The sequence below is a fragment of the Brienomyrus brachyistius genome, chromosome 14, assembly GCF_023856365.1.
Source record: "Brienomyrus brachyistius isolate T26 chromosome 14, BBRACH_0.4, whole genome shotgun sequence".
Taxonomy (NCBI): Eukaryota; Metazoa; Chordata; class Actinopteri; order Osteoglossiformes; family Mormyridae; genus Brienomyrus; species Brienomyrus brachyistius.
The window spans coordinates 25,283,857-25,346,203 of NC_064546.1; the positions used below are offsets into that span (position 1 = coordinate 25,283,857).

Below are 62,347 nucleotides of genomic sequence, written 5' to 3' on the forward strand. Positions count from 1 at the left end.
GTTATGGGGACCCTCCATCCATTTCTATGGGGAAAAACCCTAATTCCAACAAGGACAACCTTAACCCCTACCCAGCCCTACATTTGACCCCCCCAGACACACATCCATCAGTAACAGGCAGGCCCTACTCTGTACACCACCCAGAATATTTCTGGTGACCCTGAGAACCGTCTTTCACACCTCAGTCACAATTAATAGATCCAGCAAGGCTGCTATGAGTGAATGTGTCTGCAGACAATCCCAGATGCCTCCTAATCTGAAGAAGAATATTTGGTGCTTATAGATATTTTCACCATTAACATCCTGTCTTGCTTAGGGTCATGCATTAGAACGCTTGGAAGGCCTAGCCGCCCATTACTAGGCTGCAGAGGCTAGAAGACGAAATCTCACTGACTCTACAAGAAGGGTCATCGTTAGGAAATGACTGGCAAAAACGTCACTAGCAGAGACTGTGGGTAAGGTTATTCTGGTGTGGGGAAGGTATCACCACCTAATGGTGACTGTGGGCGGAAGTGCATGCTCTTAGACTGTGATTTCTGCATACTGGTTCAACATAGAGGAAAAACACACAAGTGTCTGTAAATTATTTGGCTGGAAAGTCCAACATAAGAGTGAGCAGTCAGTTTGTTCCACTGAGATGGCGCAGAGTGGGGAATGGTGCTGCCGGTCCATTGGGTGACTCCTTATTGTGCATGGTCATTTAAATTACCCTAAACCCTGTTCCCATAGCTACCTTGTCCAGAACCTTCTCTGATTCTAGCCTGCGGTGAGGGATGATCCATTTGTAAAGGCCATACATCACTGAACAAAGTCATCCTGAGCATAAGGGGGTATATTAGCTTTTTAGCCGTGGATGCTAATCGGGTGGGGGTATGTTTCACCTCATTGGCTCACTGCCGCCCGGCCAATAGCCAGAATTCAGTTTAAATGACCCCCATCATCACCCCCACCACTTCAACAGCCAACATAAAAACTCTGCTACCCGCAATGCAGTGCAGCATTGTACAGATGCTGTGGATGGTCTGGTGCTCCCCCCCCCCCCCCCCCCCCACAATGGAGCTCCGGGGATCTGGGTTCAAATTAAACTGAATACCTTCACAAGGAAAACCAACAGCTTGTATGTTATGGAATTTTCTCCTGCTACAGGACAATTATGGGTGTTGACAAGCAATACATATTTCTGCAGTATTTAATAACAGCAGATATGAGGCACTAATGCATCCAGCCACAAGAGGGGGGCAGTGTGGCAAATCAGCAGAGTTGTATTGGGGGGGGGGGGGTCACCAGGGTGAAGAGGGGTGGGAAAAATCTTTTTTTTTGTATTTAATTCATATCATTGTGCCCTCTGTCTTACACTTAACTTTTGTGGTATTATTTTATACATTTATAAATAAAAAAAATCCAATAATGTTGCTGATTCTACACACAAATTCATTCATTCATATTATAAATATGTTTATACGCACAAATATGAATGTATATAGATTATATATGACAGAAAGCAGAATTTTTTACTATGTGATAATCTGAACGAAAAATAATTACCAGGTCACATACATGAACACTAAAACAATATGATGTGTTTTAACTTCACTTGGAACAAAAGGCCTGATCAAAACAAAGAGATGCCCAGGATTCTGCCATTTTTCTGCATTTTGCCTCCTCTGACGCGTCTCATGGTAGAAAAAAAGGCATTAGGAGGCCGGGGACTGTGCAGAAGGATGACAATCGAAAGATACTCGGAGAACTACAGCGTGCGCAGCCCTACGCCCTGAAAAGTGAGCATGTGCTGATGTCTCGATGTAATAAAAGTGGCCCGATTCAGGTCACGGATGGCTGCTTAAATGCTCGACAGGTTACATTTTCCGGGGGGGGAGAGGAAAGTTTGCACATCTGCTAGGGAAATGTATTGTTGTTGATAATCCTCAGGAAATTGAAAGGGGGGATTCAGGCATTCTAAAGGACCTGGGGGAGGGCTACAGAATCAAGACGGGCTGCATCGAGGCGACTGTTAAGCAGAGAGGAGTGTGAAAGTGACCCCGGGGGTCCGAAAAAGGTGGCGAGCCGGGAATGTGGGGGTCTGGCGGAACTGCCTTTGAACGCTTCGTACCACGGAACCTTAAAATCCAAGGCAGATCTGGAATATTATCCACAGACGGCTGGTGTGACTCTGCTTTAATAGCCGCGTTCATTTAAAACGACGGTTACGGACTCCGCAGATGCCGACGTAAAGGGAGGGAAGACATAACCATGCGCACACGCAGACGCAAATGCAGACGCACGCGCAGACGCAAATGCAGACGCACACACAAACGCAAACGCAGACATGTGGCCTCGTCTGACGAACCCGAGACATTAATAAGCGCAGAAACCAAAATGAATGACTCAGATTTGCAAACCAGAAGCGAAACAATTAATTAGTCTACTTCTCATGCTAATAAACAGGCAATAATGAGAGAGCAACCAGCAATACTTCGGTCTTCTTCACACGCAGATTATCTCACCAAATCTCCCCCTCCTCCCACTGGAAATATACCTCACGCAGACAAAAGGAAAACAAAACGCACATTTCCGCTTTCCAAATCCGGCGTCCTCCGATTACGTCGCCTCGTTCAGCGAGGGCATTTTATAATTGCCTCTGCAAATGTAGAGACTTGGGCTTTGGTCATTATGGCGGCATTGAGGTCCAAATGAGTGGAATTGTTATCTGAAAGATAGCCTTTTTCCCGCTGTGAAACTGCATTAGATCCAGACAGCTCATTTCCATTCCCCCTGTCATCTCTCTGGAAATGACGTGCAGTGCTTGAAACTGTTTATTTCCAAATTCAGACCTCCTCCGCGGCAGCCATCGGCTTCAATTACCAGTTTTTTCCTGAGCGGAGCCATCAGGCAGCCTGACACCGAGGTCCAACCTAATTCCCACCTTCTCCAAAGTCAAGAGCATAATGTTCAGATAAAAAAAGGGGAAAATAGGCCCAGTCTTCATTAGCATGCAGAGTCTGGTTGCTCATTTGCTCACAGCGAATGAAAGTTCTCACACTCAGCGGCATCTGCAATATGAGAACAGTCCTCTTCAGACTATACGATGCGCTGAGCACCGGGCAGAGGTCAGGCTCCAGGCAGGCTCCGGCCTTGCTACCTGCCCCCCCCCTGGCCTGGGGTATTGATTCTGGGAACACCTCATTACCTGCTGAATCAACATATTATTGCCGCGTCCGCCGGTCGAATTGTTTACAAGTGTCTCGGCTGTGGGCAAAAGCCTCCCCTGGTGGGGTGCGATCGCGCTCATTAGCGTGTGACCCAGCAATTATGTGTTATCCGATACGCGGCCGTCCGCTGGTCGTGTGACTGGGCCCATTGGCCTGTATCAGCCCAGGCCCATTACGGCTCACCTCTCTCTCTCTCTCCCTCTCTCTCTCTCTCTCCCTCTCTCACTCTGCTCCCTTTGAATATACCCATTAGCCCCCTCCAACGTGCAAATTGTTTTCACCTGCAGTACGGGCAGAAGGCCCTGATGTCGCCATGCTTCCCTATGCATGAGGTTTCTAATCATTCAGCAGGAAAACATGATTTCCCTGCTTTCCGTTGGGGGGGGGGGGGTGGCGCACAATCTGCAATCAATATGCATGCAGCAATATTGGGATGTGGAGGGGAGGGGGTGCAGTATACTGAGCTGCTATAAACACTGATGGCTTAATATAGAGACTCGGGGCCTGAACCAGGGCCCCCCCCCTCTGCCCCCGTGAGCCCCTGGTGGGATCCTGGTAAACAGGGCTCTGAGCGTGAGCTGCCTCCTTCATCCCAAATTGAAGGATAATTTGACCTTGGGAGGGGGCTGTACGCTGGCCTGTTTGTTGGCATAGCCTGTATCAGGCCTGACCCCCTTCAGGCACGTTATCCCCCCCCCCCAGCAAAAGGATAAAACGTCACACACCAGAAATGCACCTTCTGACCAGCAGAAGAGTGCCTTTTTTTTAAGGCGGGGGTGAAAATGTCAAATGGGGACTCAAATTGGGCAGTGTTATTCATACTGGGGTACATATTTCCAAATTAATGGGTAAAGTGTCTCAAAAGGTGGGGGCAGGCTGGGGGAGGGGGGGGGCAGGACAATAAACCCTGACACAGGGGCGAATGTAACAATGCAAACCTCACCATTGAAAAAAGAAGTTTATAATAACAATGGATATCCTACGATTAAATCAGCTGAATGTATGAATGTGACAAACAGACTGAGTCAAATCACAGGTAAGGGCTCAAATATTAGCAGCTCAAATGCTCTTATGTGGAAAGACTGTTTCATTTTTCTCATACGAAGTGGTCACTGAATCAGTGCCCTTGATGCCTCTGTTTCAGTGAAGTGCTGAACCGAGAAACGGAGATGGGGATTCGCTGCTACCTTCCTGTGTCGTCCCATTAACTTGTTTTTGTGACAAAACGATTGCCGTTCCAAAGGGACTGTCAGACAACATGGCAGCCCTCCGTAGCCTTCAAAAAACGGCCGGTCCGTCTTGGGCTCCACCCTGTCGAGCTGCCCGTACCTGTCTGCCGCTGTTCCCCGAGGCGTACCAGCCCCCGAGCGCCACTGCCCAGATGGCGCCAGTGACACCGACACTGCAATCAGCCGTCAGTCAAAGTCAGGAGGGAGTGCCACGGGCTGCCTTTGGGAAGCGTGGGAGGTAAACTGGAACAAGGAGAGCTCATAAAGGAGTGGAACGCTGAGGAGGGTCCTCAATCATTCCCAAACCGGCAAGTCTGTGAGGGAGAGGCGTTCGCGAATCAGGAAACAGCAGCCTTGGATCGCTGGCGAGCATCACGCCACGTCAGTCACGCGAGGCCAAGATTCAGATCCAAATGGATCAAAGATATTTATCCACTTTCAACATCTCCTATGACCATAATCCTGAAGGCTGCCCGTCTCAACTATACAAGAATTTTATCCAGGACTAATTTATATATTACATTATATATTTATATATTTACACTACGGGGCAAGCAACTTATTTAGCAATATGGATTGACCTACATAACTAATGCTTTTATTTTGTTTTGCGGCAGCATTTTTTACATCTGCTTCTCTTCCTGTGGAGAACTGTAGCTAACGTCCGTTATACTATTTTTTAATCGACTCCTGGGATTTTTAACACAGAGCAGAATGTCACCGGATGGATATCACTGCAGTGAAAAGGAGAATTACTAACATTTATATTCACTTACTGCGCAACCCAGTCTTTGAAGAGGCAGTTCGTTCTGTGAAACATGATGACAGACATGCTGGATGTATTACTGTCTAGCTCAAAATCAGCCCAAGTAAAAAGCAAACCTTGAGTTACTTCAATACTGACCACTGTCAGGATACTGAACATCCCCTAATACTCCTCTCACCTCCCCTCCCCCCAGACTGGCACTGTTCACTTTTACCAGAGGAGACTAGCATTCTGGTGGGAACCGCTGCACTATTTTGCATGTGAGGACAGGTAATAGTCCTGGTGGCTGCGGCTGAAAGCTGCCTTCGCGTATGTAGGGGGTCACTGCCTTTTCTATACGACCATATTATCATGACAACGCCGAGAAGCCAAGCTAGCAGAGCACAATGGTGGAAGTTACATATGTGGCCAAATGCGAGCAGACAGATGCATAAAAAAAAAAACTATTATGTTAATTATTAAATCAATGCCCCGTTAAAGAATGATGGCAAAACATGTTTATTATCAAAAGGCTTTATTTCAGTGTTTGTTTTCTGCATTTCCTTATTAATGGCTCAGTAAGAGCTTTCACACTTGGGTGTTACCGAGCGGACTTTAGAGGTGGGCTGTCGTCCTGTGTCACCCCATGCTTTTACCAGAGTGCTTTCAATTCAGATCAATTTAGCACAATTAAACTGCTTTACAGCCACTGGAGCCTGCTTCAGTGGAACATTAGAAATTATTCTTTACAATTAGCTACGATGAAAAGATCCCCCGTCGGGGGTCCTTTGTTTTCAAATTAAATTTAAACCTGTCCCATTCAGGCACCAGACAAGGTGCACTCGGCCGCCGTAAGCAGGGTCCTCATTTGGCATAGTCGTCTTTCGATCGCCTGGCAAGGACATAAATTAGCGACAATTAGCATCGGCTGCAGCACGTGTGCGGAAACGCGACACACACCTCTGAGATACCGCCGGGTCCGATTCCTTCACAAGACTTAGCTCACGATGGACATCATTCAGAGAACCGCCCTTCTCAACATCCACTCCATGTTACTTTATTAACTTTACTTGCCATGAAATTGCAAAAATTGGATTTTGTACCTTTTTATCCACTTGACAGCACTTAACTAATTGCTCTATCCACCCGCCCCACCCCAGCACCACCAGACTGGAGAGGAACTGTTTGGATATTACTTTCAGGATGAAAAGAGTTATAGTGTCTGTTGTTCCATTTACATGGCAGGACTAGATTTCCCTATGACCTGAATTTAAACATTTCAGAGCTCACAAAGAACCAAGCCTGATTCCAAAATGACTCGCCCTGCATGCTTAAATTCAGATGTGGGAGAGACATAAGTCTTCCCAATCTTTCTGGCTATTTTTCATCAGAAATATTTGGCCTGTTATTTCTCTCTCTCTCTCTCTCTCTCTCTCTCTCTCACACACACACACACACACACAGACTTGTACTCATATCTTTGTGGGAACTGTCCATTCATTTCAATGGCAAAACCCTAATCCCAACAATGACAGCCTTAACCCCCACCCAGCCCCAACCTTAACCATAAGCAACCAAACTAAATACAAGACTTTTAGTATTTTTAGTTTTTTGATTGCAGACACCAATTTTTGCGAGGACCTGAAAAATGGTCACCACAACGTCAAAAAAAATAGATTTTTATTATATTGTGAAGGACAGTTAGTCCCCACAATGTAATTTAAACCTTATCCAGACAAGTACACACACACACATGTGTCTGTGTGAACATGGGTGGCAAAGTAGGAGAATGCAGGATAGGGATGATAGTTAGACAAATTGCATGCTAATTAACAGCAATAAACAAACTGAAAAATCTGTGAAAATGATTTACTCGCACTTTTATTTATCTGTTTAGCAGATCTGGCATTCATCTCATGCTGGGGAATTTTAGATGAAAAGCCAACAAAAATACTGTCTGTAATGAACATTAAACGAAGTAAAAAAAAAATAGCAAGAATATATGAAGACAAAAGCTGGATAATGTATTCCGGCTCTCCCAGAGCTTGCAGATATAACTTGCTTCTGACAAATGATATCTTCCCAGCTCCATAAACATGCTTTTTGTTATCACAGTTGAGTAGGCAAGCTGTGGGATGATAATTTGCAGATTATCTGCCCTTTATTTTTAAGCATCTCCTCCCCAAAGGCAATTTAAAAGTGGAAATCAGGTATTTCTCTAATGCCCCACTAATACCCTGATGCTAGATGTTCAATTAATCAGGATGCCATTCGAGCAATTAGTCTAACATGTACTCCACTAAGCTGCCAGGAAGGCGATTACAATGCAGCGAGATCGAAGGATGGATATTGATTGTCATGTGTTCATGACTGTATCCAAAATGTTATTCACTAAACATAGATCTTGCTATATATGCAAAACAAGACAAATACCATGTGTATTAACATTGCTATAAGTCTTGCTAAAGAAATGTGCAAAAAGCATTAAATATAAATATGGTAGCACTTTACTTGAGGGACATAAATTGTGTAGTATTACAATTCTTACTTAATGCATTGATTAAGTTGTATCTAAGTGTTAGTTACATACTGATCCCATGTTCATTCATCATTAATTAGTCATGACGGTTCACTTATTTCATGATGGAACTACGATATTTCATGAGTTGTTCTGGAGTAGTAATTGAGTAAGTTATTCGTGCCCCCTCAAGTAAAGTGTTACCATAAATATTAAATTATATTTTACAAGGCTGAGTTTAAGACTAAGCTAAGGGTTTCGGGGTCCAGACCATCTTAGTCTTTATGCTGTTATGAGGTTTAAGCACTGAGACCAACTCAACTCATAACCTCTCAAATCCCCGCAAATGAAATTATCCCCGGAGTCTCTGCCCGTCTCTCTTCATCACCTCCAAAGTATTGCCTTTCAGCACTCTGCAATGCAAACAAAAAGATCTGCAACAATATCAATTAAACATGCAGAAGGGGATTTATTCCACAACAAATAGCCTGACGGAGGGACAGTGAATGGGGTGTTATTAGCATGTGAAAAGGAGAGCAAAACTCCACAGTTCAACAGCTAAAGAGCAATTTGATGGGGCTGGGATAGGGGAAATTGCTTGATTAGGGTCTGCCTTTGGAGGGGCTGACAATTAAAGCACCTCAGCTGTGAAACATGACAGATTGGCAGCTGGACAAATCGCAGTACTAGAGTAGTCAAAACATGACATTAGGGCTGACAAGGCTGAACTTTTGAAATGCAAAGCAACCCTGTCGGGAGCTGCGGTGCTTATGAAAATTTCTAAAAAAAAAATGAAGGAAAAAAGCAGCATCACCACTGGACACGAGACAGGCCGGTGTTATCGCGCCCTCTGGAGCGAGAGACGTTTCTGTGACGAGTAAACAGCGACGCGTCTTTTACGGCCTGTCGTGTTCCGTTATCTTGCTCAGTCTTGAGGAAAATAGAAGCAGCCCGAGGTTTGCGAAGCGAAGCCCTTTAGGTCCCCCGGCACGAAGAGGGTGCGCGTTTGCTGGTGCGCCATTTGTAGAAGAACTGGGCAATGGAAGTGCGCAGGGTCCTGCTGCAAATACAGTATCGCTTTAAACTTCACGTGCTTCTGATCCACGCGGAAAAAATTTCGTGTTCCTTGAAGTTACAAGTCTAAAGAGTTAGAAATATTCAGCGTAAATAGCACGTATATCGATAGCTGACATTAATGAATAATAGGAAGGTTTCTCTGATTAGAAATGCAAATCTCGCTTTAACTTTTGTAGTTTATCATATATAATAGCTTATCTGTTAAAGTAGAACTACACAACAATGGAACATATGTTTTCGATGAATCCCTGACGTTCAAAGGGAAGTTTTCTGAATGCCAGGTCGTAACTGGAGTAAAGCATTGGCTTTATTGTTTTCACGGTCCGTTTGCAATCACCATATAACGACACACACACACACACACACACATATGTATATGTATATGTGTGTGTGTGTGTGTGTGTGTGTGTGTGTGTGTGTGTGTGTGTCTGTATAGAATCAGGGCAAAAGGCATCTGCCGACAGTACGGGCTGGCGCATCCGACCTTTAAGTATGTTCATTTACACAATATTGTTCAGCTGATGGCGAGAGCAGGCAGCAGCTGTATGTCTGCCTCGCTGCAGCACGGAATAATGCGGCTCCAAGTCCGCGGCCGGGTAACGCAGGCAGCCCGGACACGCCGCCCGAGGTCGCTGCAATTAGCCAGCCAGTCGGTGACAGCGACAGGGACATGGATATTAAAGGCCTTTATTTATATGGTTTGATGAATAACTGACTTTAATTGTAGAATAAATGTCATCACACGACCCCTCCTCCCTCCATTTCAAAATATACGCATATCTGGTGCTATTAGTATTACAGGAAATGACAAGCGAGAATAGAAAATGGATGGATGGTTGGATGGGCGGGCCATGGAGAAAGGTGAAGACCTTGTAAATATCGAGCATAATTTACCTACTGCTGTTCATTATCCGTGTTCTCTCACTAACTAGGCCTATATTATTCAGTAATCCAGTTACGCGTGTGTTTTAATACATCCATTTGTCTTGCACCCAATTTCCCCAGAGCAAATGTGATTTAGATACATTTCATTTACAAATATATGATTAGCTGAGAAGGCGTACCTGGATAAAACTCCTAAGTCAGGTATTAAGAACCTTACACTTACAGGTAAAAATCGATATAATAATATTTAAGATGTAAACGAATGTTTTATATTGATATTTTAGATCCATTTAATGGATTTTGATATACTACATTTAATAATAAACACTGTAAAAAAAATAAAATAGGCTAATTACAATTTCATACAAGTATGTGATAATAAAACAAACGTGTCGACATTAGAAGGCCCTATAATAGATCAGGTAATTTAATTATACTATACTACATAATTTTCTCTAAGCATGGATCTGTTCAAGTCTGTTCAGCAGTACATTTTCTGAAACGATACAGAAAAAGAAATCCGATTAATTGTGTCACATGTTTGACTACATAATAAATAATCACTGGCAATTTTAAACAGCAATTCCTAAGAAGCTGCAATATCCGTATAAAATAAACTTTGAACAGTACTGTTAAACATGTAAAAGCCCTGCATCCATAAGGATCTGATAGGGTGCCGTGGATTGATGGATGGATGGATGGACGGATGGACGGATGTGTGGAGGGGGCGCGCGTGTTCCCCTCCCGCGTGCTGCTGTTGTTTACAAGCGGTGCTTTCTGGGAAACGGTCCTCATGACAACCGATGTAGCGTTCGCGGAGTCGGGCGCCGCCGGTCAGAGCTGCACACAGTCCATGCCATGGCCTTCTGCGACAGCCATTACTTCGAGAAGACCGGTGTCCTCTTGGAGAATCTTCGCCAGAAGTACGCGTTAATTGCCTGTTTTGTTCTGATGTCAATGTATTGTAATTTATTCCTAAATTGAGCTGAGTAGGCCCATAGTGAATCCCCGGGCTCGAATTTGAGAAATGCGCGGCTCACGACTCGTTTCGCCCAGATGGTCCTTAAAAGAAATTGCGATCGCATGTACTGCAGTGTAAAAACGGGCAGGCAAAGTTCACCGCATTTGCAGTCTTTACTTATCCAGTTAGGGCGTTTCGTGGGGTGTGCTAGCTGGCTAACCGAGTTAGCCGGCTTGAGCCAGTCCGTCCAGCTCGCTGGCGTGTCGGGTTGCTACGTAGCTAAGAAGAGCAATTGCAGGCGCCGGTCTGAAGATAACACACATGCTGCGGTCCGTCCAGCACGTATACATACATGTTCCTTCATATCCTCGGAGGAAACGTTTTACCAAGGATGCGTGGGGAAGGTGACTGACAAGCTCATGCGTTTTCGTTAACAGTGAGAAGAGGAGACTGGAACTCGAGCGGGACCTCTGTGCCTACTACCGTAACCGAAAGTGAGTCTAAAGTCTTGTTAATAAGCGATATCCTGCTAATGTTTAATCATGCCAGATGTTTATTATAACAGGCACACTGAATAGCACTGGACTCTTTTGGGTTTGCTGATGTGTGACTTAATATTTGGCATTTATTTATGGGATATTTCGGTGCAGTAGCTTCTCCAGACTGCAAACATTAGTGTACCGCTGACAGAGGTGGGGAGAAAAGGGTAATTGAAACAGTATTACAGCTTTCAGTTCCACTTTCCCTGCAGCAAAGTGTCCATACGTTGTTTGGATGACACTTGACCGCCAGGAACTTTTGTTTTCGAAACAATTAGTGAAGTAACTTTTAGAAATGATGTTTGCATGTCATTAAATGTTGATACGATGGCACTTGGTACAAGTACTCTGAAACCTTGTTTTTTTGTGTGTGTGTTTTAATATTATGCATGTGGGTTTCCATTAGTTTGTTTCTGTCAGTTCCCAATACCAGGTGTAAATAAACATTTCACAGAAGTGTTGTTGGCCAAAGGATTGTGATTTTTTCCCCAGTAGTTTTTGTAGGTCAATATGAATGAACTTGTACTTCATAGATACAAAGGAAACGCAGGACTACTATCAAAATATTTGGAAAACTATTATTTTTTTTTCTGGTCTGTGCCGTGTACTTTAAAACTCGCTGCAGCTGTTTACCATTGAAACAAAATAGCAGAACGTGATCTTACTTATTTTAGAAAATACTAATGTATAATTGTGTGTTGATTCCTCCCGCCCTCACCCACTTTTAGTTGTCAGATGAGCATTTCCAAGTTGCAGCATTATCTGAAGAATGTGTGTGAACGAGAGAAGCACGCCAAGAGAAGGAACCTTGATCTCATGAAAGATGTGGAGTACATGTGTCCGCGTGGAGGGGCGTTGTCTCCGGGGCGTAGCGATCTCCACCGAGAAAAGGTACCACCCCTGTCATGGATTTCCCATCCATTGTCAAGAGCGTGCAGCCTGCTTGATAGAGTCTCCATAATGTGTCACTGTACTGCTCTCAGTAACTGGTTTTGACCCTTCAGTTTTTTTTCAGACATCTGTAGAAGAGAAGCACCATTTCACATAAGTTTTTCTTTCTTTGGCTTGCTTATGTACCTTTATTAAGTCAGTGCCACAACTCCCTTTAATTGTTGCATTATGGGTACGATGAATGAATAAAAAGACAGCTACGTATCCTTCATTTAGTCCTTGATTTACGGATCTCAATCAACAGTAAAATTATCTATTCAGCTTAATTTAGCAGAAATCAATCATTACTTAATTATTCAAGGGCACTGAACTACCAGGTCATTTACTTTATAAAATAATGAACCATCACGATTTGCACTGTAAAATTATACAAAGGGCCAAAAAAAGACATATTTAAAGCTGTCTGACCAGTACAAATTAATCTTCAAAAATCAGTGTCAGATTTGAATCAGGACCAATTAAGTCAATTAATTAAAGAGTTTGGATAGAACAGAAATCAGCATAAGCTATGGCTCCCTATGCACTTGAGAACTGTTAGTCTTGTGCATAGATTAACACTGAATGCTTAAATTGTATTCTCAATTGGGGTAGTGCAGTGCGTCAAACTTGGAATTGTAATCTGAGGCATTTTCAGCTTCAGATTGTAGATCTGCTTCTTTGCATTAATGGTCATTGTTTCTTAGCGGTCCTCTGAAAGCTCCGAATGTTTTCTAATTTTTCATCCAATTACAGTGTTTAATCGTCTAAGCATAATTGGGCTTTTATCCGAATGTCGTTATACAGTATATTTTCTTTGCAGAAGATACATAGTTGAACTTGTTATTTTGAATGCAATTAGACTAAAATGACTCGTGCATCTTCCTTGCAAACACTGGAGGAATTTCCAGTAATTTGCCTCGCAAAGCAATGGTAAACAGTGAGCTTTATTGCCACAAGCAAACTGGTAGAACAAACAGAGCAAAGCAATTGTCATGCTGATCATACTTTTCGACTGACTTAGATCACTCCTTTAAAGCTGAAGCACAGTGCTCGAAAGCACAACATCAAATTAACAAAACTGCCTGATTATTCCTTGCTGCAGTAATTGTCCAATATTGAGACACTGAAGTGCTTTAGAGATGAAGTTCATTTTCTCTACCCTAAGAAGTTGCTTTGTTTTTCTTAGTTAATCTGTTGGATGTGCTTTTCGTCCACCTGCTTCTTTGTTACTGCATCCACTCTTTAATTTCTTTTAGCTGCATATATTATAGCAGAAAATTAGTAATAATTCTAGCATATGCAAGGTCCTTGTTTTTTTGTGCACAAGCACAGAACACATCTGTGCTTGAGGGTAATATAAGGTAAATAATTATAATAATTTAATAATGACATTTCTCTTTTTTAGATGTACTGTCAGAAATTTCCCATAGAACAGGTAAAATTACATGTCAATAAATGTATGCATTAGTTTATGGTTGAGAAAACCAGGTATTATCTCTTCGGAATGGCTGCGTGTTTGGGGAGTTAATCCTACTGTCCTTAACAGCGTCATTAGACTGTTTAATTGGTATTCGGATTAAGACAATCAGTCTGGCAACTCAGATAATTGATTAAAACCATCAGTAACCAAAGCGGAGTGCCCTCATTGGGGAATTACGATGCTGTGCCCCATGTTTGAACACATTGAAGATTTTATTTTATCAGTGTGTTTGCTGAATGGTAAATGCTTCTAATACTTTTGTTTAGTGATTCTAATATGGTATTGGCATTTGTGTCGAATGATAGAATAATGATTGTATTATATTGTAATGTCTGTCCAGATTCCCACCAGTTATCTCGGTCCGGCTTGTGGGGATATAATCATGTCTTTTAAATGTGTTATTTATTTATTTACGAATATTGTAATATTAGTAAATTATAATATAAAAATCTCTATTCATCTGTTTAATTTCTAAGTCACTTGTACAGGAGTTTTATAAAATATTTTAAATTAGTTACTCTCAATGTGTAACTGTTCTGCTTGTAATATTTGGGCCTATATATAGCAATTTGGATGATTTTTGAAAATTTCTATGTGTGCAGACAGGGTAAATGGCCAAAATGGATACTTAAAGATGTTAGCGTTTGTAAGTGGAATATTTTGTGCGGCATGCAGATGTCGTATGTAAGTAATTTACGTTTATATGCAGGATGATGTCGGAATCGCAAAGAGTAGCTGATGGGAAAGAGCAGAAATGGAAAAGGGGACAGAGCTGAAATTTGTAAGGTGAAGTCAAGTGAGGGTGGGAAGCTTAAATGCTGTAGGATGAAATAATTAGACTCAGTTATCTGTGATGATACTAATAATTCTGAATTCGTTGCATCATTTAAGGTGGTTCAAAACAGATATGCTGTCTTTTTTAGGGTATATACCACATGTAAGGGACCATGGAACCACCAGGAATTAGAAAAACACTGACAATGCATGACCTCCGTGTAGAAGGTTCATGATGTGAGCTCTAGATTTCTGTTTTTAATTAAGTCTTTAATCAAACAAACCTTACAGTTGCAAAAATAATACACTAACAACATTCTATGAACCGTGCAAGATTCAATGCCAAGCACTGAATAATTTATTAAGTTTAAGGAAAAAACATGACTGAAAATATATATATTTTAAGCCCTTGCAAGAGATTTGGCAAATAAGGTGTTTTACATTACGGTAACATCAGTTTTATAATTGGCATTTCCTATGAGATCATTGCTCATTATCAGTATTGTGACAGTAAACAAAAGTATACTTCACACAGAGAGGTGGGAAAGAGAGAACGCATTTAGTTGCATATCAGTAATAATGCAGGTGTGTAATCCAGACTGGTGCATCTGTGTAAACGATGTAGTTCAAGTCCGGGGAGGCTTATTCCTTCACTTAAAGCAGTTAAAGCTCTTTTAGATGAAATGTCTAAGACATCTCATAATAACTTGGAGCATTCCGTGTAGAGCAGTCACTTGTGACTGTGTGCACCCCCCCCCCCCCCCCAGCCTGCAGATATTGTAATGAGCAAAATGGTACCATCACTCTATTATGCATAGCAGTCGTCCCTGGCAGTGTGCGTGTCCCCTAGGCTGCAGCATTCATTAAGGGAAGCTTACCAGGCTGAAAGCTGGAAACAGATGATAACGGGATATGATTTTCATATTTAATACATTCCTTGGAAGAGCAGGCGCGTGCCGCAGATTGATAGAAGAATCAATTGCTACTTTAGTGAAACACTTTCTCCTGTGCCCCGCAGCTACCGATGGGATCACTCAGCCAAGAAATTAACTTTTCCTCCCTTTACCTACTTTGTGGATCTGCTGGGCAGGCTGCATGCTTTACAGTGAATGTTATTAAGCAGCTAACTGTTTGGTATTTAAGACCCTTATCAGAAAAGAAACAGAAGTTATGCTTTTTTCTTTTTTTTTTTTCCCCGCTATTACGTCGGGTGGAAGGTTTTCAGTTTTCCGCCCTTCGGTGCCACAGCAGACATGAATCAGGAGTTGCGCAAACGACTGCTAATAAGATTAAAAGTTAAAGCATTGATCTTATAACATTCTTTTGGATGGAGGTTTAGAATGAAATCCACCACTGACCTTGGTTAAAAAAAATAAAATAAAAATAAATAAATAAATATATATATATATATATATATATATATATATATATATATATATATATATATATATATAGTCTTTTAATGGACAAAGTGATGCTTTCGCAGCACAAAGCTGGACTCTGAAAGGGAGCACTGTAACCTGGAGTACGGGTGTTGAGTTTAAGTAGATATTCATTACAGAAATGCAATAAGAGTATGTAACATAATACTTGTATAGAAATGTGAAAGAATGAGATACAGGGATTAGATGAAATCTTTATGATATGTGTTGTTGCATAGTATTGAGAGGTGTCCTTGACCATTTGGCACATTTTGATAGTTTTGTAATTGTTATTTCTATTTTATTTTTCAAATGTACATAAAGGAGTATATTTGACTGAACATACCCTTGTTTAACACGATATTGCCTTTGTGCTTTGTGTATGATGACACGTGTCATGGTACAGACCGTTCAGGATAATGTATTATACTAGAAAAGACCATTCACTACAAACATTTCAAAGAAATCTGTGCACTGCTCTGTGTCACATTATTGACACCTCTAGGTCAGCGCTTTTTCTATGTCTCCTCCGAAGGAGGTTCATTATCAGGCTCTTTGCCGAAATAAAATCTCCCACACATTTTTTCAGGCGACTAAACTATTCTCTCAACATCCGCAGGTCTGCACAGTTTACTCCAAGGAGCCCATTGTTTCAAAGTCCCAGAAATTGCAGCCATCGGACGTCTTGCCCGGACGGCTTCAGGGAAGCGGTGCTTTAAGCACGCCGGGATTTCCGTGGGAAGTTGCCGAGTCGTGGGATGCGAGTGAGAAGAACGGAGCCTTGCCGTTTCTTTCGGAAGCCGGCGGGCTGCACAAGAGCGACGGCTCCTCCACGTCACGTTTGATCTCTCGCTCGCTTCAGGGAACGGCGGCGGCTGATGCTAGTGGGCCCAGCCTAGTAGCAAGCGGCTCACCCGCGGAAGACCGACATCATCCGAAAGTCTCTTCAAATGCCAGAGCCACCAAAGAAAATATCACAAGGCCTCCTCAAAGACCGTCACCTCAGAACGAATCCGAAAATGACGCCAGCTGCACCGGAGGTTTGCCTTTCGCTCCTGTGAAATCATTTGTCTGCTTCACACACAATAAACGAATTAACGCCTCTTACTATGGGCTCGTTTTTACTCCCCTGATGGTTTCCCAGAACTGGCAAGAGAGATAACGCTCCACCTCATGAAAGCTGGTTTATTGTGTCGAACACATGTTGGCTGTCATGAATGTTTACGTTTTGTTTTTGTACGGTTTTTATTAACAAGAAAATAAAACTTCTATTTCAGATGATGAAAACAGTAAGAGCGGCAGTGTTTCTAATCGGACTCCCAAAAAGCCCAGTAACACCAGCAGCGAGCATTCTCTGTCCTTGAACGAGGTTAAAGATCTCGAGATGTTGCCTGGAGGAAGTGACATCGCAGACACTCACTTTAGTGAGACGGGGCCACATAGGACACCAGCCGAGGAAGGCCACACGACCACAGACGTCAGAGGTTTCAGCGGTGATGTTCGGTGGGCTGTGTCAGTGGAGTCAGAGGTCAAAGAACATGGATGGAGCTCGGTGGTATCAGAGGTGACCTCCATGGGGTAGGTGTTGGCTTTCTTTCAAAACTCTCTAACCATTTAAAGTTATTGCTAACATATTTAAGGTCATTTTGAGATATTGTTCAGTAAGGACTTCGTTCCATTGTAAATAATTAATTACAAATAAATTCAGATGACAATCTGCTGAAGTTTCTCCAGTTGTAAACCCTATTATGTCTAACTCTCGAACTAGTAATGCATTGATATATTACATTAATTATCCCTGCGACTGATTGGCATCCTGTTCGGGGTGTTCCCCTGCCTCGTGCCCCACGCAGCCTTTGGATAGTGATATTATGCATTATCCTATGTGTTTGGGCAGTGTTGTCAGTTTTAAGGCGCAGTGTTATTGCCATCCCACCTTACTGCCTTTGATTTGTTTTTGCTTGTCATAACTGATGGTTTTTAGCACATGTGAAGTGACTGTTTCTAGTCCATTCTATCGGTTGGCTTTTTCCCCCTTCTGTCTTCAGAGCTCCTTATCCTTCGCTTGAATAGGCCGCAGGTCATGAGTGGTTTAACACAGACCATCCCCACATGGATTAAATGGGTCCGCAGGCACTGAATTTAGATTTTTGCTCATGCTTGCCGCACAGGAAATGGATAATAATGCATACAGATGATCTCAAGACATCCGTATGGCAGTGTTTGCGTCTTAGTGCCTGAATATATTTGTACAGCCTGACACGCCCTGCTTTCCATTTTGGTGACATTAAAAAAGCAGTTAAATCTAGCTGTTTCCACGCTTTGCTATGTGTGTCTGAAACTTGCGTGATTCTCCTTATAAACCTTTTTGGTTCTTTACAAATACTGTTCAGAGCATCTTCGCTATTGCACAGAAAGTTAAGACTTTACAATTCAAAAAATCCTATTTTATTCAGTCGCTTTTGTCTAAGGCCACAACAAGTTGTAGTGAGAGATTATGGCATCTAACACTAAATTGTGCTCAAATACTTAGACCTACTTTTAACTGACAAAGCACGCTGGAAGTAGTGCTTGATGGTCATTTTCATGGTCATTTTACCACTGCGCACTCATCGCCAGGGCTGTTTTCTCCAGGGCAGACATTCTCTACAGCTTCTCCAGGGGCTTATGTATGAAATCATATTCATCCCGCTTTCCAGATCAGTAGTAATTCAAGCTGAACCCTATTTAATATTGTGGAGGATTTTTTAAAATAGAAAATTAACAATTGAGCCAGACACATTTATTTTAAGATAAAGCATTTTTATTTTTGACAAACAGCCTTGTCTACCTAAATGTGAAAATGTGACCTTTAAGAGATTTCTCCGGGAGAAAAGTGAGCCCGTCATTGTTAGCTGGGAGCAGAGTGTAAGGGGGTGCGAGCCTTTGATGTAAAGCTCCGAGGCTTCGCCGCCCGTGTTCTGTTGCGCAAGGTCAAGGTTAGTGTTTATATCGCTCTTCCTATTCAACTCACAGGAATCAAAACAAGGCCATGCGATTCATTAAATTATTCCATTATATTTCTGCACAGTGTGACCTGGGTGAGGACGCGCCGAGACACCCTGGCTATTCTTTAGCCCCGCTCAATAATGGCCAGAGTCCCCGCTTTCAAACGGGTTGGAATGCGCGCCTGTGTGCAATTCAGCTTCTGTCAAGTTTCACTTCTTTATCGGAGATGCAGAGTTTTGACAAGTAACATTATGGGCCCGTTTAATGGAGTTGTAATATAGAAGTGCCTCCCTACTTTATATTTTAAAATAATTTGCTGAAGTGACTGGAATTCTCAAAATAATAATGTGCTTTAAATTAATGCATTTCATTGCACCTGGCTTACAAGCAATAGCTGATTATTACTGCCCTATTTTTTATACGTTGCAGTACATTATGCAGATGCGTGTGTTGCTGAGTCCACAAAGCACAAAGGAAGTTTACACCATTTATACAGATACCCCATTTTATGTGTGACAGGTAGACACCTGAAATAAATTCTTGTTTTAAGAAATAAATTCAATGTGAAGAGAGATATAGTGAATATTACAGCTGGAGTATTATGTAGGGGAATGAAAAAATCAAACATGCCATTGAGTGGATGATAGTTTCATTTTATTACCACTGCCTGAAATGTCTTTAAGGGTTATCCCCCGGTATTTTCCCAATAATATTCAGATATCTGTTTATTGAATTACAGTATATGTAAATTTATGAAGTTACAGTAAAACCTCGGATTGCGAACATAATTTGTTCCGTAACCGTGCTCGTAATCCAAAGCACTTGTATATCAAAACGAATTTTCCCATTAGAAATAATGGAAACTCAGATGATTCATTCCAAAGCCCAAAAATATTCATATAAAATGATTAATACAAAATATAAAGTAAAAATACATTAATTTGTTTTATCTGCACTTTACCTTTGAAAAGAATCATGGATGGTGTGAGGGAGACGAGAGAGAGGAAAAGAGGAGGCTTATTTTGTAGGACGACTTTCACTATAACTAACGGAATCACTGCTAACTATTGGCTCAATGGAATCTTTTTCTTTTTGTACTACTTAAACAAGGAACCTATCCAATGACAGCCGCTTTGGCCTCCTTGTCGATTTCGTGGAAATGTGGACATTACATTGTCGTTAAACAGATTCATCGCTAAGCACTGCTACGCCCTTATTTGGGTGGTGCTTTTCTACTAAATTTTGACTATACGAGTGAGGCACGCCAACTGAGACCGAGCGTGGGAGACAATTACCCACAATCCCATAGTGAGAGAGAGAGAAAAGAACCATCGGCTCAGTTGTGATCACGTGACGCTTGACAGTCAAAGCGTATACGTAATACTCGTATTGCAAGACCTTGCTCGTTTATCAAGTTCAAATTTATAAACAAATGTTGCTCGTCTTGTAAAACACTCGCAAACCAAGTTACTCGGAATCCGAGGTTTGACTGTATAATGTTTGGAAAATGTTTGTGAACATCAGGGACATAGGAACCGGGGAGGATGTGTCCTCCACAATATTTAATTGGGCTTCATTTGTTCCCCCAATAAACTGACCATTGTATTTAAATTTTTACGTCTGTCCCCCCCAACATCAAATTCTCTCCTACATCTTTGGTGGATATTATTTATTTCTATATGAATAAGCAGTTAGAGGATGGATGGATGGATGGATGGATGGATGGATGGATGGATGGATGGATGGATGGGTGGATGGGTGGGTACATTCATTTCCTTATTTTATTGGGCCCCTCTGTGCCTTTCATAGAAGATCTGTTTTTGTTTAGTGTTTGTTTTTTGTTCAATTCAGTTTCTCTGTACTGGCAATGGACACTTTGGTTTTTTGGAATGTTTTTATGTTCATGCAGTAGCTTGACCTTTGGGGCTGTTATTAACGAACAGCTCTACCAAAGGCGCCGTGGTCATGTTCATCCTGCGACACGTGGTGCCCAGCCATGGTCTTCACCCACATTTCCCAATGCGGAAAGTAGTAAATGTGCAGAGTAAGCGTGAAATTGTGGTCGGAGACCCATCAGCAAAGGCTATGATACAGTGGGTCTGGTGCACACAACACATTCACTTTTTAAAGGTCCTTTTTGAAGAGCGCTGACAAATAAAGTGGAGAGAAAGATGATGACTATTTCAAGGTCCACAATGAAGGGAAAAAAGGCAGAGCTTGTGCCCATACTACTTCAGCTGCATTGAAGAGGACTTAGCACAGATGGATTGTGCACTACAGAATGTCATGGATATAATTCAGGCTGCCAGCTTAATCAGGATGTTACCAGGAAACAACCTGCAAAAGAGAAGGACCAATTGTTTGCTGACCTCTGACCCCCCAACCCATTATAGATTGTCATAAATTCTTTTTTCCCCCTTTTATGTTGCTGAGCTTGAGGTCTCCGCTGGGTTTTGTGGGAAATTCAATGAGGGCCACCCAGAGCTGAATACCCAGAAAGGCAGAGGATCACAATCACAACATCCACATGCAGGGGGCATATATTTCACATTTTACATCCATGGATGACTAGATTAAAAAGGCATAAATCTGTCTTGCAAAAATTCATATATATCTATATATCTATATATATATATTTTTTTGAGATGACCGTTTTTGCACAGACTTCTGATGGTGGTCAGGAATGTCTGCTGCATTGGCCTTTCTACTGTTTATATAGTTTTTACCAATTGAATCAATGTAATATTCATTTGAAATTCATTGTTTTAAAAAATTTGAATTAGCCCAGACCAATGCTGAATCCTTCTGTTTTACATAGACATTTTTACATTTTTTTAAAAGATTATTTTGGCAAATGTCATTTGACACCTTGGGCATTATTTCATTATTTTATAAAAATTTGATTATTTTGTTTTATAGTGTATCTTCAGGATTGCGTGTGCATTCGGTGCTGTGTGCATGCAAAATTAATCTTCAGTTTCTGCATTGTTGGTGATGTTGAAATTATTTAAAAATAATTATGTTTAGCATTTAATCTACTTTGATCTATTGTAATGCTAATTCTGAGAATTCCGTTTTGCTTATGAAGGGGTCTGAAATGATAGACTGCAATTACTTTTAACTGGAGGATGCTAGCCTCACTGCTCTGAAGATAATGCTTTTACAGATACCAGTGGACAAAATGGCATATTTGCGTTTGTCTTCCTGCCCTGTTTCTAGTGGTTTTCTTCATGGAGATAGCTGGTTTTAAGGGTTTCTCTGCTGTATCTACACTCCTGAGTAATATTTGTAACTTAAATTAACAGAAAATATTCTTGTATTACCTGTCTTTCAAATGCAGTATTGCTATCTGTGTGTCATCAAGTACTATTAGTAGTGCTAGAAACGTGTCATCGGATACTGTCTGTACTGCTGTATGTTCTTCCTCAGATCCTGTCTGTACTGTGTCTGTACTGCGACTGTCATCAGATACTCCCTGTAATGCGACGTGTCATCAGATATGGTCTACATTGCGGCATTTCTTCAGATACTGCCTTAATGCGACGTGTCGTCAGATGCTGTCTGTACTGTGACGCGTGTCATCAGATGCTGTCTGTACTGTGACGCGTGTCATCAGATGGTGTCTGTACTGTGATGCATGTCATCAGATGCTGTTTGTACTATGACGCGTGTCATCAGATGCTGTCTGTACTGCTACATATGCCACATCAGATACTGTCTGTACTGCATAAGATGATATGGCAGTTGGGCATTAAAAAAATGGCTATACTCCGTTTATCCTTGTAGCTCATACGCAGGGCGTCGAGTGAGGGGAAAATTAGCATACTCTCTTCTGATTTACTTTCAGGCTTTCATTGGAGGGCTTTTTTCATTTAATGAACAGCATTGAAGAAAGGCTTGATCAAAGAGAAAATGAGCTGTATAAGATTTCATCAATTAGTGAAGAAAAACTGAACAATTTAATAAGGTAAGTGTTTTTGTAAAGAGCCTTCTTTTGTACAGCTGTAGATATGGGGAAATTTGTTTTCACTACAGCATTATCAGCATTGTTAATTGTCATTTTATAGTTGACTGCATTATCATGCATTAAATACCTGTCCTTAAGTGACACCTACAGCACTTCATGGTCCCTGCTGCTTTGTTCACCTCAGCTGTTATGAAAAACTGTGCTGAGCATGAGCTGGCATATCAGTGAGGTGTATGAAAAATCATCCAAGCTCTTTTTATTGGAAAGTAATGCTAAGTCCTGAGAATCATTGAAAAAGATGATGATGTTGGTGTGATTAGGACAAGAGGGTGGGGGTGGACTGTGAGGGGGGGGGGGTCGCTCTGGGCCGCTGCCTAATGATGCCCTATTTTAAGGTAGACAATAGGGCACTGAGAGCACGCTCTCCCGTCTGGGAGCGATTCAGTGGTGGCCTTTGCCACGTGTTTCCTGCAGCTGATTTAGATCAACCGTAACGGACACGAAGCAGACGGCTGCCAGGATCGAAATCATGACCGGCTGGCAGATCCCCCGGCACCACGGAAATGGCTCACACGGCTCAATATTTTTCACAGCCTTTGTAACGGCAAGGCTGCCTTGAATGGAGTGGACCTTGAAGCATGTGGAGCGGTCGTCCTTCATCAGTTTCAGAGGTTGTCATGGAGCGTGTCAAAAGGATGCGTGTTACCCGAAGAGATTGTTAGCGCTAACTGGACGAGCGCGGATGAGAAAAAAATCAGGTAGGGCGTGCTCTTAATTTGGAGCCAGATTAAATTTCTCACAAGTAATTGTATACCAGAAAAATTACAGCAACTTTCTGACATCAGAAAGTCTTTATCAGCCTGTTGTGGGATCCATAGTGACACTATTATGAGAAATAAAATAAAAATAAAAGTACAAGTAATAAACAGCATGTGGTTTCTTTAACCATATTTGTTCTTTATTTTTATATTGTGTTTGATTTGAATATATTAGCTGTTCAGCTTTTTTTTTCCTCGCCTCCTTTCAATGGAATTCTTCTGAAGATGCTTTCAGTTATCTTAAGTGTAGTTTGTAAAATAATGTTTAAATCACAGAGTCCCTGGTTTTCTATCAGGAATAAAGTGTGTATTCAACTATTTACATTAAAGATGTATCACTTTTTTACTGGGATGAAAGATATTAATTCCTCTGTTTATTTTAATGTTCTCAGGATAAGCAAAAAAAAAAAGTGATATTCTTCTGAATGTACTTGAGTGGCACGTAAACGCAGCCTGCTGCCTCAGAGGTCACGTCGGCTATCACTGCACGGTAACAATGTGCTGTGTGTCACACATAAATGAGGTGCCCTTTCTCTCACTGTCTCTGCAATAATGCACAGCATGTCCTTGAAATGAAGGTATTGACTGCATTATTCTGTTTGGCATAACTTCTCCAGGCAGCCTCACTAAAGGTTTTGCCGATTTAAAAATAAAGCCCATGAACACAGCCCATTGTACTGTACAGTGAAATACACTGCACGGTCAGTCTAAGACTTATGTTAAACCATATCACTTCATCCTCTATTTACCCTGAAGTATTTCACCTTTCTTTTACCTGTATATGATATATGACATTTTAAGTAAATGTATTTCTAATCTTCTTAACAAACAGTTACAAGCATAACTTTATTTAAGCTGGCTTAAGTTGGCTTAAGCCAAACGTGATGCCTAGTGTTGGATAACTAGTGAAATCAGAATAATATGTCAAATTGAAATTCAGAATGCCTTTTTCTAAACACAGGAAATAAAGTCACAGAAATGCATACACTTGATCCTAATCTATTTCTCCCATAAATATCAATATTAAAAAGCAACTCAAAAACAAATAACACTGGCATGTTCGAATTAGATTTTAGCAAGGCGGTAAGGCGAAACTTTTGTAATATCACCCAAAGGCTCATGTGTTTGAATCCCCCCTACTTACTCTGTATTTAAAAATGGTAGAAGCCAAGCTAAACTTTATTACCTCATTAGCATAATTTGGAAGTTCACTGCCTCTCCTGGCTTACATCCATCCATCCATCCATTTTCCAAACCGCTTATCCTACTGGGTCGCGGGGGGTCCAGAGCCTATCCCGGAAGCAATGGGCACGCGGCAGGGAACAACCCACTGATGGGGGGCCAGCCCATTGCAGGGCACACTCACACACCATACACTCACACATGCACACCTACGGGCAATTTAGTAACTCCAATTAGCGTCAGCATGTTTTTGGACTGTGGAGGGAAACCGGAGTACCTGGAGGAAACCCCACGACGACATGAGGAGAACATGCAAACTCCGCACACATGTGACCCAGGCGGAGACTCGAACCTGGGGCCTGGCTTACAGCCTTTACCAAACTCATATCCCTGCATCGCACTGCTTTGTCCTTACAGGTCCTGTCTGCCCGCAGATGGGTCAGCTCTGTGGGAACGGTGGCTTCAGCATGCTCATGCGCTGGAGAACTCTGGCCTCTTCACCACCAATCAAATTGTGGAACTGTTTACACCATTACTGGTACAGAAGGATGCTTCCTATTTGAAAAAGGTAAACTGTTTCACTTCAAGATAAGTGTTTTGTTTTGTTAATGAAGAGGTTTCCACAAAGTTAATTTAATTGAAACCCACTGATAAGAGCACAGTACTGACCATTCTGTTGATCAACAGAAAATTTGCGAAACATTTTTAGGACAAAATGAATAAACGACCGACTTTTTTGGGCCAGACTACAAGGAGGCATTCTGGGTGTTGTTTTGCAGTATGTTTGGAAATGGCTGTCTTGCTTGCAGATTGTCTGTTAATATTTACTGTGTGTCTGTCTGGTGAAGCTTTTGGCACAGTGTCTGTGTGTCATGTTCCAAACCTGACATTATTAGCGCCAGGTACCATTTGCAACAAAGGAATCTTTGTCTTGAAGAGTTTCACATGTGAGTGAAAAAAACGCTTGGTGATTTTAGAGATGGGCGGAGAGCCGGTGACCAGTGGCAGCGGGATGATGGTGCCTGTCGGCCCTCCTAGTCTCCAGATTGAGCGTCTGAGCTCGTCAAGTAGAAACCGACTTCTCGATGTGTCACAGTTGTCCATCTTCATGTGCAAATACGCTGCCTTGCCGTGGAAACGGATTTTTCTCCCTTCACTGCATCTTATGCATGTCCATCAACTCTCAGCTTTTGGCAGGTCATCAGGTGTAGAAACATGCAGCTTTAAGGGAGAATCCAGTTCATCTCAGGCGATAAGTGCAAAATTGTGCCAGGAGAATCCAGTACTTATACTGCAAATCACTAAGCTTCAGACTTTGACCCCTGCAAATAGCTTTTATGATGAGGAGTTCAGCAAGAGAGGGGCAAAGTGGCCTTGGCTCATAGGATCATCCTGGACATCAGGGTTAATTTTTTTATTAGTCACAAATAAAAACTCAGAAATAGAAACTCAGAAAATAAAATGAATATGTATATGTGAAATGTGATTTTTAAGGTCCCCTTTTTTGTCTAGAGAAGCTAACTCAACAAGACAAGAGAAGCTCTGATCAAACCAGGCTTGTCTTCACAGATAGAGATTGTGATGATAATCTCGGCCTTGTCATTCATCTTCATTACACAGAGCATTTAAATGCATTTAACGCCATCTTTGAAAAGATGAATAAGTGTTCAGATATAAGTGACCATGATTCTTTCCCCTAATTAAGTAATCTTAACATATCAGTAGTTTTATTCTGGTTTCTCTTTAGTTTCAGTCTTTGAGAATGTGGTTCAGGGTGTCACAAACTAGGCTGTTATGATTGTTTTCGCTTCTGTAGTTTTTTAGTGTCAGACAGGTTGGGTGCCGCGTGTCAGACGTTGTGCTCAAGATGATGATCCAGATGTACTCAGTGGGCGATAAAAATTTCGTTTATTTTGTCGCGCTTCAGGCTAAAGTGCTGGTGAAGAAAATCTTGCCGCAAGCGTCTGACGGGAGTCCGTCTGAGAGCAATCGGTCATCCTGCGATCTTCCATCTCTCCTCGACGACAGCGAGGAAATAAAGACACCCAGACCTGACCACTGGCTCAAAGACAACAGGAAACAAGGTCATTAGCACGTTAGCCCTGGTTGCTAATGGCACATTCTCACTCCAGGGCATGAACATCCATCTACCTCTTAATGGCTTGAAGCAGAACAAACCATGATCCTTCACACACAGCAAATCTTCATTCTGTCTTCAGGCTGACCAACTTCACCGAAATCCCACGCTGTTTTGTTTTATTTAATATTATAAAATATACATTTTCCTCTGCTTTCAAATATATAAATATTGACCCGTTTGTAAAAAGATGTGACACAAGAGTTCTGTTAAGCTTTAGCTGCCCAATGTAATACATGCTGCTTCATCTGCTGACTTTCCTGCAATCGGTCCTGGGTGGATTGTGACTGATTTCTTGCGAATGAAGATCCCACCATGATGACATGTTTTCCCTCTGCTTTCTAGTCACTCAGGGGCCCTTGGAGTCTCCCCTCCCCCCACCCCCCTTTTACAGCGCCCTTTCGTGAGCTCTGGAATGATGGTGGTCCGGTTTAACCTCAGAAGAGCCTCCGCCATCTTCCAGCCAAATAACTTTCCTCAGCGCAACTGAAAAGTTGCTCTTTGCCATGAAAGCGTTTCCAACCCAGCCTCAGTCATCCGTACCGTTCGGACACGAACGGAAAAGAGGGGTCCCAGCTTCCCGATTCTGAGCTTCGTGTCGCTTTCCTTTCTTACAGGAGGACAAAGTGGTGAAGAGGACAGCAAGGAAGAAAGCTTTGTGGAAAGTATTCCTATTAGAGGTAAAAAGGCAGTAGACGGCCCAACATTCAGGGCGCCTGCGTGCCGTTTGTTTTCCTGCTACAGAACAGGATAATGGGGTCTTTTAAATGGATTGCTGTGGAAGGATGATCAAGGTGAATCTGGGGTCAAACTCCCACCTGAAGGGCCGTGCAGCTCCTCTAATTATCCTGGAGAAAGCGGCGTCCAGTGTTTCTGTTGGTTTCGGAGCGTACCAAAAGTGATCATTTGTCCACCATAACGGCGCGTTGTAATTGTCTGCCTCCCCGAGTGTAGTGCGAGATCCGTTGCTGGCTCTCATTATCTCCTAAACAATGTTGCGCTCAAGCAGACTTAAAAGGGCGGAGTGTGAAGACATCCTGAAAGAACCCAAGGTTACTACTGGCTACCAGAACCTCAGAAATGTAAAACAATCTATTATTACGCTTGCCAGTTGGGTTCCATGCACAGCTTTCTTATGTATAGACATCCCAGCACGCTGGACAATAGCAAGTAGTGTGGCTGCAAATTGCAACTAATGAAAAGCAATAAAAAAAATAATAAGCTGACTGGTCTCTGTCGACGTTTATGAGACGTACAACATGCTTGGTTTTGTCTTGTAAATGAAGTGAAATAAATTACTTTCTGTACATAGTGGAGAGCTGATTCATGTATGGACTGGGCTATCTGTGCATGCATTTTTATTTCTGTTAGCCAGTTACTGGAGACTATACAGTGACGCCAGGACAGAGACCATCAAATCCCAGTATGTATGATAAGCCAGCTGTGTTTGATGCAACTGTAGAGCTACAAGTCCTGCAAATTAAACAAACATGTTTGGCATTAGAAACATGGCAATTGTAAAATACGGCGATCTGTTTTGAGCATCTTATGTATTAATAATCAGGCCTTGGCTTGATTTGGACAATGAAAAACAGCAGGACCGGAAGGCAGTTTCAGAGCTTATGAATGGCCAGTGGATTAAATTTGTGCTCGGCAGTAGAACGGGGCCATGGTCACTTTGATCTGGATCTATACTCAAGCAGGTCCGGTTAAGTACCCTGGCCAGCAGTAGGTCATCATGACTCTTAAGCCTCATAGCCACTGGTCCATAGCAGAGTTGTTTTACCTGCTGTCGTATCTACCTACTGTCCCTTTGCGAATTCGTGCCAGGACCGGTGTCAAAGAAGACATGGGTTGGAGAGAAAGGGGGAGGCTGTACCGAGCCGGCTACGTACTTTGAATCACAATCAGCTTTATTGACCAAGTATGTTTATACATAAATGGAATTTGTCTCCAGTTTTTCCATCGCTCTCAGTGTACTTACACAGGACAGACATACAGCAAAAAACAGACTACAAAAGAGAAACGATTAAGCCAGAAGCCTGTAGTGCAAAGATGCCGGTTACAATATATATGGGAAGGACAATGGATGCTGATGGAAGGCTGGGATGGTGTGGCGCAGTACGCATTCACTAGCAGACCGAAACATCTCTGCTTGCTAGCTGCAGGACAGGGCTGCCCCCGTTTGCCCTTTGCCCATGGATGGTTTGAGAATCCTGTAGAAAATGTTGCCTGTCAGTCTTTGGCACCTTAGGAAGTTGAATTGAGTCCCACTGGGACAGACTAAAGAGGCAATTCTGACAGCTGTGTCCACCCCTGTCAAACCGACATGGACTGCAGAGCAATTCCCGGTAGAGCAGCAGTGCCCTAATCCTGCACAGTTCCAGGCCCTTGCCGAATCTGCGCCATGTTGTATTTATGTGCTCCTGTCCGCACTTGGTGGGCCTTGAGTTTAGCGGCTGACATTTTCCTGATGTCCCCATTATTAAGTCCACTATCTGTATCCGGATGCTGCTCGTGGGATACAGGGAGCGATGATGGTTTTGTGGAAACTGTTGTACTGCTGGCTAATGTGTGCTCCCAGCCTAAACCAACAGCTTAGCATTTTATCCACTCTGCTCCCCCAAGGTCTCAAAGGCTCCGGCGTTGTGCTGTGTTGTCTCATCAAACAGAGGCGCTCCCAAAGTAGGAAGCCGAGGCCTTGAGTAAATATTTGACTCTGGCATTTTGTGTTTTTTGAACAGAGACGAAAGCGTATCAGCTGCTTAAACAGTCTGTCGCGCAGCAGAGACGGCTGAGCTCTGAAGAGGAGGGTGACGATTCGGACGTGGATCTGTCAGGTACCCGAAAGGCGGGCTCGCCACTTGCACGCTCCACAGCCTAATAATCATTCACCAGGGACATATGTCTCACTATATGCATATCAGATAAAGAGGAGCCCGTTAATAATAAATAAATCTTTGTTTGTGCAGAAGATTTAGCATTAGCTATCATTTCCTTAAAATATGCTTTGCGGTAAGTGTTCGTGTGCTGCTGCGTTTACCTAATTACTAATTTGTTTTTCGTAAACTTCTGAAGTGGACGGACAAATGAATACAACTCGGGGGCCCCCGATGCCCTCAAAATCAAGCCCATTGCGAAGTCAACAAGGCCATCGAGTTTGGTAAGGAATAGAAAACAGAGACACGTAATGAGTGTCCTGCGGCGCTACGTTTTTTACCGGAATGTTCCCAGTGAGGAGAATAGTGCTCTAGCTCTCACTCTCACCTTATACAGACCCAGAACTATGGGCCAATCTGAATGTTTCTGAAAGTAACATTTCCCTTATTAAGTACATCATTATAAAGGGATTGTCCCAGATCCTCCCAGTCCCATTCAATTCCAGCTTTGGAATTCCAGTGGCATGTGAAAGTCTTTTGTCCAGAATTGAAAGTTATAAATGAATTTTTTTTTACTCTGATATAAGCCAGTACACTTAATTGATGATACTGATTTAATATTATGTTTTATAAATGTGGACTTGGAATGTGCCTGTACAGAATTTAACGATTGACTTTAAGCACATTTATTTACAATATTGGATTAGTTTTTTATTTTTATATTCAGATTCAGGCTGAATGACTGCTCTATGTTTATCTAGGATTCAGTCAGTTGTTTTGTCAGTTTTAGGTTTTACGAAGAATATTAGCTCTTACTTTTCTGCTTTGAGGGTGGTTTGAGGTGTTTGGCCTGATGGTTTAGGTTTTTGCTACACGTGGTTCAATATTTGAGGGGGGGGGTCTTATGTGTCATAGGGGAATGTATACATCACCACACTGGTATTCCACAGCCATTTTTAGCAGTTTTGTAGAAAGAATATTTATGCGTGGAAGGTGTTTAGGTGTCATCTGCCTGTTAATAGAATGTGCTGAAAATCCCTTATGAGCAGTTCTGTCTAAAATGAGATCTTTGAACTGTTAAAAGACTCAGAGACATTTGACTTCTTTGACATTGCGGTGAACTTTGAAGTTAATAGACATTTATTAGTACATAATGTAATCTAGGACAACTTATCGACTTCACACGCACGTAAATACCTCACACGCGGACCTCGCCGACACTGATAAACCTTAAAAGCGGACCAGCATGCTTATTTAACAGATTAATTTTCAAAGCATCTCCATCCTATCTGCCAAAAGAAATGGTCAGTGAGACTCAGTAATCAGGGAATTAGCCTCCGTATGTTACGTGTTTGATGTTTATTTTGTGTGTATTTTCTATATGTGGTTTGTGTGTATTACATAACGCAGGGTATGTGAGTGATTATATAATTCAGCATCTGCTGGTATAGCAGCTGTTGCAGGTCTGTGTCTATTAGCATTGTAAATGTGACCCCTATGAAGAATTCTGCTCTTTGATTTCTTCTGATCATGAGGCATCCTGCTGACACTGCGGTGCTAAGGCTCTGTTCCTTTCTGTTTACTGGCCCTCTGTCGACCAGCTAGCCTGGTTCCCAGTCCGGCCATTAGCGGCACAGAGAGAGAGAAAGAGAAAGAGACCCCACTGATAAAAACACGCACAAGTCTCCACCACCATCGGGGTGCTTATTTATCTCTCGGGTTGTTCACTTTAACGAGACACGAGTCACAGACCGACCTTCCCGTCGGATTTTCCAAGGGACGGGGGTAAACGGGGAGCAGTGAGTCCCCCCCACCCCCCGGATCGTGGGCTTGGAAAAAGGGGGCGCCGGTGTTAATTGAGCATGGCGCCGGTAACGGCAACAGCGCGGCTAAACATGCCAGAATTGCCGTAATAAATAGTTTCTGATACTTGACACGAATCTCATCAGGAAAGGCCCGGCTGCATTGAGAGAGCTCGGGAAGGGCGGAATGCCGAGCCGGTCCGCATTGTCTCCCTCTCTCCCTGGCCCTCTGTGAAATTTTTCACATGCTTATGTTTAAGCATTCCACTTACTGCAGTCACTTCTTTGCGCTTTATTGCGTCTTGAAGAGGTCTGGAAGCCCGGCTCTTGAGCGTAAGCATAACCGCTCTGTGTGCGGCGCTCGGATTCCTTTATTATTATTTGTTTTATTTTGTCAGCGAGCTGATGAGTGACATCAAAAGGAGGCTCCCAGCCAGAGCCCACCCCCCTACCCAACCAAAAAAAAATGGCTACCTCTGTTGTCTTACAAACAATAATTACGATGTGCCAGTTAAGCCTAGACTACAGCTGAGGGATTGTAGTTTTAAGCAAAGGCTTTGGTGCAAAAAATGCATTTATAGCTCTTTGTGTGGCACCTCATTATGTGTGGGCTCGATTCATTAAGTAATTGGTTTGCAGTTGTTTACATGAGTATTAAGGCTTTCTATTCAGCAGCCTTTGAGAGATACATTGTGTAAATGTTGCATGTTATGAATGCAGAATGAGAGGCAGGGGGCCAGTCCCATTGGCTGAACACTGAACTCAGCTGAAAAGCGAGAGAAAGGCACTGGGCTCTGCTTTGCATAGCAATGACTCTGTCTTAATAAGCTTTACAGATTAAATACATGCAATCTATACAAGATGCAAAGAGATACTCTCAACACATTTATATGTGCTCATTTCACTATTATGGCATTGGAGAGAATTGAGGTCTTTCATATTCAGCATTTTTTTTCTCTCTCTCCCCCTCCCCTCCTTTCCAGCACAATGTTTTTCAGCAAGATACTTTATAGAATGTCCTGTTTATTGTATTATAAATCACTAGAGAAGTAGACAGATCTGCAACAGTTTATTAAGGATTCATTCATTATAAATCTTTTGCTGCCATTGTGCGCCGCAAAGCGAAATCATTTTGTGGTTGAGTGGGGATGAAAGGCGTAATGTAGGGAGGAGTGAGCCTTGATAAGCAGCTGGACCCGCGCAGGGGCCGCGCGCCCCCTCCCCTTTGTGCCGGCCGTGTGCGTGCCACTGCTCCCTGCGGCCTAGTATCCTCTGTCCCGCGCCTACTGTAGGCGACTCGGAGCTTAGGCTCGTATACCATGCTAGCTATGATAAAAATAAAGAATACAAAAATTCGTATTATTCAAAAAAGGGGGTGGATCCATATAATTTTTGTCCTCCTGCTTCTCTTATGTCATTCAGCCTTTTTTTCCTGTGTATTTTTGTTGCTGATTCGGAGCCACTCGGCTGTGCCTTGGTTCTGGGGGGGGGGGCGGGGGGGGGGCTGCAGGCCACCGCCCTCTATCAGCACAGCCACAAAGTGCCGCAAAGGACAGCGGGTCTGTGTGGTGGCACTGCAGTGGGGGGGGGGGGGACCTGCGTGTGTGGTATCGCCGGCCCGCCCACCCACCCGCCTGCGCGCGAGCGAGCGAGCGAGCGGCAGTGAGAGCCAGCCGCCAGAGGAGGTCACTGTCTTTCTTTGTACTGGCCTCTTAGCTGTACCCTCCATTATGCTCGGCGGTGGAAAAAAATCCGTATACCCAAACATATAAATAAACCAGCCCGATTAGTCATTGTTGAGCGTTTAATGCAAATTTGTGGGGCGTAACAGTTTCGCATGACATTGGTTGCATCTTTTGAAGCATGAATTATGGTCTAAAGAAACATTTTATGGAATCCTTTTCCAACAGCCTTCCTTGAAATTATCTAAAACATTTTTACCAAGATTTATAATTAAATATTATTAATGATACATTTTCTAAGAGCCAATCTCGCTATATTTCATTGTAGATAGGAGATGATATTGGAGGATCTGATCATTAGGTTTATTGTTGTATGGTAATATACTGTAGGAGTTCATTTGGCTTCTTTGCAGAATGATCGATATCTGTTAGCGATGCTGACCTTATTTGAATAACAGGAAACAATAGTGCAGTACCTGTACCACAAGCTAGATGTCAGCACCGCAGATGCAGGCAGAAGCATCTCTAGAGATGAGGCGTCTGACTTTGAGATCTGGGATGTGCAGGCAGGACCCTTCCCCAGCAGAGGGCGCTCACACTTTGGGAAGCAGGCAGGACCAGAGCCCGGCGAAAGCGGCGTCATCCCTCTGAGTGTCCTCCTCCAAGCTCTGCTGCTCAAATCTGCCCGTCGGAGCAGCCAGCAACAATTTTGCAACAGGTCATAACTGGGACAGGAGTAGGAGTTGATGGGAATTATGGGGTGGCCCCTTTATACCCCCCACACAAGCACAGCTGTGGAGAGTCGGCACTATTAGCGTTTTTGTGTGGGTGGGGGGGGGAGGAGGGGTCATAGATGGGGCAGGTAAATAAAGGCAGTGTTTTATTTCACAAGTCGTGCTAATTGCACATGAAGTGTGAGTGAGCCACACTGGTGGTCAGCGTCTCTGGCCGCCGCTGATTTTTTAGAAAGTTTACTACAATGTTTAAACACATTAAGTGGAATCATATGGTGCTGGCTTCTTGGGAAAATCGAAATTCATCTCTGCAAATAGTGCAGATCCGGGCGACCGATCCTAGAGACGCACAGCTGCGAAGTAACTGCAGGATCCACTCATGTAACTCCGTCGCACACCAGCCCATGCAGGCTTCGCTCAGATGCTTTGTATTTTCCCTCCTCCTTTTTTAGGTTATTATTGGTATTATTTTAAGTAAGAGCCCCATATTTTGGAACTGCACTCTGTATAAATTCCAGAACCTGCGGGTGACGCTCATTACCGCATGGTGGGCAGCCATTATGAACGTGACAGTGACGTACGTCCAATGAGCCTGACGTGTTGCTGCTGAATGGCATGGAGCCACGCGGCGCTGGGCGTCGTGCTTCTGCTTTGTTAGCATCCTTACGCCAGAGTGTGGCATCGGGATTGTTTTCCTGTGGCATCGCGGTCATGCACAGGTGCTCAATCTCGATGCCCGCAAGACTGAGAACAAGTTTGTGGCGAAAGAGCCTTCAAAGCACGCCTTGCTCCGCTGGGCCTTCACCCCGCTGGGCTTAGTTGAGTCAAAGATGTATTAACTACGTGCTCTTAACAAAAATAAACTATTCAGTACAATTTTTCATTGTAGTTGAGTGTCACCTTGCACTGTAAATGTCCTGCATTTTTTGCAAACCTAGTAGCTCAAGGTTAGTAAACAACTGCAGTTTGTTTGTAGTTAAGATACTCCTTATTCCGGAACATTTAGAAATTGTGTCCAGCAGCCATAATGTCCGGTACCCATAGTACCTGCAGGACAGCATCCGCACAGGCAGACATACACGTATGTATGTGGTTGCCTGAAAACGGAAAATGCAATTCGCATCAGGATTTATTACAATAAATAACATATATATCATGCAAGGGTGCTGTCTGCAAGAATGGAAAGGCAGCCATTTGGGTTAAAGCCACAATTTGCATCATATTACAGATTACATTTACCTCTTTGTGCAGTCATCATTGCAGCCTTACTTATTCAGATCATTGCCTCAATTAAGTCGAACCCGGCACAAGATGCACCGGCATAAATGTTTATGGAAATGGAATATTAGATTGAAAGGGTCAACGCCATCTCCTGCTCTCCATGGTAATAGCAGAGTCTTGAAATCAGGCCGGTCCCTGTCTGAAGTGGGACAGATGATGGATTGTTCCCCGTGATGTGGAAGTTATATAAAAGAACGGCCCAATTTTCCATTTGAAGCAGGTATTTATTATTGTTATTATTATGGAGGTAGCAAGTAAAATGTTGCTGTAGATGGGGTATTCTTTAAAACGGGCTGTGCTGAAATTGCTTTTGCTATCCGTGTGCCGAGTAACGCCTTCCTATATCGGCACATACGTTGAAGTGCTTGTCTTAAATACACGGAATTTTCCAACATGCCTCAATGCCACAGACTCCGTTTGTGCCGTGAACGGGGGCCTCGTGGGCGTGGGTGGAAGGTCTCCAGGTAACCTCGTGTCAGACCATGACTGAGGGATTACCCCCCTACCCATATCTTCATCCACGATTTTCCGTTGAGGTGTTTGAAGGGCAGGCGTAGAGAAAAGGCCGATTCAGCATTGTCTATCGCCGGGTCCCATTAAATCTCCCTGTGAATGTGTCACTGCAGGCTCTTCGCACATAGAAAACAAACAGTTTCCCTCATCCTGACCTCAGCTGTCATGCTCCCTGATAAAGGATGGATTTGATCTTCCGGACCTTTCGCCGTGAATGAAATGAAATGTGTACATTCATGGCAGAGTTTAGTCGCACAGAAGTTTCTCGTGCGTTTTGTACGACGGTTTTCACGCCGCTGGCATCCAGGCCAATTTCTGAATCGGTTACTTGCTCTGAATAGAACTTTGAGGAACATCTAGTCAACTTCGGCGCTGGCAAAATAGTCAGATCCTTAGGGCTTGACTGTACAGCTGCGGGGTGGCTCAGCTGGCACCTGTGCTGGCCTCCCTCCCACCTCCCAAGACTGTGTATGCACAGTTTGCCCCCCTCCCCATTCAAAAATACCGAACTAGGTTCATAGGGGAAAAAAATAGAAAACCAAGCAAAGAAATAAGTACGAAAGTAAATAAAGACTGATGGAACTTGTGCATCAAGGCTGAAGGGCCGGAATAATCATACAGGAGAAGTTGATGGACCTTGAGACAGGGAGGTAATCAGGTTACTGAGGATGAATAAACATAGATCAGAACAATGTATATGCCGTGTTTGATGATGAGAGATCATTACAAATATCCCCATTCACCTGACTCTCCAGAGGCCAGAGATTACACCAGCCCTGTGATATGCTGTTCATCTAAACTCCAATTTGGCATCGTGCCTTTCTGACCCGTCCATCATTAGCTTTGGAACTGACTCACAGAGGCCCTGACTCCATAATTTGACTCGATAATTGGTTATTGAAAGGTTGTGGTCATAGAAGCATAAATAGGCGCCTTATCAATAGGAAAAATAAAACCCCTTTAAACACATAACAGTACAAGGGTATGCAGCTACAGAGTTAGTAAGAAGTACATTGTTAATTAAAAATATTAGATGTACTGCTTGTGTATCTGTGTTGTGTGATTGTAAGCTGCATTGTGTAATGTATCAGTCCATTCAGCTTCTGATTGCTCATCCTGGACAAGGCTGTGGGGCCCCCTGGAGGCTGTCCCAGGTAGCACAGGGCCCCAGGTTGGGGGACAGCCTTCCAGCCCATGGCAGGATATATACATATACACACCCAAGCATACACCAATAAACTTAACAGCACGTATATCCTGGAGTAAATATCACAGGATATAGGGAGTTGGGATTCAAACCCACATTCTTGGTGGTGTGAGATCCACCGAGTTGCCGATCCGCTGGAATGCGTATCTACAACGATATTGTACTTGTATCGTGTTGCTCAGGATGCTGTGTCTGTGATCAGAAGGTCGCTGGTTCCAATTCCAGAGTCAGCAAAGTGAGTTCACCAGGCCTTGAGCAAGAACCTTAACCTCCAGTCGTCTGTGATCGGAAGGTTGTTGGTTTGAGCCTCGGCAGAATAGTCACATGTCAGTGGAGCCTTAAGCATGGGCCTTAACCCCTAGTATTTCCAGGGCCGCTGCACGCTGACTGACCCTGTGCTGCGACTCCTAGCTTGCACTCACCTGCAGGTGTGTTTGTGTGTCTCACGGAGAGCAAGATGGGATCGACGAAAAGAGAATTAGTATTCTAATATGATGGGTAAGTAAATAAATAACTGCTGTCGCTGATTAAGTAAATATTTGGTTAAACACAGAAGAAAAACACCATATGATACCTTGTTGAAGACTGCATGAGATGTTTACACTCAAGATACAGAAATTGGAAGTGTGGCTCAGTGCATGATGACATCGTCCAGCTTCCATAGAAAGTATCGATCAGCGTATCGCTACCCAGGAAACAATGAAAAATGTAAAGTGTGATGAGTACCGAATGTGTATCATTATCACACCTTTGTAAAGTTGAAATATCATAAGATGAGTCATCGAAAAACAAGACGGATCTGTAAGATGCACCTTCTTTCGTAACTTTGTTTCATTTCTGAGGCCAGTTTTCATTTGCCGGTTTTCTCTAAATGAGCCCGGCTGAGGTTAAGCGCACAGCAGGATTTGAGGAGAATCCGTGTCCAATAACAGCTCAGCATCATTCCCGGAGATATCTTTTAAAAAGTCACATGTTGGGGTGCTACACGTGTCACGGCTCAGCTTGCCCTGCTTCACACGTGAGCTGTGTCGATATCATTACTTGAGGATGAATAATGTGGAATTAAAAATAACTTCCTGTTTCCAAATGCCCTATCAGGCCTGATGAGTGTGTGGTAGTTTGAATAACGGGAAAGATATTATGGTCCAGGATTATTGAAAAGCACTTTCTATTCATTAATTCATTTATGTCTACTTCATGCTAATTAACTCTATTAAAAGCACATTTTCTGCTCTTTTCAAAAAAGTACGTTCAGATAATATTATACCCTGCTTGGGGCGGTATGGTGGCGCAGTGGTTAGCACTACTGCCTCACGCCTCTGAGATCCATCATGGCTCCATGTGTGTGGAGTTTGCATGTTCTCCCAGTGTCATCATGGGGTTTCCTCTGGGGACACTGTTTTCCCCCCACAGTCCAAAAACACGCCAAGGTTAATTGGAGTTGTCAGATTGCCCATAGGTGCATGTGTGAGTGTGCCCTTCGATGGGTTGCTGCCCCATCCTGGGATGTTCCCTGCCTTGTGTCTGTAGCCTCCAGGATAGGCCTCCAGACCCCCTGTGACCCTTAATAAGACAAGTGACTTAAGATATGTGGATGGATGGATATTACCGACCTTTGACGTTGGGAGTTAGGGAGATGAACGTATCTATCTTGCTGTCGCACTTCTCAAGCATTGAGACCTTTGGTGCTTCAAGATGCTCTGGTATTTAGGCCCAAGAGCCTGTCAGGTTGGCCTCTCCTATATCCTCCCACGTGCCCCCCCCCCCCAGCAGCAGACAGCACACAGAAATGTCACGAGCAGCACAGAGTAACCATCCAGGCGAATGGCAAAGATGGAGGAAATTAAAGCACTTGGCCAGGTGACAGGCACATTAAACCCGCCTAGCGCGTGGGAGCACACGTTAGCCGCTGACAGGCTAAGGCCCTGTGCTCGGCCTCATCCACGGCCCCGGCGCTGAGACCACCCCCCCATCAGTGCTAATCGCAGCATCAGCCTGCTGCCCATCTTCCTTTTCCTAATTAATTAAACTGCAGTTTGCCTTTTAACTCCAAATTACAAAGTGGTTAGGGTAACCACCCATTAATTCAGCATGCATACGATTACCCGGTTCTCACAGTTTTCCTTTGGCCGTTTTCCTGCATGAACGTTGACTGAAACGAGCGATGGAGGCGGTTTGGCTCGTTCTGTCTTCCCAGCATGCCTGCTCAGACTGAATCCTAAACAGCCAATATTTCATTCATGATGTGGACTTTCAGTTAGTGATGTCTGCTAGGGGGTTCAGGGTGTCCACATCACTCAGTGAGTATGTCAAAGAAATCATCATTCATTCAGTCTTGAATTTTTTTGTGTATTAAGCAAAAATGTGCTTGACTGCTGATGTGCTTAAATCAGGTAGCTTATTCTGTTAGCGTATCCCAACACATCAGAATCATTAGCATTGCTTCCAAGCCACATGACGTAGGAAACCGCAGACAGAATCCGGTCGGTTGATGGCGACAGTGTGACAGGACCTGCCGCACCAAGCAGCAGCTCGTGCTACAACACTGCTTACACTTAGCAGCTCAGCCTGATCGACTCCTTGACTCCTTAAGTTGGTAATGTGCTGTGCGCCTCAATCACACATTGTTTTGGACAAATCCGTCTGCTAAATAAAATAAATGCAAAAATAAAATGGAAGTGCGTTACGTTTTCAGCTCCATGCGAGAGTGTCAGATCAGCGAGAGATGCGAACATGATCCGCGCAGGTGGGTGATGATTTTATTTGTTTCACTCGTCCAGAAGCTACAAAAGCATCTTCGTCACATGACCGATGCCTAGAGTGATGGAGAAATGCTTCGGAACATGACTGTGAAGTTCAGGGACAATCACGCCCCTGGCTGTGGCACTGTGTGTGTGTGTGTGTGTGTGCACGTTTATACGTGTGTGAAAATTAAGACGATTTCCCCCCCCCCCCTCGATCCAACTCAGTCGTGATACGTAGGGGAACCTCTGTTTTAGTGTATAAAGGTTAAAAAAAAAACGGCCATGTGGATATACGATAATTCGTACGATGATGAGGTTACATTGTGCGGTTTGAATAGAGCCTGTGGTAATGTAAATTGAAGAGGAAGCTTTTTAAAGTAGAACAGACTGTTGCATATGCATCAAGGCAGATCAAAGCCTGTTTGGCGGCCATGCATTTACATAGTGATATCACTGATGCTATGGGAACCAGCAAGCCCGATCTTAGAACACTTACAAATAAAGACTGCCTTGTAGAAGCCCTTCACTACCATTAGAACAGAAGTCAAGCAAGTTCCTTTTGGTGCCGTGTCCATATAAAAGCAGCTTAATGTGAAGGTCTGTTCTTCCACAATTGCCCTGGCATCCTTACTCACCACACTCGAAATCGCCTTGAAAGAATGCGAGGATCTGCGTGACGACGACACGTTCATCCGCTCACGCGAATCGTCTGTAATGGCACCTGTGACGCCCGAAATGTTTTGTTTACTTTTGAAGGGCCGAAGGGGGCGCCTCTGCCGTGAAATCGAAAGGTGAGAGAGCGCGAGCGCCTGTTCACTTCCAGTCATGTGACTATGCACACTAAAATAAGTATCCATTAGCTACTATGCAGAGCAAGTATATTTAGCATGTTATGTGAGATACAGTAAGTAACAGTTCATGCTTCCCCAGTAGTACCTGTGTGATTTAATACTTCTCTTTAAGCGTCCTTGCTCTCTGTTTGCTGATTGGTCGCACTAATGAACATCTCTGATTTGACACCCGTAGCTTTCTGGGGAGAATCTGATGACGGCAGCAGTGACATAGAAGCGGCCCTTCGACCGACACCCCATCGCACTGATGAAGACTTTGACTTTTATGACTGAGAGTAACCGGAATTGCATCTGGGAATATCTGCAACATCACACGCCTGAATACTGGGTTGTGTTTATGATAATCATGTTTTTATTAAGTCTTCAAGTGCATTTTTAATGAATTTCCAGTGTTTCCATTCTGTCACGTGTAACGTCATTGCAAAATAGTTATTTTACGGGAATATTGAGGTTAACTCTGAATTCGTACATTCTGTGTATAAGTTTTGTTTGAAATTTTTTTCCTTTATATTAGCATTCGTAGTTGTTTATAAGGTTAATCGGCATACTTCTGTGAAAGGATCAGACAGTCCATGCAGTGCTTGTGAGACGCTTGCTAAGCCATATAGCGAAAGCTCATAAATAATTTTTACAAGTCATGCATACAAATTTGCTGTACCCTATTTATTTTTTGTTCGAAACTCTCAAAAAATTTAAAGAAATTATGAATGACAATAAAATTCTCTTTATATATAACTCCAGTTCTATATTTAACATTTTACAAAGGCCTGTAATTTTCCACAATTTGTATAAAAAAATTATAAAATAATAAAACAGCCCTTCTAGTCCGTGTATCAATGTGATTCCATTAGTCAGCTTTTAGCTGACTTTATGTATCTGATCCTTGTAAAGTAGGACTCCACAGTCATTACTGGTAATGGCTACGGTCTGCCTTGACCTAACACGGGAAGTGAACGTGTCTGAATAAATTTGAGTTTTGCTAAAAAGCTCCATCACATAATATCCATGTTAAGGAGCATGTCAACAGACACTTGTGTGCTTCAGATGGCTCTGGGAGAGTGGAGTTATATTGTACTAATATGTAACAACACAATAAACATTTTTTAAGAGAACCGTTCCTGATCAGCTGGTCCCCGTGAGACGGCGCTCATCGGACGTGTGCATTTCAGGCCCCCACGCTTGTGGTTAGCCGCTAAATGGCTAGGGAAGGTAAGGATCTGCAATTCCCTTTTTTCCCGTGTCCCCTCCTCTTTCCCTGACGCTGACGAGAGAGTTAATCCAGAACATGGCAGAATCACTTTAGCCGGTATTTATTATTTTTTTTCGCCATGATGCTGTTTGGAGAATTAAAGTAATAAATCGTCGCTTCAATTCTCCTACGGGATAAACATTTCTAAAATTGCTAGGTTGATACGGCAGTAAATAAAAGAATGATTTGCATTTGTGCCACACAGCTTTGCCCGATGTTCTCAGTCTCTGGGGCAATTTTGTAATAATAGCATATGATAGTGGACTGAAAATGTTCCGCTTCAGTGTTTCTCACCCGGTTGTGAACTGAGTTTGCTAATTTTATATTCCAAATGTATAGCTCTCTGATATCATATCTAATTTACCTAACATCTGTTGATGACAATAACAGCAAAGTACTGGGTGGGGGAGGGCAAAGGTTGAAAATGGACAGAACAAATGTAATAACATTCCCCGTTTGTAAAATGCCCAATTTGAAATGGTCTGAAATGGAGAATATTCACTCTCGATGCATTAAGTGCTTCTAATACCTGTGTGATTACAGTGCAATGCGCAATTTTTCAGCACTGCAGCTAAAGCTGCTGGGAATGTTTTCACGCTATTTGTACCTGGGCCTGTTTCATAAATCCTTCACACCCTTAGCTAAACGTCATAAATGCTGTTGGTCACACTAGGTGTTCTGTAACTTTACTGGCATGCATAGTTTTGCTGTGTTTAAGTCAAATGTACGCAAAAGGGTCCTTTGCTGACTTATATGCAGCTTGTGCTTAAGAGAAACCATCAACAAACATTTGACTCCTCAAATAAGATCATTGTCTACTTGATTCAATAGTCAAAGAAGCCAGTCTTTGTTTATTTATGTTGATTTTCAGAAACACTTTGGTCTCTCTTGCATTTTCCTTTTCCTCCAGCTCTCCCACCAGAGTGAGATCTTGCATGGGCTCACAGCACATTGGAAAACCCGATTCCTGTTGAATGTGGAAGCAATCACTGAGATGCACCATAAAATATGGCCGCCATTACTGCAGAGTGCAGAAAACAATAAAGCTAAATAATAAAGGAGAAGTATATTTGTCAGATTAACCTGCATGGAAATTTAATCATGAATTTGGTTGTGCTTTGAAACTACATACTATTCTGATAGCTCCGATTCTTCAGGAGAAGCTTCATAAATTTCATTACTGAGTTGGAAATGAAAAACAACTTTCTGCCTGCAACACTTCTGTTGACGCAAGACCCTCTGGTTCATTGGCCCACATCCACATCAGCTGGCTCTGTTTTGCAAAGGGGGGGGGGGGGGCTGCGTCAATCAGTGGCACCACACTGCCCAAATAATCAGCAGCCTGTAACTCACAGGAGCTCAACAGATCTGATGAGGCCTCACACTTTGGGCGTCGAAAGGATCCATCCCCCCAAGATCTGTAATGTATGTAACTTGAGTTGTCACAAGTGAACTTGAGGTTTGCTAAAGTTAAAAATATTTCCTTTGGGGGGAGAATCTAGCCAGTTTACTGGCTTTTGGTGTTAAACACATCAGGAGATCATAAATTCAAACATTCTTCCTGTGGTATTTCACAGTGGTGGTAGAAAGACATGTATTAATCACTATAATTAATAAACACTAAGTCACTTATAAGTAACGTTTGATGTAGCCATTATGCTTCAGCTATCCGATAGTTAAGCTGCGTTTTTAACCTGAGCAAATCTGTTCAGCTCAAATTTTTGAAATACTTTTCCATCTGCATCTTCTTGCCATGTTGGCCTAACTACTGTTCCTATTCGGGTGTTAGGTCACTCGCACATTTTCCCTGAACAGAACTGATATTTCTTTGTGATTAATATTGCCTACCTTAAACTGTTGTTTTAAACATGTTAAGTAACATGATTTAACTTAATTTTTGCATTTTACGTTACACTAATCCTCTTCGTGCCGAAAAGCGCAGTGGATGCTCGCAATTCGCCAACATCTGCCCCTGTCCCGGCTCTATGTCCGGCTTCCCCCATGTTGGGTCCATCTCCTTCAGCTCCTTCATCGCAGTTTGTCGGCAGGTTGTTTCAGCTCGGCCTTGTTTGCGCTTCCCAGCTGGAGTCCATCTTAGAGTAACCTTTGGTATTCAGTTCTGGTCCATTCTGAGAACACGGCCAAACCACCTTAAGCGTTACTGCTTCACCTCCAGCACCACACTCTGGCTCTTTGTTTTCTTGTAAAGGTCTTCATTAGAGATCTTCTAGGGCCAAAGGAGACGTCCATTGTGGAAGGCATCGATGTTGTTCATGTCCCCCTTTACAGCACGCCAGCATTCGGAGCCATACAAAAGGACCGGTTTGACCTTTGCTGTTGCAGAGTCTGACCTTCTCTCAGACCTGTTCTCAGGTTGTACTCTTCGGACTTCCAGACGGTCTGATGTCTTGCATATGATCTGTGGTCTTTCCTAAGTCTCGCTCTGATATCGTTTTGTGCTGCATTGTCCTTACTAACAAGCAGAGTTGGGTAATTCAGGTCCAGACCGGGATTTTGTTTCAACCAACCAGTTGAGTACTCTGTGACTGTGACTCTTTATACTCAACAGATAAGGCCAAGATAATTTGCACATGGCTGCTGTTATAATATACTTTGTGGGCTTATAATGCATATACTATAAAATCATCAATTTCACATTTCACGAATAAGGAGTGAGCTCTTACAGTGATGCACTGTGCATCCACTGCAAAAAGAAGCTTGGAAGATCTTCCAGTTCTTTATCTTAGTTGTAAGCATCTACACAAAACATGCTACTGCTGCAAACCGTGCTTCTGATTTTGGGTCCGTTGCTCGTCGTGGAATGTCACTGGGTGTCTAGAGGGGTCCAAAGATTAATTACCTCAAAACCACAGCAACGGCTTTTCTCTTGAGAAGTCTATTTCAATGGAAAGCGTCATTATAAATAGGGCTCGGGGGAGGGCGGGGACATATGCTGTAGGCTGCCACCTTTCTCACCGGCATTTACCAGCCCTCAACCACATCGTCACTGGCTACACGGAGGGCAGTGGGTGAAGGTGGATCCCTTAGAATCCACACAACAAGGCCGCGCACGTGCAGATTGGGTTCACCGGCAGGAACAGCACCGGGAATATCTGATTCTTTTATTTGTTGGGGACCCTGTGTACACATGTGCCATCGGAACACGCCAGTGTAGCCGGGAGAAAAAGGGGGGGTTATCCTCAAGGGGCACCTTTGTATGTGTGAAACGCTCACCAGCTGCCACAGTCTCCTCTTCCGGAACATTCCTTCAAAAAAAACAATATATAAAAACAGGCATGGCCGTGACCGAATAGGTACACATTGGTTTCCCTCCACAATGTACGCATAGTGTACTTGTTACATGGTAGTTTCCAGAATGCTTTTACTGTAAACAGTGGCGTTTCTGAAAAAGTTCTCTTGATTTTGTGATTGGTGTCCCCCCTCCCCCAATCCCACAAGATTTTACTTCACATAATGAATGAGGCTTTTATGTTTTTGTAATCCCCCTAATTAAGATGCAGAGAGGGACACTTTGTCTAATTCACCATTTCGGATCAAAAGAGTTTTTTAGATTGTAACACCAATTTGTTATAAAGGAATTCTGTGTCTTAGAATTGTACTGACCTATACGAAAATCGGGGGTCTTCAAATGGATGTTAGTCTACCTGCTCATGCCTATCCCGTCGAATGTGAAATTGTTTACATTTTTTGTCATTGACATAAACTAGGCATTATGTAACCCTTCCTATTAGAAGCAACATACAGATGGGCCACCAAATTACCATTTATCTATGCATTATGAGTGTTTATCCAGTGTGGACGTGTTCCGGAGCCTGTCCCATGTAATCGTGGGTACCTGGAGGGACTCTCACAAACACAGGAAGTACATGCACGTCCTCCACTCAGAGGACCGGGGCTGCGAACGGTGAACCGAATGTGACCAATGGGAGGCCATAAATCAGTCAGTGACGGAGAGAGCGCAATACTCTTCCTTTCGCCAATAATTAGATTAACCCAAGGACTAAGCTGGTGGTTTCGCTACCAGGGTGAACGGCCAGATTCCGAAAGCATGGTTCAAAAAGCACTTTCAGGTAAAAGTGTGTCCCCGGAAAACTATAAACGATACATTTCCTTCAGACGGATTCCCCAGTCATGTCAGACAATGATGTGGCAAGAGGAGCAACGAAAACAACCGAAATGAAGACAACGTGAGCGAAAAAGAGCATCGTATAACCAGGGGCAATTAATCAGTCTTGTTAACAATTTGCATTTTGTTTGCTGTGTTTTTCCCTTTTGTCCATCAAGAAGTTTTGAACGTATCTTCCGTCTCACCCATTTACATCTGTCTTTTTATCATTCTATAAAGATCATTTTATGTTGCATTTCAATGGGTTCATTAAATATTCATTCATATTTACGTGGGCGCCAAGGCAAATCTCCTGCGTAAGCGTGTTAAAAAGATAAAACTCATTAATTATACTGGCCTGGGTGTTTCGTTTTGTTTTTTTTTTCCTCTTCAAAAAATGGTCCATGCTAACGAGCAGTAAATGGTGTATTTTTGATCATCAAAGTTCTGTACCTTTGTTGGAAAAATTATGTGACATTTCAGATGGGGGGGGGGGGGGGGGCTGGTGTAATGAGATCTCAGATAATTCTTATTTATCTATAAATGGAGAAATATTTGACTACAGGAACAGACAACAGACGATTTTTTTCCGTCTAGGAAAATCTGTGCTCAGTTGGATCTGTCTTTGAGAACTTTGGCTCTCTCAGGACGTCCTGCCCATTCAAGTTTAAAATAGCAATTTGTTTGCATGGCTGGCGTCTGTGAACCACATAAAATGTATCGGGGGGGTTGTTTCTAAAAATGACATTTCACTTTATTCAATATACTTGTATTCTTGTCATTGAACACTGACATAAAGCAAACTCCTTGGCAGTTGGGTAGTTGAAGGTAGAGACACTCCCAGAAGATGCTTCATCATTGACTGACACACCTGAAATGAATCAGTAGGACAAGCAAAACTGAAAGTTACTGTAGATGGAAAGCAGCAGAGATTTAAAATAATGTGGTTGCTTACAATGTCAGTGCTTAGGTTACGCATACAGTAACAATCATAGGCATTTTTACGTTATTGATGGTGAGAGTCAATTATCTTTATTTATAGTATAGTGACAGTTGTTTAGAGTGCATTTTTTATTTTTAAAAAATCATCTTTTCTTCCCTTGTTTTTTGTTGACAAAACTAGCATTCCTTCTCCTATGCGACAAAGCTCTCCCCTGGAGTTATTGTGAAGCCGCCCAATTTGCAGTAATTATAAAAATAATGCATAGCTAATCGGGCGATGTTTTTAGCCGTTCTCTTGGTCTTTTGTGCGGTCGCTTTGTGTGCCGTTTAAAATCTTGTCAATTCACACTTGCCCGCACCTTTGACGTCTTTGCTGCCTGATGACGTCCTTGTCTCTTTCAAAAACAAGGTAGCACATGTAATTGGCAGCGTTTCCAGTGTTGAGCCATGTCCTGTGTGAGCGGGCACGCTTAATGTCCAGGCTAATTATTAGTGAATATTAGAATTGTAGTCTTTTTGTTGTTGGAGATTTCCCTTGTTGTGTGCTTGTTGGCATGTATATATGCACGTAATGTATACATTATACGCTGGACCGTTACAGAAATTCCGTCCCATTGAAGCAATTTATCTCGACCACGTTCAAATAAATTAAAACATCTTTCACTCCACCGTTAAATCATTGCTGGATTCAGCAAGTATCTCAAAGCACTTGTGGACAATGGGCAGATTGGTAATTTGCACATGAATGGTGTGAGTGCAGCTAGAGGGGTTTAGAGGAAGACTCGCTCTGTACGCGCTGCCAGAGTGCTCTGCACCTTGTTTTCATGCCCAGGTGAGATTCTCCTACACAAAAGGTGAAATTTAACAAAAAATTAACAAAAAAAAAAATCAGATAAGATAGACATCCAAGCCGTACTCTGGAGAGCGTGTGCAGAAGGGCAGAGATTATGAAATGTAACCAGCAGCACTGTGAATTCATGCATCAGTGTTTGCATCGGACTAGGATGCCATGGATTACATGACACATCAGCTACAGTAACAGAGCCAATACAATAAAAGTATTTGAAAGAAAGAAGCTCAGCAGTTCTTCTTGCTGGAGAAGCAATATGGAAGATAGATGGATGGTGAGCAACGTCGGTCAAAGCCTGTGACAGGGCTGATTGTCTGTGGCTCCCGCCCGAGACATCAGATCGCTAACATGGCGCCCCTAAGAGGATGGCGCCCCTAAGAGGATGGCGCCCCTAAGAGGATGCCGCCCCTAAGAGGATGGCGCCCCTAAGAGGATGGCGCCCCTAAGAAGATGGTGCCCCTAAGAGGATGGCGCCCCTAAGAGAATAGCGCCCCTAAGAGGATGGCGCCCCTAAGAAGATGGCGCCTAGGCGGCTGCCTTTGTGGCCTGACGGGCTGATCAGCACTGATGGTGAAAGGAATAAAATTATAGAATTGGAGTGTGAAGGTGAATAGAAAAGAAAAGTATGAATTATTCCCACTCAGACTAGGATGCATTAAAGTTTAAATTCATTGTGAAATTTTGTACTAATGTCACGGAGTGGGGGGGATGCTGGATATGAGCATTATCCAGCCCTGTCACTCCAAAGTGGATGCACAATGCTTTGCGATCACAGCCTGGTCATGGCATTGCTGTACGTTCCAGGTCACGTTGCATCACAAGCCACGCCCCCTGATGCTCTTTCGGCGTGCCTTATGGAGCCAGGCCGGCGGATGGAGAATGAGGTGCAGGGCAGTAGCAGGTAGAGTGGGAGCTACAGGTAGAGTGGGAGCTACAGGTAGAGCGGTAGCTGCAGGTAGAGCGGGAGCTGCAGGCAGAGCGGGAGCTACAGGTATAGAGGCAGCTGCAGGTAGAGCGGGAGTTACAGGTAGAGCAGAAGCTGCAGGTAGAGTGGGAGCTACAGGTAGGGCGGCAGCTGCAGGTAGAGTGGGAGCTACAGGTAGGGCGGCAACTGCAGGTAGAGTGGGAGCTGCAGGTAGGGCGGCAGCTGCAGGTAGAGCGGGAACTGCAGATAGAGAAGCAGCTGCAGGTAGAGTGGGAACTACAGGTAGGGCGGCAGCTGCAGGTAGAGCAGGAGCTGCAGGTAGAGCGGGAGCTACAGGTAGAGCGGGAGCTGCAGGTAGAGCGGGAGCTGCAGGCAGAGCGGGAGCTACAGGTATAGAGGCAGCTGCAGGTAGAGCAGGAGTTACAGGTAGAGCAGAAGCTGCAGGTAGAGTGGGAGCTACAGGTAGGGCGGCAGCTGCAGGTAGAGTGGGAGCTACAGGTAGGGCGGCAACTGCAGGTAGAGTGGGAGCTGCAGGTAGGGCGGCAGCTGCAGGTAGAGCGGGAACTGCAGATAGAGAAGCAGCTGCAGGTAGAGTGGGAACTACAGGTAGGGCGGCAGTTGCAGGTAGAGCGGGAGCTGCAGGTAGAGTGGGAGCTACAGGTAGAGCGGGAGCTGCAGGCAGGGCGGGAGCTACAGGTATAGAGGCAGCTGCAGGTAGAGCGGGAGTTACAGGTAGAGCAGAAGCTGCAGGTAGAGTGGGAGCTACAGGTAGGGCGGCAGCTGCAGGTAGAGTGGGAGCTACAGGTAGGGCGGCAACTGCAGGTAGAGCGGGAGCTGCAGATAGAGAAGCAGCTGCAGGTAGAGTGGGAGCTACAGGTAGGGCGGCAACTGCAGGTAAAGCGGGAGCTACAGGTAGGGCAGCAGCTGCAGGTAGAGCAGCAGCTGCAGGTAGAGAGGGAGCGAGGGGCCAGCTGCCTCCACATGCTCCACACGCATGCATTATAATTAACCATATTTATTACGGAGCACCAAGTTCCTCCTTACAGGTATTCCTGTGATCCCTCTTCTGTGTTTTTTTTACAGACAAGTAATTAAAGGCAGAATGTTCTGCAAAATCCTGTGAGATGACAAGCCAAAGCTGTTAAATCCAAGTAGGTGAATTAGTATTCATGCTGGTTCCCTGGTACAAACTGGGTGTCCCTCTGGGAGCCAGCGGTAGATTGGGTAGATGGACAGCATTCCTCCCTGATTATGTAGGAGAATGCCGCTGTATTGGCTCAGCACGGAAGAAGCTCATTCCTCGGGCTGCAAATCAATTTCTCTGACCCGCTAAATGGAAATGACTGGTGTAATTCCTTAACCCAGTGAGAGAAAAATGCACTGCCTGACATTGCAATGATTGCTAGTCATTTTATATATAACTGTAGTAGCTGCATTCAGTTAATATCTGTTTACTGCAAAATTATACATTCTACCATTTTACCATTCCATACATTTTACCATTGTGTTGTTTCCAAGTATTCTCATCTGAGTTGGAGGTCACTGTTGATAGATACATACATTTATTGTTGATGTAACGCAGTAACTTATCCATGACAAATGTCACAGTTTTCATGTTTATGTTTTGCTATTACAGTGCAGGAAAGAATAATTTGTACTTTACATCATGGTTGCTCACATATGGTATGTTATACTACTATAGAAACCACTATAGTCAACTTGTTTCACTTCATATGGTTAAATATGTAGGTGTATTTATATATATACTTTTTTTCAGTATTTTATATATGAGCTCAAATTGTGTCTTTTTTCCATTTGCTAGTGATCTATTTTTCATGCAACAGCAACATGAAGAGGTTGCGACCTTTGCAGCCTGTTGGGAGAATTGGTCTAGTTTTCTGTAATTATTATTTATAAAGGGGCAAGCCGAACAGCTATATCATCTGAACTGAGAGACGAGTATTAAAAATAACCCAGACTTCCTGAGTAGGGCCCAGCACATCATCACATAAGTGCAGATCACGCCCAAACCAATACATTTTCCATGCAAACTTGGGTCCCAGTCAAGCTACCAGAGGTACCACATTGAGGAAGGACACCATGAATTAAAGAAAGGCCTTCAAACAATGTAGATGAAAAGCTAATTACATAATTCGTAATATAAGCTTAAAAATAGGGGTACATTTCAGGATTTTTGGTGCTCTTATCTTGGAATATTCATATTCTTTGCTACAGTTTTATAGAATGCACTATATTTTTTATTTACTAACAGAAAGACAGTATTAAACACAGTTCCGGGAGCCTTTTCTAAGGTTGGCATGGCAGAGAATGCTTATGTTTCGTACCTAAGCAATGAGTCCAGTGGTTTTATGCCTGATGCTGCAGTGGAACGTTTTATTTAATGCTAGAATCCATTTGAATCTTGTTGCGAAGCCTTGTGGACGTATACGAAGGTGGACAATGCATCAAATGGCCCCTAGGATCTTTCATCTCTCGTTCATTGTAACAAAATCAGCCTAATTCAATTTTCTCTGAACCTGCAAGTGTCTTGAGGTTGAACTTGGCATTCGTGAGGAAAGAGAGGGTCTCGAGCTTTGACTACACACTCAGTAATTACCCCCCCCCACACACACACACACACACATTAGCCGCAAATCTGCAAGAAGGTGACTCCACTGTCTTCACAGCTGGGGCTAACTGCAGTAGCACCTCACATCCTACACTGGCAGGAAATCTCAGGAGATCTGCTGAATTTATTCAGGATGGCGTCCCACGCTTGCTGGGGACGCGTCTCTCTCTCCCAGACCTCTCCGCCTCCCGTGCATCTCCTCTGAATGCATAAGTAAAGCCATGTGACAGGGAGCAAGAAGATCTCTCAGTCAGGGCACCGTTCTTAGCGGCTCGTTCGCTTAAAACATCTTTTTAGTACGTGATGGTGGGTCACATGCTTGCCTCAGTGCGCTTCACACTGGAAGACTCCGGTTCGTTTTGTTTCCCAGACCTCCTAGGGGAAAAACCGCGGCACGTTGTCCATCTGCGACAACAAAAAGCCACATTACCGGAATGTCTTTGAAGTTAATCTGCTGATAATAGAGGTGTTAACAGATGATAAAATGAGATTAGCCAAGGCATCGTAAGGCTTGTGGAACATCATTATTAACAGGCTGCGGGCTTTGGGAGGGCAGCTTGCAAAATTCTCCTCACCAGGGGAATAAGGTTCATCCATTAGCACGAATGGAAAATGGTAATGTGAAAATTTGGTGCTTCCGTTTGGGGGCACTGGTCATGTATATTCACAAGCAAGGCCTATAAAAACACACGCTGTCTGTATCAATGCTGTTTATTATGGAACGAATGAAATCTGCCATTACAAAGTTCAGAATTATGCATATTGAAGGACACTTCTAAAGAAATGGCTTGTGTTTTTTTTTCTTCTTTTCCTTTTTTTCCCTAGACTTTCATTTTCAAAACTCCTCACTCAGTGACAACGCCACAGTAATTGTTATTTATTTATTATTTATTTATTCACTCACTCTTAAGTGCCAGATATGGCCTGTATAAAAAAAATCATTCCTCATTCTGATCTCAGAGAGTGAAATCATTAATTTACAAAATAAGTAGCACGGCACGCTATCAAAATAATGAAATATTAACAATATTAAAAATTCATAAATTCATAAAATAATAATAATAATGATGATGTAGTCTCACAGGGACTGCACAAATCCTTAGGAAAGGGGAATTGCTCTGATCCCGTGTTGAGTTCTGGATTCGCCAGAAACCACCACGATAAACATTCTGACAATAAACACAGCATATAATTTTCTATATGCAAAACGCACCCTTGGTTTGCAAAGACTGGAACCTGAACTATTCAGCGAGCCTTTGAAAAGCCTGGCAGCCCGTGTGGCTGCACGAGAGGTCGAGGCTCCAACTGTCATCCCTTCGCTTTTCTACATAATATAGGATTAATCCCATTCAGCAAGCAGAGCCAAGCTCTTTGTTTGGGGAGACGTGCGCCGCCTGTTCCCAGATTCATTTTTCTCCGTTTAGAGGCATTTAAACTCTGCCTCCGGCGATAGCGTTGGCTCTGCATCCCTCTTTGTGAAATCATGGGAAAGAAGAGTTTTGGCCATACACCTTGTTGATCAAGACTAACCCCGTATAGCCGCATTTCAATAGAATTAAGCAGCAGTGGTTGCAAATTAGATTAATTAAGGGTTCTAAATGGACAGACTTAAGTCCTTGAGATTCTAAACTTCAGGTTAAGGATGTAACCCCTGGTTCCCAGAAAAACAAAGTGACTGCCGCTATGTGACGGATTGTAAAGTTTTCATACTTGGACATGACGGCCATTGTTGCACTGCAACCACACAACCCTTAAATCCGAATGCTCAGATTGTTTAAACAACTGTTTACATTTTTTTTGGCAGTTTTATTTTTTTTTCAAACCCATGAACTCAACAGATTGCCCCCCCTACAAAAAAATAGAGGGAAAAAAATGTTAGCGGGGAATTTGATAGAATCAGGCTTAAGATTCGCAGGCAAATCGCACTTGCTGAAGTTGATTGGCTCGCTACCTTGGGAAAATTTCTACAAGAGGTTATAAATTACTGTAAACACGTGTTGCCGAGGAGATCTCCGAAAGGCAGCGTGTCCTTTGTGTGACATACGGTGTCACCCGGAGAAGGTAAGCACAGGTTTTTAGACCCGTGCAGTGCCAAATGTCATGCTCTGTCCCGGCAAACAATGGAAAATAGCTGCCTTGTTCAAAGTGCAGCCGCATTGATTAATTTGAAATAGAGTCTTGGTTATTTCACACTCATCCTTTTGCAAAATCACTGAATCGGTAGTTATGGAAACTATTTTTCATGCAAGGTCTCAAATGAGAACACGGTATACAGTTGCTTTGACTAATAGATTTATGCGTTGCGTTTTGCCTGCGTGAGACTAACCCGAACAGGGATGTAGAAGATGTTCTATATTACCGCATCAGTACCTTTGCGGACAGGCAGAGCAGCGGTTAAGGACCCCAAAAGACACTGTCGTTTTGAAGGATGTATTCTTACAAGACAAGGGGGAAAACAGTTTTCAATACTGACAGAACCTTTAGTCATAGGCGCGTGACTGGAAGAGAAAGAAATTATTGTATATTTGGGGCTTCCTTATCCCCAAAATTTAAGGAGTAAATATAGCAATATATTTGCAAATATAGCAATTCCCAGTAACAGACAAAAACTGAGCAGGGTAGATGCAGATACAGGAACAGCAGAGGCAGGCATAAGCCGATTCAGGATGAACGTTCACTGTGAACCGGTTGTTCCGAGACTGGTCAGGTATCTGGGAAATAATAATAATAATAATAATAATAATAGATAATCCTGAATCATCATTATTGTGAACACAGGTCTTTTTAAATTAATAAATTAAGGAAACTGAATCCATCTAATAAAGAAAGAGAGGTTATATTCTGCTAATATGTTCCTCTGGGGCGGGGTCATCATACCGCCGTATTGTTACATCTGCTGCACCTGAATGCAATTTGACTAATGAGTTACAGCAGCCTTGGTGAGGGGTGAAGGGCCTGTGGTTAAACCAAATGATAATCCATATGTGTGTGTATGTGTGTGTGGTCCAGGTATACGTTACATTGTGGGGACCGATGTGATGGAAACCTGTTATTTTGATGTTGTGGGGACCATTGTTATTATTTTCGGGAAACTCAATTTTATAAAAATCTGTGACTGCAATAAAAAACCTAAAAATGGCAAAAGTCTCGTGTTTAGTTTGGTTGCTTATGGTTAAGGTTAGGGCTGGGTGGGGGTTAAGGTCGTCATGCTGGGATTAAAGTTTTCCCCGTAGAAATGAATGGAGAGTCCCCACAAAGATAATTACAAACCTGTGTGTGTGTGTATGTATGTGTATATAGCCATTTATATATATGAATATATATCTGTTGTTTATTAAGGTATGCTAGTCCTGCCTTGAACACCAATAAACTTGACACACCTGTATGACAAGTAGACTGTACTGGACTCATTGCCAATAAAAGCTTTCATTAACTAGATTTATCTTTGGTTATTTTTTTCTTTTACAGCCCGCCTGCCGCGTGTTTCAGTGTGGATTTCAGCTGCCCTCTTCAATCAAGGTTTGATAATTTAAGCCGCTGCTGTAAACTGAATGCAGTTGTATACTGACCCTTCTTGACAGCCGTCAGCTACCAGCATTGACAGGGAATGTCTTTCACAAAGAGCGTGCACTCACACATTTATTTATGTAAAAGAGGGGGGGGGGGGTTGCGGGGGGAGGGGTTGCAACATCCAACTACTTAAGATTCTGGTTTGAACAAAAACACAAGGTTGGCAGTGCGGCCTTGATGGTGCTTTCGATAAGCGCAGAGAGTCCCCACCCCTTAATGACTGGTAGCTATTTTACCAGCCGCAAGTCCAATGGACCCCTGCAAGGGCTTGGAGGCTCTTCTGGAGAGGCGGTATCCTTCTCATTGAAGGCAACCTGGCCAGCTCCTGTTTAACAGGCAGACCTGCTCCCAACACAGAGGTAAATATCATCTTGAACCTGTTATATGAATGAGCTGGTAAATGGGCTGACATACAGTCATCATGCAGCAATCAGCAGGCTTTGGGCTTACATAAGTAACATACTTCACGGGAACATGCAGCCAGTAGCTTTGACATATCATGAGAAAAATAAAATAGAAAAAAATAATAAAATAATAATAATAATAACAATACAAAGGATCTCAACTAGACCAACATGCATTTATGATTCACATGATGAGTGTCATAAAATTAAATCTCACATCGTTTTTCAACTTATGACCAATAATACCAAAAATATCAATGAATAAATATTATTTACTCTTTCTCCCCCTCCCCAGGAATTTAATTGATACATGGAACAGAAAAATTCAGAGGCTTGGGGTGGGGTGGGGGTGCAGTGATTCATGCATGGTGCCAAAAATGATAATGTGGTCAAACCATTCCGGAAGGGCAAAGCGGTCAATCAATCGTTACCTTTCGCCTCCCCCGTTGCAGCTTTGGGTGTTTCTGCTAGTTATCCTCTGATTTGACTTTGATGTGCCAATTTACAGTTGATGAATAATTGTCTGGATGCTGATAACTTGTGGGAGTCAAGTGCATTCTGACGGCACTCAATGCAAATGGGATATTTGGTTTCTGCAAATCAGCGTGGCGTCCCACGCACGTCCGTGGCCTGCTTCAGTGGGTAAACTCACCCATTAGCTGTATTTGAAGAAGCCATTTTTGATTAGTGCAATCAGTAAACAGCAAGGATCCTCCGTGATTGTCCTCCTGATTAGATGAGTTGTCACTTGAGAAGTTGTTGGAGATTTTAATTTATAGCCTTATAGTTCTGAAAAGTAGAGTAATTACCTTTATCCATTTTCCACAGTTCAGCACTCAGATTAGAATTCAGCTGCATTGTAAATTCTGACAACCTAATTTTTCCCTACTAAAATGCCTAAGTAGTGTCTACCCTTTGTGAAACAAATGTCAGATTCCTCATTTAGGCACCGAAGAAGAGAATTAACAGGAACCAAGCGCCTGTCTGCGATTTTGGCTGCAGAGACCCTGTAACTGCTATCAGGCAAAAAAACTGCCATTTTATCAGATGCGCTGAAGCAGGGTGTCCTTTATCAGACTGTTTGTAAAACGCCAAATGCACTTGTGTGTACTTCCCATTCATCTTGACAAATATTTAGTCAGTGGTGCAATGTAATTTTGGTTATGGTTTTGAGAAGGAACTTGTGTCATAGTTTAGCAGGAATAATATTCTTAAAACAGAGATTTTTTTCATCATTTTCCCATTCATGGTGGGTTGTGATTACCACGTGTAAAATTAGCTTTTGTTACAAAGTACAGGTTCTTATCTGAATGATCACTTCAGACTAATTTGTGCAACAAAGCTCTTTTTTTTTAATTCCCTGTAATTTGTGAGTGTTTGTGCATTGGCAAGTAATGCCGCCAGACTGGGTCTAATAAAAATAAAAAAAAACTTAGAAAAGCTGTAAAGTAGGACATTTATAAAGACGTGTGGGTGAAACGGCAGCCGCAGCTTTCAGTCCGTCTGCAAATTAATGGCCACATTAGATGCCTTTTTCTACTCCCCCACGATTTCTGATATTATGCACAGATTACCCGGACTAGACTCATGTTTCAGTAATGGAATTTATGGAATACTTTAAGCTTCATACGGTGCGCAGTAAAGGTGCCAGATCTGTCAGCTGAAGCTTAACAATAGGTGGCGATGTTCAGTTTCTTATATACTCGCTTTCTCCACTAGGGGCGCTCTTAGTGCGGGCAACTCTAGGTCGGAACAAAATCATGTCACGCAACCCTTTAATTCTTTATGTCATTTGACATGGGCCCATGTTTTCCTGTCTCCTGTATTCTCGGTTCCCTTGCTGTTTTTTATTTATTTTATTTTATTTTAAACATCTCCTTTCCATAAAACAAATACTTGCTATATCTACAGTTGAGAAGCTGATTTAACTCAGAGATCAACTTTTATCAAAATCTTATCTGCTCTTCCTTCCCTCTATGAAAAACATAGAAATTTCATGCCAAAAGCAGCAGGTTTCTGTGATTTGCAAGCTATCTTATCCCATGTGACTAAGCTCTCTCCCTCCTCAGGAATAAATGGAACAGTAACTTGAATTTTTACGAGGATGCTACACTCTAGGTGATAATCTGTAGCGATGCCATTTCATATTGTAAGAATTGCTGCCCTCATTTTTCCCCTACACAATTTTACAGGGAACCCACTGCAGTCAAAGTGGCCTGCGTCTGTAGCATCATCATATTATTATGTATGAACAGACTCTTATATTGCTCAGAGGTACTGGAATTTCTGCCGGTACAATTTTTTTGTCACCTGCTTGTATCCATCTATTTTCGCATCCCTGCTTTGCTGTATTTCCTTATAGGCAACAAAACAGCTTGTATCCATAGTGAAAATATACATCCTGAAAGTAACAACGACAACATGACTCACAGCCCCTTTTATTTGTGAAATTTAATTTATATTCTTAAATTATTATGCCGTGCTGGAATATTCTGTATAATACAGTGTTCATTTTTCATCCAAATGAAATGCTATAATTGCTCTTATTTCCAGTAGTAATACATACAAATAAGTAGATTATCCATTAGATAAGTGATGTATTAATTTCTATATGGTGGTGCAGTGATTAGCACTGTTGCCTCACACATCTCTAGGATCAGGGTTTGAGTCTCTGCCATGGTTCCATGGGTGTAGATTCAGCATGTTCTCCCCATGTCGTTGTGGGGTTTCCTCTGGGTACTCCGGTTTCCCCCCACAGTCCAAAAACATAATGATGTGAATTGGAGTTACCAAATTGCCTGTAGGTGTGAAAGGTGTGTGAGTGTGATTGGTGCTGGGTTGGTCCCCCATCCTGGGTTGGTCCCCCATCCTGGGTTGTTCCCTGCCTTGCACCCATAGCTTCCTGGATAGGTTCCAGACCCCCCACAGCCCAGAATAAGACAAGAAAGTATAGAAAATGGATACATATAAATGTTACATTTTCTGGGGTTAAATTCTGAGAAATGAGTATGTGTCACGCACATTTTGTTTAATGATTAAAATGATTATACTCCAGTCAGAGAAGTAGTGAAAAAAATAATTGGATACTGATATTTTTTCTTAATTGACTTCGTCAGATTCATGTGCATTTAAGACGAGCTGTGTTTCTGTTTTGTGAGATTTCTTAATGTTTTTGGTAATTAATTCTGGCATGAGGAAAGTAATTAAATGTAGAGTAATACTTTAATTGATTCTATATTAAGTTCAGAGGAAACAAACGTTTTTTGCCTCAGAAGAGAAATGTATATGTAAGGTGATATAAAGCTGAAATATGTATTCCACTGAATTCTCAGTCTCTTTAGATGCTGATGCCATGCTAATTTAGAAATGACTGAGCTTCACTAATTAAAGAAACCCATTTTCTCATTAAATACCATTATATTTTATATGTTTCAGTATCTTTAAATAAATGTGTTTTTATTACAAAAGTAACTGACTGCATGCAAAGTTTTGTGGTTAGGTCAAAAATACTCTCAAAAACCCAGCTGAAATTTGTCATATAGCCGATTTCGATGTAAACAACATCACATGTCAAGAATGTGGTTTTTGTATTAGTTGGGAAGTATTTTCCCTTCTACCCCTTTTTCCGATGTTTGTAAAACCATGCATCCTGATTAACCTTGATTATCCTTAGTTAATGGTGACTAATGGCGACTCTCTGCACACATCAGCCTCAGCAGAGAGCAGGAATGAGGATGTCTGGGAGTATGCAACTCCAGTCCTGACTCGCCTGCCACGTCGACCAGTCATGCTGAATGCAGCCAGCCAGCCTGGGAGGTAATGAAATGTTTGGCCCGGCCTCACAGAGAATGGCGGACAGCCTAGCTGACAAAGGCTCCACCCCCGCCCCACTCCCGGGTTGCTTTGATTGGGTGTGGTGGATTGGCGAGAGTGTTTAAACTAAGTTAACTTCCCCATTCACTGCAACGCCAACCCCTACCGAGAGGAGTCAAAGCTGCCTGTCCCCTGCTTGCCTGGCATCGATTCTCCTACCAGCTGTTTAAATCAGGCCAAACAAACACTTCAGCCTGTTTAAAGGACAGCGGCCCAGCATCTCGAAAACAGCCCATTGTTCCCATTGTTGGTTTGCTTTAATTGTTCAATTAACATGTTCTTATTGTCTGTCTTATTGCAATCACCCTTGAAATTCTATTATTTAAGATTTAAATATGGATTAATTTATGGGGCCATGAGGATGCATTTTATTCACATTCACACCATAAATACATACATATATACATATATATACACATATACACATATATGTACTCTAGTTATATATCTATATATAGATCCATACATATGCAATATGAATTTAGAACATTATTGGGAATAGTTGTCTTCATTCTGATTATTACTCTCTTTTTTACAGCAGCAGCAAACAAAGCCTTGTTTAACTGTGGGGGGGTGGGGGTGGGTATTTTCGACCATATTTTTAAATAGCCAGCCTTTTGAGATGAGTGGCTACAACTGTCTGTTGTATCGGGGGATTTGTGTTGTAATCCCGTTTGTACGCAGACACGGGGACCACAGTCCATTGATTATTAACGACAGGCTGGAAGTTTATTAAGCAGACAAACAGGCGTCTAATTGGGGCTGCTTAGAGTGACATGCCTGAGATACAGGATGGTGCCAGACAATAATTGGGGAGAAAGTGGGTGGTCCGTCTTTGCTTTTGGCCTCCCATCTCTTCAAGGAGTGTAAGTACTCCCCTGCATCCCCAGCTAACATTATTAAAGATGACGAATTTGCAAAAAATGTCAAAGGATGACGGGCCCCTTTTCGCTGCACCGCGCTTATCGGGCTAATTTATCAGGCTAATCCCCTTCCGCCAAACGTTTGTTTTGTCAGTCGACGTGACAAGCAGCTGGGGTCGGAAGGCCTGTCCGCCTTGCCCGAGTCCGGTGAATCGTATTTCACCCTAGTCAAAACAAAATGCATTTATTAATTCATTTCTAATCACTTACGATCAACATGCTTCACTGCTGCACCTTGTCTTTGGGCCTTTGAGTTTGATATTTACAGTTTGAAATTCATGGACGGGACAGTATTTCAGGGACTGCATTTATATTGTTGTTTTTATTAGATTATAACAGAAAATCCTGAATTTTTCGCATTTCGTTGTCATCTTTTAATGATAAAGTTGTGTCGTCATAAAGGTATACACCCCCCCCCCCCTACGATATACACACAAACGGTCCAGAAACCCCCCCCACCCCACCCCTTCGTTTGAGCCACTCACCAAACCAGCCCCTACAAACAAACATGCCCCAGACTCGCAGCTGGCCATCGCCTTGGCAACGGCGGATTGGGAAGGAGCTGTTCGCTAGTTAAAAAGTGCAGCTTTGTGTAGGTCGTGGAGGGAGGAGAGTGGAATACTTCAGCTGGCTGACAATGAAGCCCATTGAGGGGAGACGCCGTCTCTGCACACAGCACACTTGTGCTTGGAAAATCCTTATGTGATCTGAAGCATCGGTATAGTGACACGGACTTAACTTTCTTAGTTTTCTAGTAATAAGGACACCCAACAATCAAATTTCAGAGAGATGTTTGTCATATTTCTCGGAATGTCGTCCACCTGGGTTGGGTTCAGACATTAGGGTGGGTAGGTTGGGATTTACAATGTTGTTTTGTAACCCTTGGGTGCAGAATTATTAATAATAATAATAATTATTATTATTAATAACATTGGTGCTTGCACTAGCTTCCCGCCATTGGTAGCTACACACAGGGAGAGATTTTCGGTGTTTTGAATTAGCAACTTCGGTCGTGATCCAGCCCCTTAAATAAGCGGCCGAGGTTGTGCATCTGTGCCTGTGGTCCGTAAGTGGATGGGTTTTGAGTGGATTGAGGGTTTGATCTTTGCTGCCCCAAAGCATATTTCACAGCAGTGCTTTTCTGCTGGACTTGCCTGCACCACGGAATGGCAGAGGTGGACTCTGGGCCAGGGTTTTTACCACCGTCAAGCACTTGGCATTTACGGTTGAACCCCGAAGCTCACAGCAGCGGTGCTGGGAATGTTTTCATGTTGAGAACATGTGTGATTGGGCGTGAGCATTTCCTGTGTCACAAGCTCTGGCCAAAAGACATTCGGCAGAATCGTTTTTCTTTTTTTTAATGGCATGATTTGTAAGAAAAGCACACATAATCAACAGCTAAGAAAAATATAGTGAAATATTAAAACAGAAAGACTGGAGCTTGGTGGATTAGCACTCTGGCGCCATACTGACTGAATTCTCCTCAATGAACTCCTTTGGGAAAGTTGTATTCAAGGTAAGAAAGATGCTTTCTGAATCTTTACTTGAGAGTCGTGATTTTTCAGTATAAATAGATCAAAAAATGTAAACAAATATAAAAAAATCCATTTTAAGCATCACAGTCTATTTTGCTTTATTTTTGGTAGTGGGGGGGTGCTTAATTTTCTCCTCATTCTGTGTTAGGTTCCCTCAATGCCTCAATTTATGACTGAATCTCTACCCTGAACCGAGCACATCGGCCATTGCTGTCCGGAGAGGGCGTTTACAGGTGAGCAGCTCTTCTGCTAGCTTAGCAGGTCCTGGCGTACAGCAGACCAGCTTGGGGGAGCGTAAGTGGCCAGTATGTCCAGTAGACTTCACCTTGAGTGTCTGCTTTGTTCTACTGTTTCTGTTCAGCTTCTGTTTAATGTACAGACGTTTACAATGTGAGGATCACAATTAGCTACTTAAAAAATGATAATAGTCCTTTTCAATTTTGTTATACATGGAAACTCGAAGCTGTGTTATGAATATTTATATTTAATCTTGATTTGTTTATAATGTTAAAACATTATAGTCATTAATTCTGTAGATTTTGTTTCGCTTTGTATTCTTCCTAATATGCAGTTAAAATTGTGATCGAGATACACTGAAACAGCCCCGATGTTTGTTTACGTATCAATTACAAAAGCTGCGAGAAGATATTTGTTTCATTTCAGAAATTATTTTCACCTGCGACATTTTCAATATCCGCAGATATTCCTGCTTCGCTTGTTGATTTCATGAAAAACATTTTTGCAATTATATCACTGCAATGCTGTCTG

The 62,347-nt window shown here is 42.8% G+C and overlaps 1 protein-coding gene across 3 annotated transcripts; it reads left to right on the forward strand.

Moving 5' to 3' along the window:
- The first annotated feature begins 10,448 nt into the window (after positions 1-10,448).
- Positions 10,449-41,665, forward strand: kiz (kizuna centrosomal protein). Of its 3 annotated transcripts, XM_048975298.1 has the most exons (15): positions 10,449-10,586; positions 11,062-11,118; positions 11,892-12,054; positions 16,388-16,808; positions 17,046-17,346; positions 22,604-22,723; positions 23,317-23,481; positions 25,141-25,291; positions 26,651-26,807; positions 27,478-27,540; positions 29,605-29,700; positions 29,939-30,023; positions 39,654-39,704; positions 40,459-40,493; positions 40,729-41,665. In XM_048975298.1, the coding sequence occupies exons 1-15, from the start codon at positions 10,522-10,524 to the stop codon at positions 40,824-40,826; spliced, it is 2,028 nt and encodes a 675-aa protein (XP_048831255.1). In that variant the 5' UTR covers positions 10,449-10,521; the 3' UTR covers positions 40,827-41,665. The 3 variants fall into 3 exon arrangements, with proteins under 3 accessions (XP_048831255.1, XP_048831256.1, XP_048831257.1); XM_048975299.1 differs by lacking the exon at positions 39,654-39,704; XM_048975300.1 differs by lacking the exons at positions 39,654-39,704; positions 40,459-40,493; positions 40,729-41,665 and adding an exon at positions 33,790-36,253.
- Positions 41,666-62,347: the final 20,682 nt, after the last annotated feature.

Coding starts and splice junctions, on each gene's coding strand:
- kiz (XM_048975298.1), top strand. CDS start 10,522: ATGGCCTTCTGCGACAGCCATTACTTCGAGAAGACCGGTGTCCTCTTG. Junction 17,347..22,603: donor TCAGAGGTGACCTCCATGGG/GTAGGTGTTGGC, acceptor ATTTACTTTCAG/GCTTTCATTGGAGGGCTTTT. Junction 30,024..39,653: donor CAACAAGGCCATCGAGTTTG/GTAAGGAATAGA, acceptor TTACGTTTTCAG/CTCCATGCGAGAGTGTCAGA.